This window comes from Pecten maximus, chromosome 17 (genome assembly GCF_902652985.1).
Source record: "Pecten maximus chromosome 17, xPecMax1.1, whole genome shotgun sequence".
Classification (NCBI taxonomy): Eukaryota; Metazoa; Mollusca; class Bivalvia; order Pectinida; family Pectinidae; genus Pecten; species Pecten maximus.
The window spans coordinates 43,668-112,861 of NC_047031.1; the positions used below are offsets into that span (position 1 = coordinate 43,668).

The window sequence follows — 69,194 nt, forward strand, 5'->3', positions numbered from 1 at the left end:
GAGGTTAACTTTTGATGTTTATTTCTCGGTGGTCAAGCTTCAAGTGACTTGACCCACGCTAACCTCGCTGTCCGTCGCTCCCAGGGGTCGAAACGCACATGCTTAGCTTGCCTAACACCTTAAAATACAAGTTTGCAGATATGGCTGGTGAGCCCCGGGGTTGTCAACACCTTAACCCCTATTGTGTCTCACTGTGGCCTAATTGACTGCCTAATGGATGTTTTGTTACCAAACATCTGCTACAGATTTGTTTGTAAACAAATATGTACGTTTGTTTGTTTGTTTGTTTATGTTTAACGTCCTATTAACAGCCAGGGTCATTTAAGGACGTGCCAGGTTTGGAGGTGGAGGAAAGCCGGAGTACCCGGAGAAAAACCACCGGCCTACGGTCAGTACCTGGCAACTGCCCCACGTAGGTTTCGAACTCGCAACCCAGAGGTGGAAGGCTAGCGTTAAAGTGTCGGGACACCTTAACCACTCGGCCACCGCGGCCCCCACAAATATGTACGTAACCGAATTAACGTCTAAAAATAGGTATACATCAATTGAGGTCATTGTTAGGGAATTACGAATCTTATCTTTTTATTTACATTGTACATTTCTGGAATGCTATTCAAGTGTCAAATGTATATTACTACAAAATCAAATTTAAGTAAACTTTATCAGAAATCAGAATATTTCTGTGAAATATAGAAAATGAAAAACATTGATATTTACAAAATAAACTCTCAATTATGTAGTTTTACATAATTGTACCATTTTCAATCTCAGTGCCATTTCTGGCATAACAAATATATGAATAAAAGCTAGTGGTATTAATTCTATTTATAGAGGATCTTCCATGAGTGGCTATATACACTACCGTGACATGGAACTTATTGAACGAGTTTAATAAATTTCATATGATAAAACCACGAGTTTAAGATTATATTCATCACATAACTACAGTTTATAAAATTATAAGCTTTTTTTCAGTTTTCATTTCTATATAAGAAAGACAAAATCTGGCTCAGATTGGATGTTGTCTACAGAGACAATCATGCGACATCTTACATTTATTATGACGTCACATATTCATTATTACGTCATTATACTGTTATTTAAGGGTTAACTGTAATATTTTTTTTACGTTATTGAGCAATAACACAAAAAACTGGGGTGTACTCTGAATAAACCGCGAAGAATTTAATTAACAACGATAAGAAGCATTTTCATTAAGTTTAACATGATTATTTTGCTCCAGATATTTAAAAACACATCGATAAATACAAAATCCCGTGAACAACGATTACTCCGCTACTTCCGGTATAACTGAAAGTAGTTCCTTTTATTTTTGATGTTATGAGATGATAACATAATTTTTTGAGCCAATGAAAATGCTTGTTACAAGCAAAATCAAATTATTACACATTATGTCTGATGATATTTATGACATGGCCGTGCGACATTACAGTTATGTGATAAATTTTGTGTATTGCTGTTTTGTAGTCGTTTTGAAAAAGTCCTACTTTTGATGTTACAAGATACAAGATAAAAGAAGATTTATTTGAAGTCGTATATGTTAAACAAAGATCATTAGCTCTGAAGAGCTATTTCTACGACTAAACATAAGTAAACTACAGAGAAAATGTATAACAAAAAACACGGGTAATATAACAGCATGCAAGTAATATAAAATGACTAGAGGAAACGAAAAACAACAAGCGACAATGAAGGATGTTTGATTTGTGTTAGAGTACTATATATGAGGCACTGGTGTCCAATTACACCCCAATGTGTTCTCGTTTATATCAATATACTGCTGCAAATAAGTATAACTATATAAACATCATATTTATTGTTATTTTATTGTATCAGACTGTATGACCATAGTCAACATTACCGCAGTGTATTTACACTGGGACAGGGTATCTAAGACAGGGGCGTAGCTTCCTATACGCAGGTACGCAAGTGCATACACATGATGTTCAACAACAAAACAAAAAACAAAAAAACACTTAAGATTGTCATTGCTTTTATGGGTTTTTTTTGTTTCCTATACCCCCTCCCTCACTTTCGGCACCACATCTACGTACACAGCAGGGCTAGCTACAGTGTACGTATACCCCACTGTAACGCGTCTGTGGAGGACTGTTAACTAAAACGAGCATCGCCAGTAATCTATAATGTATACCTCATACTGGCTGGGGTACGTGAATTAGATTGAAAACGTAGACAATTGAAGGAGCTATATATATAGAGAATACATGGCCAGTGTCTTAAAATATAAGATGTATTTTGGCGAGGGTAAAGAAAGACAAAAGTGGCGAGCCACTTTTGTCTTTCTGTCCCGAGCCAAAAATACAGTTTATATTTTAAGACACTGACCATGTATTCTATTTATCCTGCAACAGTCATAGAAATACTCATAAAAAATAATCGTTTTGAAGTGAAACGGTGTAAAAAAATGATAGAAATATGTTCGCCTTTTAAACGTAGATTCACTTTGAAGTAGGTCAGTCGAACTGACGCACGTGCTAAGATTCCAATATACGGTGGGTGTATACCGACAATGCGGTGGCAGTTGCAGGATAAATATGTATAGGGTACTTGTACTTACTGTTCAATGTATTTACCCTCAGGTCAAGTTTGTTTCCGCTTGAGTGCCCACATTATCACATGTTTTGCTAATTTGAGCTTTAAACATGTGCCATCGTGTCTACAAAGCTGTTAATGTTGGAGGCTATCGGATTAAATTTGTACCTAGAGAAAACGTTTCCTTGTTTGATCGGGGAATCGAAATCCGGTCACATAACAGAAAGTCTCAAGCTTACTACCACTGTTCCGCCAGAGGAGTAAACAGTTATAGCTTTAGTATCATGTTTACACACGACATACCTTCTACCATTGATTAATCAGACCTTGATATCTCCCGGAACCAGAGGTAAGTACTAAATATTGGTAAGGTTCAAGTTCAAGTTCTTTATTTACCAAAAGCCCTATAGGTATACAATATATATATCATTAAACAATTACATATGTGTACAGGAGAGTGTTTCATACATGTACATGACAATTGTACGATAAAAAATTATCCACACTAATCAATTTTGTCTTTTGCTAGCAAAGTATAGATAATTTCCTAAATTTGACAACTCTCTAACATTATTAACAGATAATAGTTGGATTAATTTAAAAACAGATGGTCTTTTGTAGTAATATTGTTTTATATATTTTACCCTCAGTTCTGTATATAATGGACATATCAAAATAAAATGAAACTCCTCCTCGATGTCGCCCAAATCACAATTGTTACAGCTTCTATTTCTTCGAGTAATATTATTATGCCTACCTATTTCTATATTTAATTTTTGTGAGGATGTTCTAAACTTAGTTAACATACATTTATATTTTGTTTTTATAGGTTTACGTAGATAAAACCGTACACAGTGGCTATCTATCAGATATCGATATAATCTACCTTTCGACGAACCAGATATCTTTGTTAACATGTTTTGTTTTGTAACATATACTCGATACCTAAAGCGGCTAATTCATTCTTAATGTCACATATCCACACGCCATTCTCATTTACCATTTCATCAAGACATGTTTTCAATACCAAATTATCCGATTGTTTCAACTTTAACTAATATTTGAACACTCTTAATTTTCTAATAATAATTAATGGTAATCTACCCAATTCACAGTAAACAAAGTCATTGCAAGTTGATTTAGGCACCTTAAGTATTTTTTTACAGAATTTCAAATGTACACTTTCAACATCCGGTGCTTTATGAAATCCCCATATTTCCGATGCATAACGTAAAATACTATTTACATAGGAATCAAAAATAGAACAATAAGTTTCTACATTCAAACAATGATTTCTAAAAGAAGTTGTCAGAGAAAATAAAGCTTTTCTGCCTTGTTCTGCAAAATGTTTTTGTGTTTTGTAAAACTTCCCATTGTAGTTGAACAGCATACCCAAGTATTTAAAACTGTCAACAATTTCTATATTGTCATTATTATATTTCCATGACTCATTATTTCTTATTTGTCCTCCATTTCTAAACACCATGCTTTTAGGGTGTCTTCTCACTGGCTCATTCCCCGAACACCAACTCTGGTAAAGACGAAGGAAGGTGTTTCCATAGGAAGTTCTTTGAAGTTTAGTTATAGTCTGTTTCAATATGGAATACCAACTCAGGTAAAAAAAATAGGGTCAACTCAGGTATATGAATCAGATATACATGAAGTTATCTAAATTCAAAGAACTAGTAATACTGAAATGACAATGTCAATAAATATATATAAGATAAATAAAATATCAAATTTTCAAAGCACTATATCTAACTTTATATTTTACTATAAATAATGACAATATATAAAATAGATAAAAAGTAAATAAAATTAGATATTGTTTTCTAAATTCCAAGCACTGATTATATATATTACTATTAATAATGACAATATCTGTTGAAGATGAACTTAACGTTGACATGTGTGTTCGCTAGATACAACTTTATAAGAATATTACAATAGTTCTGCAGTAACTGATCTATATAGTGTTGTATAATAACAATTATAAAAAAAATCCAATACAATATCTGCATAGCTATTCTAAGTAAGATCAATACAAAAAAAAATTATTACTACTAGCTAAACCTGGAACAGATACAACTTTTGAAAAAATATTGCAAATCTACAATAATACAATTATCTATGCAAATCAGAAAAACGTACAAAGTTAATCAATATAAAAAAATACAAAGTCTAATCAATATACAATTGATTTACAGTGAAAAAGTATGGATTGAAGATTCCGTAATTATTCCAATTTAAATGCCAATTTAAATGTTGATTATCAGATATATATTTACATTATGAATGAAAAATGATACCAGGCTGAATTTGCTGAAATAATATAAAAGAATGTAAATTAAACAATCGTATTAAAGTATTTTTTAAATATCTACACTACAAATTAAATCAATCTGACACATCCTTTAATAAAATGTTCAAAAGTATTCAACGATACAATTGTTTTACAATTCAAGATTCAGCAAGTACATATATATGTATGTCAAGATGAAGATCAGCAAAATATGATGATTTTCCAAAGTGTGCTTCAGTTTTATACACTATTTCTGAAACAGTTTGGCAAGCATTAACAGCTAATGATTTTCTGATCACCTAACAGGTGAGTTGATTTACCTGTGATGATTTACCCGTGTTCTTACACTGAGGATATTTCTGTAACAGACTATAACTCCCTATCAACACACCTTAACCCCTATGTAAACACCCCACCCTAACCAGAGTTGGTGTTCGGGGAAGACCCCTTCTCACTTAGCCAACATTCTTAATTTTGAGGTATACAGGTAAGGTATTTTGTTGGCCAATTGAGACTAGGTGTGAAGGGTAGAACAATAGGAGATGATTTCAGGTAAGGCTATTGACTGCTTCATAAAACTTCAAACTTTAATGATGATGTCATCGTGATCTATTTCTATTGCGTTATTTCTTATTTAATTCAATTTCAACAGATCAAAAGGTCCAATTACAGAATTGATAACAAATTGATAAAATATGCCATAAGAGTAAATGAAATACATAGTAAGAACAAATACGGTGTATAAAGATCATACACATGTAAAATAGAATTGATGTCCTAAAGAAATATCAACAAGACAATCATGTTATGAACAGCAAAAAACCTAATTCTAAGACCAAATCTCCAAGTCCAACTTAAATCATTCAAGTAAGACGTTAAAAACCTGTCAGAAACATGCCCAAGGTAGTTAGAATCAATTTGGACATTTTCTTACATTAATCCGGAATTTACAGGGATACAACAGAGCTTAAAACTTAAAAGGTAATTTCTCCTGTGAAATAACTAAAAGTTCAAACAAGCAGGCTGCGTGAAGATTTGAATCAACATATAAAATATATGAATTTACGTCTATTATAGTTTAATTTTGATTTAATGCAGACACTTTAAAAACTTTCTTTGTACTACTTCAACCCGTGCATGAGTGTTGTTTGATATGGTGACCATACTTCAGAGCAGTATTCTAACTGAATGCGTACCATACTAATGTACAGAGAGCGGATAACAGACACGTTTGTAAATGGCCTGCAAGTACTTTTTAAAAATCCAAATATTGGCATGGCCTTACCAACCAATTATTAAACATGTAATGAAAAGTTAAGATTTGGAGTGAGCCATACACCGACAATGTAAGTCTTAAAAATGTGTTGCCTTCTTAAGAGATTCACCACGGCAAAAAGCAAAGTTTTGGAAAACGTACAACAGAGGGTAAATAATGTAAATCGATTAGTTTTAGGACTGGCATTATATTGAAATTGTGGATATTATCTCACTAACATCACCTCATCAATGGCATTGGAATAGCACAAACTTCTTCACGGCAACCTTGCTTTACCTCATTAAGAAACGCATCCGCTGCTAGTTTGATATAATTTTAAAAATACTGGTATGCAGGAATAGATATCATTTGATTTCGTTTCTAAATCTGTCATTTTATTTTTAAAAAATGTACACACAGATTTAAGTAACAGTGAAACAGTGATTAAAGACAATTATACTTAATACATCTATTATTAAAATCACAATTTAAACTTGAAAGTAGAGATGAAGCTAGGTTTCATAATATATGTTGATTAAAAGAAATTGAGTATAGTTTAAGTATTTACAGAGACCTAAATTAATTGAGTATATAGGTCTCTGGTATTTACCCGAAACATCTAAGATTTATTATGATAAGTACCCTTCATATTTTCAATTAAATCTTTATTATATAAGTCTTATTCAACTTGTCATTTTCATAGTTCTTTCATGGAAAGTAAGAACAGACTATAGCTGAAATTCACTCAGGTGTAAAATTTGACATTTTGGCCAGGTAATACAGGTAAATTTCAGAATGTTGGCTAGGTGAGAATGAACCGATTTTAGTTTTATCAACATTGACCTCCAGATTCCATTTTCTGGTATATTCATATAAAGAATGCAACATACTTTGTAAATCTTCTGGGCGGTTAGCAAATAAAGCCATGTCGTCGGCATACATTAGCAAGAAAAAAATAAGCATCTGTAATTCAATACTTGGACAATTGTCATTAATAAAGTTAATTTCAAAATCATTTACATACAAAGAAAATAACACAGGTGATAATATTTCCCCCTGTAAGAGTCCGGTATAATTAGGGAAGCACTGACTTAATTGGCCATTGTATTTTACACATGATTTGACATTTTCGTATAAAGAAGATAGAATTTTTAGGAAATTTCCACGTATTCCCTGCTTTATCAATTTACCCAACAATTTGCTTCTATTTATAAAATCAAAAGCTTTTTAGAAATCTACAAAACAACAATAAAGTCTTTCCCTTTTCCGTAACTTATTAATGAGGGTTTGTAAAACAAATATGGCATCAATAGTTGAACTGCCTTTTCTAAAACCAAATTGCGTATCAGTTAGAATACTATTTTCTTTTTCCCATTCCATAATTCTACTATTCAAAACAGATGTAAACAGTTTACCAAAACAACTCACAAGTGATATACCCCGATAATTATTTGTATCGTTGACACAGCCTTTCTTAAATACTGGCACTATACATGCTTGTGACCAGGATTCAGGGAAAAACACAGATCTAAAGATAGCATTGAACAGCTGTTCCAAATATTGCAATAAAATTTCCTTTCCTCGCACAAACACTTCGTTAATTATCAAGTCTTCACCACAGCTTTTATCAAATTTCAATTGATCTATTGCTTTACTTATTTCTTGTGCTGTGATATAGCTATCAAGATCGTCATACACAGGTTCTATATCAACACCAGGTACATCAGCAACATACTCACTAGTATTATCCGTATGATCACTAAAATATTCATAAAAGTCATCTATCGTCAGTGTGGAGTTAGCTCTGTTTGATCGTTAGTAGAGGTAGAGGGAGAGGGCGCTACACTGATGGTGGTTTACGAGTCCCGGGGGTTGCTGTATACCCTGATGGTGGTATACGAGTCCCGGGGGTTGCTATATACCCTGATGGTGGTTTATGAGTCCCGGGGGTTGCCATATACCCTGATGGTGGTTTACGAGTCCCGGGGGTTGCCGTATACCCTGATGGCAGTTTACGAATCCCGGGGGTTGCCGTTACCCTGCTGGTGGTATACAAGCCCCCGGGGTCGCCGTTACCCTGATGGTGGTATACAAGTCTCGGGGTTACTGTTACCCTGATGGTGGTATACAAGTCCCGGGGGTTGTCGTTACCCTGGTGGTGGTATACAAGTTCCGGGGGTTGTCGTTACTTTGATGGTGGTATACGAGTCCCGGGGGTTGTCGTTACCTTGATGGTGGTATACGAGTCCCGGGGGTTGTCGTTACCTTGATGGTGGTATACGAGTCCCGGGGGTTGTCGTTACCTTGATGGTGGTATACAAATCCCGGGGTTTGCCGTTACCCTGATGGTGGTATACAAGTCCCGGGGGTTGCCGTTACCTTGCTGGCGGTATACAAGTTCCGGGGGTTGTCGTTACCTTGATGGTGGTATACGAGTCCCGGGGGTTGTCGTTACCTTGATGGTGGTATACAAGTCCCGGGGGTCGCCGTTACCCTGATGGTGGTATATAAGTCCCGGGGGTTGTCGTTACCCTGGTGGTGGTATACAAGTCCCGGGGGTTGCCGTTACCTTGATGGTGGTATTCAAGTCCCGGGGGTTGCCGTTACCTTGCTAGTGGTATGCAAGTCCCGGGGGTTGTTGTTACCTTGCTAGTGGTATACAAGTCCCGGGGGTTGCCGTTACCTTGATGGTGGTATACTAGTCGCGGGGGTTGCATTTACCCTTTTCGTCGCGTTGAATTAGAATAGATCCTCGAGTTTCTTTTCATCTGATAAAATGATTCTATATCCAAGATATTGCTTAAAGTATGAGGTTCATGCCATTAAGTATATCACCTAGGTACAGACCAATTGCCATAACTTCCCTGAAGATTTGTACACGTTTAGGTCTTAACGTCATGGACGGATCTCAGAAGGACTAAAGTAATTATCCATTTCTCGGTATTTACTTTATAGAACATACATGTAGCTATATAGATATATCCTTTACGTATGTGTGTGGAATCATTTAAATCGAACTTATTTGTATTTCCAGGTTCCAGGAATGAATATCTCAAGAAAGGTGAAGGTTTGTGTCACTTTGACGGGATGTGCAATATTATTGTTATTCCTCAATAAGGGATACTTATCGCGTGAGTCTAGCCATACCTCCTTAACCGCACAGTATCTTGAAGTCAGAAAACAACCAGCTCTGATCACACTGTTTACAACTTGGAAGACATTCCCGGCGAGATATGACGTATACAACAATACATTACGTAACTGGCCGAGACTACTGCCTCACGTTAACATCATAGTGTTCACTGACGATCACATTCCGGATAAGTATAAACAGTTAGGCTGGACGGTGTTGCCACTTAAACATCAAGTCAAAGGTCACCCTATTCTCAAACACATGTTTCTGGAAGCAATTCAGCTACAACCACATTCACAACTATATGGATTTGCCAATGCAGACTTACTCTTCACTGATTCTCTCGTGGAAAGTTTGCGCGCTGTTGTCAGCTCGCCTGTACTATTTAAGAAAACTTTCTTGGTTGTTGGACGCCGCATGAACACTCCGAACATCACGCGCGAGGAAGCAAGCTCGTGGAGGAATATAGCAAAGGCTTCAAAACGGGGAAACCTTATGGAGGACACACGCGGCATTGACTACTTTATAACGCCTCCTAACTACCACTGGAGCCACATACTCGACGTTCAAGTCGGACAGAACTTATACGATAATTGGTTGGTTTGGGACGCTCAGAAAATGGGCTACCCTGTAATCGATGTTACAAACACATTGCTGGCCGTCCATCAAGATGCACCTTATCCTAAACAGCACGGACGAATGAATCAAAATCTTGTATTGATAAAGGTACCAAGCTCTAAACTTTATCGGGGAGTCGTGGCGTGTTGTGACCTTCATACTGTACACATTAATCGGACCATACGTCTTCAACGCAAAAAGTTACCAAAGAATTGCTTCTAGTGATTTATACCTGTAAAATTTACCTGGAACATTACGTCTGGTGACTCATACCTGTAACATTTACCTGTAGCATTTACCTGTAACATTTACCTGTAACCTTATCAATGGCGTTGTATCTTTATAGTGTGACGTCTGACAATAAGATAGTACCATTTTGAATGAGATGTTCAACATCGTTAAGTATTACTTACATGAATGTCAAAAGGAACACTAAAAAGAAGAAACAAAATAAAAATAACGTATTCTACTTTCGTTTCATCGTGATCTGGAACGAATTTCACAGCGGTAACGTTTTGATCACACAAAACAAAAACACTAATGATGTAATGATATAAGCAGTAAGAACGATTATATTTAACAGAACTTCACATACAAAATGTTATATATTTTATGTTTTTAGCTATCTTAAGTTTTAATTCGATTGCTTCAGGTAATTCTAGTGAATAAAAAAGTGATTGCATCACGAAGAAGCCCCATCATAAAAAGTTTGGTTTTGAGTTCTACTTTTTAGATTAAGTGTTAAACATGTTGAGGGACAAGGACAGAAAGACAACAATCAAAGTCAGCGTCACTATGACAGGCACTGATGTCATTTACCTGTGTGTGTAACCAATACCACACTGACGAGTATTCAGTTTGTTAAAGATTCTTTACTGTCCGGTTAGAGACAATAGATAAAATATGTTAGAGGAACATAAGAGTTACTTACCAGGGATCCTCAATCACATGTCCTAAACACTGTCACCATAGAGACAGGATACCCTCACACTTTACAAAGTGTAATAGGTGGAATGTGGAATTTTATTTCCAGGCACACTCTAAAAAAATATGTAAATTTTATCACATAACCATTCATAAACTACAACCTTTACAAGTTGCATGTGAATAGACCCTTAAGTGATACATACACATAGATATATATCAAAACCAGCCATATGGGATGAGATTTTGTAAGTTTTGGTGGTGGGGGAGGTCCCTACCTAGACCAGTTACTAAATCCCATCCAGCAAATAAAGACATTAAAAATAATATTATAGTTAATTAAAAGTAACAAGAGATACATCTCAATGATCGCCAGTGGTTGGGGAGGTCCCTACCAACTGAGACACATGAGAAATGTAACATTACCTTCTAAAATATGTAAAATGTTGATAGAGATAAAATAATAATCTATAAACTGAATGAACTTGTATAGCCAGGACTTCAAACGGATGTCTCCTTGTATGTGCCCACTCGCCGTACCTTTCCGGAGGACGACAGTTATGTCCGGAACGTCGTGGTTCTCCGTCTGTAGACATATTACCCACAGGAGCGGTTATTTCTGGTTCCAGGACCATTTCCGGTTTCGGCACCACATCCGATTGCCACGGTTCTATAGATTTATCTCTAGTGCCAGTTGCACTGGGTGGGGAACTAGATTCAACCAAACCAGATGGTACATGATCCATAATGGACTTCCGGTTTACCTTTCTCCTTGGATGCCTCCTCAGACGTGGAGGGACAGGTAACGTTTCAGAGCTACTGTCAGAGTCTGTGGATTCTGAATCCTCTGACTCCATCTGTGCAGGTTTCACGATTTCACATTGCGGTGACCATCCTCAATGGGAACCTCTATGGGTATATAATTGAAAGGTAGCAACATGTTTCGGTGAAGGGTTCGCGACTTCCCTTTTCCCGAATCCTGTTTTACCACATATACCGGAATATCATTGTTTGGAATATTCACCACCAAACAAGGTTCCTGTTCCCATTCATCAGCCCAGCAGACACTTTTACTGGTGCCTTTCGCCTGATACAGCGACCACATGTCTCTACTTTTACGTTCACTTCCCTTTCTAGATGAGGCAAGTAAAACCGTTGTCTTGCCAACCAAAGGGTTTTCTCCTTTCCCTGATGACCAACGTCATCATGTACACCTGTTAAGGCAAGGGAATGGTACGCCTTTGGTCGCACTAGTTGGTTCACGTCATGACCGTCTAGAAAAGCGGTTCTGTATAAAACATCGTTAAGCAAACGAAACTTCTTCCAAGTTCTCAAGCATTTCTGAACATACGGGGTTTCCTTCTGGAGAGGTTTCCCCCTGGGATGAAAACCGCTTTGAAGCAGGTCACACACTCTCGCTATATCCTTGTCCTCTCTCTGCTTTACCTGCCAATCTATTGACCCCATGTTGCCCTCCACCTGTACACTTTCACTGGCCACATGAGGTGCACTGGCAGTGGCAACGCTGTCCACTAGTGGCTCATCAATAGTTACTGAGTGGCAAATCGCCTTTATGACGTCAATAGCTTGCATGGGACAAGCGAGAGAAACCATCCGCGTCAGCATTGTTCTTCCCAGCTCGGTACTTTATTGTAAAATTGTAATTAGCCAAAGCGGCAACCCACCTATGACCAGTGGCATCCAGTTTAGCTTTTCCTAGCGCATATGTCATAGGGTTGTTATCAGTAACAACTTCGAACGTATTACCATAGAGGTAATCATAAAGTTTGTCTGTTACTGCCCATTTGAGTGCCAAAAACTCAAGCTTATGAGCTGGATAATTGCGTTCACTTGACCTAAGCTCCCTACTAGCATATGGAATTACTCTTTCTTTACCATCTTGAATCTGGTACTGCCCCAAGTCCTGTACCACAGGCATCAGTATGGAGAATAAATGGTTTAGAGTAGTCAGCATAAGCTAATACAGGTGGTTGTGTGAGTTTCGTCTTAATCAAATCAAATGCCTCCTTTTGGGAGTCTGCCCACACCCACTCAGCCTTTTTCCGAGGCTTTTTGGACTGTTTAGGCTTCTCAGATACTGACTTTATCTTAGAAGAAGACTTCTTAAGTCATGACCTTGAAGGAGTTAATTAAGAGGTTGTACTATCTTTGCGTAATCCTGAATAAAACGCCGATAGTAACCACAGAAACCCAGAAATTGACGAACCTCCTTTACATTGGAAGGCTTTGGCCAATCTTTGACTACCGACAATTTCTCTGGGTCAGTTTCTATACCATGTTCAGACACTACATGACCGAGGTATGTCACTGATGGTTTGAAAAATTCGCACTTGGAAGGTTTAAACTTCAAGCCATGTTTGACAAGTCTATCGAAAACTGATTCTAGTCTCCTGAGATGTTCATCAAATGTTCTGGAAAATATCAGTATGTCATCGAGAAAAATGAGGCATTCTCTCAGGTGCATATCCCCATACATTTCTCCATGAGCCTCTGGAAAGTAGCAGGGGCACATGTTAACCCAAAACCCATACGAACTGTCTCGTAAAAGCCAAAGTTACCAACAAAAAAATTGTGTCTTCTCCTTGTCAGCTTCGGCTACTTCCACCTGCCAATACCCAGCCCTAAGATCTAACTTCGAAAAATAACGGAAACCACTTAAAGTATTCACCGTATCATCGAACCTAGGGAACATATAGGCATCTTTACGGGTTTTTGAATTTAGCATGCGGTAATCAATGCAGAACCTGAGAGAACCATCCTTTTTTTCTAACTAAAACTACATTAGAAGAATAAGGACTGTTTGATTCTCGAATAACCCCAGCATCGAACATTTCTTTGATATGTTGGCGGACTTCCTCATACATACCCTGTGGTATTTTACGATAAGGCTGCTTGAATGGCTTATCATCTATGAGGTCGATCTTGTGCTGGACCAAGTCTGTATGTCCCAAATCAAAGGCACTCTTGGAAAAGGTACATTACCACTTTCCCAGAACTTGTCGAACACGCAACAGTTGTTCATCTGTCAATATAATAGTGTCTATGTTAACACCAAGTGATGAACTACTACGATTCTCAGTGACTAGATTCTTTATTTCAGGAGTAAGTCCTCTGGCTATACCGTTGACAATGGCAGCAGCATACGGTTCTATTCTTACAGCCTTTCTACCTACAGCATGGACATCATAAGTACAACTAATTCTGTCATAGGCTACATTCCACTCTGATGGAATAACAACATCATTTGGTGACAAATCCCTGGCGAGTCTGATAATGTTTGTACCCACTATTAGAGGACAGGACCGGTTTTGATCCGTGTCTGGTACTACCAACATAAGTACATCTAAATTGACAGATCCCAAATAGGGTATCTGTACTGTACACTCAATATACCCCAAATAGTTTAACAATGAACCTTTCTCAACAGTAACCTGTAGGTCCAAAGTAGTTATGGGGTAAATCTCAAGTCTTGTATCTAGTGACTCATAAAAAGAATCTGATATGGTGGATATATTTGAGCGACTATCTATTAGGGCATTCACTCTCTTACCTTGAATTAAGACAGTACTAATGTTTGACTCCCCTACAAGTCTTTACAATATATCAGGTTACCTGTGTCATTTCCGACCCCTGACTGGCCATCCACAGAGGCCGCTAGGCTTTTGGGTTTTGAAACCCAGAATTCTTATCTTGGTTTCTGTTAAAACCCTTGCCTTTACCTCTTCCTCACCCTCTGCCATAATGTGGTGAGTGGTTTTTTCCTTAAGCATCCTCAGATCTGCTGGAACTTGAAGAAATATTCAACTCCTTTTCCACAATTCTTATCTCACGCAACAGCAAGCTCTAATCTGTCACATTGTCATACTTGTGTCTTGTCTGGCTTTTGAGTTTATCACTATAGAGTGATATCCAAAATGTATGCCGGAGAAGATCATTTTTGGACGAAGGTTGTAAAGAACCATTTTCGATTGCAGTTTGTAATAAACTTTCCAATCGACATCCAAAGTTGGTAGCAGACTCATCAGGTCTTTGGGAACAATTAAAAAAATTCCTGCATGATCATCCCATGTGTTGATATGTTACCAAACAACATGTCCAGCTTCTCCAAGATATCAGTAGGAGTTGCAGTGGAGCCTAAAGGAATCAACATTCTCCTAGCTGTACCCCTTGACGACCTTCGGTTAGCTTGTACTACAGCACTTTCCGGAATATCTGGGTCGTTAATATAACAAGAGGTTTCAAACCCCCACTTGATGTAAGTAGCCTCACCTTTTTGAGGAGGGTCATCCCCAGAGAATATTGAAATGATCCTAGGGTGATTGGCACTGTTCGCAGTGCGACTTAATGTTCGCTCCAACTCAGACAAATCAAATTCTCCAGGATGCTGACTGCCTTGCTTAGGAGTTTTAGGGGTGCTTACCATTTTAGGTAAAACAAAAGGTTGCTTAGGAACCACATCCCAATTACCTAAAGACTGGAGTGCCCTTATTAGTTCTTTTTAAGTAAAGTTCTCTAATTTGACCTCCTTCCCCTCTTCTGACCCCGGCTGTATACCGCCTGCTGCCATTTCAGCTCCATCAGTATCTTTTCCAGATAATAATTAATTTCTAAGATACTTTATGTATAGTGAAAAGAACAAAAATATATCATTCACTCCTATACAAAAATACTGGAAATATACAGATGTACTATAGTGACATATGTTCTAAGAACAGTTATGAAAAAAAATTCACAATCAATCTTTTCAGCCATACACGTGCAAGTAACACATCAGGATGAATGCCATCCTTGTACAAATTAAAATTGACAGTTGGCTCACGCCCAGACCTTTTATATGACAAAAGGTCTTTCCTAAAATTAAGTGGTAAGGACCCTGTCAAAGAATTCACATGGGAAATATAAGTATTTATATTACTGACTCTTTCCAACAAAATACTGTCTTGGTCCCTAAAACTCTCAGGGCTTTTGTGGCCTTTAAAAGTATTCCATGGAATCTCCAACCACACCAACTCTACTTTACTAGAATATTTGGAAACCAAACTGATGATCTGGTCTACATGATATCTGACATAGTGTTCACACTCCTCATTGGTAGAATGTCGGAGTGATATGAAAGGACCTTGTTTCTGGGTAATATCACATGTACCCAGCCATATATATAATACAACAGGCTTTTCTCGACTATTTATCTCCAACAGCAACTTACTCAAGTCACTGTAACAAGTGTCTAGCCTTCTGCCAGCCTTACAGTTGAATTTAACATTATAACCTAAATCTTTGATAAGATCCAAGTTCCTTTTCAAGGAAAATCCTTTACTGCTTGTAAATATTACAGGAAATTTATGTAGTGAAGCAGGAACTTCTGAAAAGGGTTTTTCTACATATTTTTTTGTAATTTAGACACACTCATACCCTAGAAATACAGTGAACAAGGTAAATATCAGGCCATAGGATCACCAGTTTATGTTGTTAAAAATCTTGCACACTCACTGTCATTCAACATACTCACTAAACTGTGCATTTTCATGATGATGATGATGAAGATAAGTGCAGTGCTATGGTCAAAGAAAAAATGGCTGGTGACAGTGAAGGGTATTCTATGAATGGTCCCTGGTAATTACCTGCAGATGAAAACCAGAAATTAGAAATTAGAACGTAATTAACACTACGGTAGGCATAACACAATCTACGTATACAGTACACAATCTCTTTCGCCTATCAAATTTTAACAAATACATTATATTTTTAAATGAACACAGGTTAAATTTTTAAATGAACACAGGTTAGATTTTCACAAGTAAATTTCATGATAAATGAAAATGTCCCAAATGTCTATATATTATCACTACTGTATGTAGATGAAAAAGTCTCAAGCAACACGGTCTGTCCACTTCAGTTCCGATTCGTCAACGACGTCTGAACTGTCACTCAGGAAAAAAACACGTATATATACGTTACATATAATGTTCAGCATCAAGAATATCCTTCTAATGAGAAGTTCTCAAGCACATCAGTTGAACCGCATACGTACTCTGGACTGGACTGGACATCTCACGTCTCACGTTCAATACACAAGGTAAATACACGAAAGTAAATACACATATAGTACAGCACAAGTGATGACGTAGTACACAATAAAATGTTGCTTCGGCTTGCTTCCTCTTGGTGAAGCAGCCCGATCTATCTGGCTTCCATATTTATAAGCGTAGATGCCGGTTGTATGCCTCCGGTAAACCCCTGGTCTCAACAACCTACATGGGCGCCATTTGTAACCAATACCTCACACAGACGAGTATTCAGTTTGTTAAAGATTCTTTATTGTCCGGTTAGAGACCTAAACCAATATAATAAAACACGATTACACTCTTACTAACATTCCTCTCACACACATTATCTTACAATCGATCATAAATAGATAAAATATGTTAGAGGAAAATAAGAGTGACTTACCAGGGATCCTGCGAGTGTTAATGATTGCCTATCTGTTCACCTGGGCAGGTATCGCAAGAGTGATACCTGTACAGGTAAATGTTGGACAGGTGGCGGGAAAAGAATAATGGGGTGGTTTAGCCAATCGCAGGCTCACATGCTCACGATATATGTATTACTACACCTACCGGTGACCCCATGACCTGAATATATAATATATACCCAGGTTACATGTGTATATAAAAACGTTAAACTAAATGCATTAAAATATATATTTAGGAAATATTTATGGATTTTGCTGTTTCATCAGAGAGCATATCACTTTTCATTCGTTACATCAATAGAATAGTTCATAATCTTGATCACTCATTCATAATCAGATTTCAAAACTTGAGATAAAAATATTTATTACGAAAATATGTTTAATGCACAGTAACATCAAATCAGCGTTTAGGCTTTTACCAGTGTTCCCTGGCGATTTTGATTTGCTTGAGTTTAAGTTCCATGGTGAATTTTACTTCGATAAATGTCTCCCAATGGGCTGCTCCCTTTCTTGTTCAATTTTTGAAAAAAATACAACTTTCCTACATTGTTCAGTTCAACAAAACATTAACACCCTAGATCATTACGTAGATGATTTTATTTTTGCAGGGGGTCATGGCACAAATCATGAAATATTGATGGCTTCATTTTCTGATGTTTTTCATCAAATGGGGGTGCCCATTGCTCCTGATAAGACTGTTGGGCCAGTCACAATATTAGTCTCCCTTAGGCTCGAGATTGACACAATTAATATGGTTATTAGGATTCCTCCCAAGAAAACACAGGAGTTACACAAACTCCTTTCAGATTGTTTACAACTCAAAAAAATGTCGGGAAGATATCTTGAGTCTCTGGTAGGGAGTTTGAGTTTTTTCTGCAGGGCTGTTCAACCAGGTCGAGCATTTAAAAGAAGATTTTATGACGCTTAAGCGGGTCTGAAACAACCACACCATTCTATACGCATTACAGTGGCAATGGGAGAGGACATTCAAATGTGGTTACAATTTTTTGGAGGACTTCCCAGGTCAAGCTTACTTTCCTGAGTTGTCATGGTCTGACAATAGTATTGTGGAGCTCTTTACTGAAAGTGCAGGTTCTCTAGACTTAGGCTGTGGGGCATACTTTGCAGGTCAATGGGTACATTTTTCTTGGCCGCCTTATTGGAAGGGGTCAACACTGATGTCTGAGGTTTCATTCTTGGAATTGGCACCAATTTTGTTAGCTTTGTTGATGTGGGGGCCTAAGTTAAGCAACAATCGTATCAAAGGATAAGGTGCAATAAGGGCCATTTTTGGCCCCATCATAGATTTTCTTTGTTTTTGCAACAAAGGTGCATAGATATATGGGCTTTATAAAAAAAGTAAATTTAATGCGTTTCCGTGTTATGTTGCCTAGCAACCAGCCTGACAACAAAGGCATGCTAATTTTGCTAATTTCAATGATTTCTGCCATAAAAATTACTTGTTACTGGACCGAATTACAATAAATACACTATTTGTTTTTTCCTTTAGTATACTCAGTATTGTACATGGCATTCATAGAGGTATGGATACTTTATAGAAGGCTATTTTGATCTTAGCAACCACATATTTACCATAGCAACCACATCAAAATTACTTCAAAACATCACAAGTTGATTTAAACAACGTAAGAATCAGTAAATAACTTTTTAAATAACCGTTAAAATGCTATTTATCAGGGAAGTTAGACAGACAGTAGGGTTGTAACATCACATACAATACCATAATAGTAACGTGTCAGTCTTTGGTTAAATGGTTTAGTGGTAAAAATTGAAGGATATGATCACTAGCTTCCCACTAACCTAGGGGGTGAACAACCACTAGTTGTTGTACGTTGTGAATTGTACACTGATGGATATTTCTCATCAAAGTGACTGACTGTTTAATGTTCATGACATATTAAGCACTTCTGACAAAATTCCATTGCAGCAGGATGAATAACAAAGTCCAAGAAACAGTTTAAATATTTTATATTAACACTTTATATGACATTATTAACAATAAGTCATTATATGAACCAATTATATCATTTGATACCATATGTATAAACAAAATTATTGAAATATCATGTCATCATCTTAGAATAATATCATCAACACATATCAACATATCATGCCATCAAACTATTATACACATCATCAAAGTATCAAAACAATGAAATAGCATGTTATGAGAATATCAAAGTATTGTTTCATCAACAATAAATATAGAATGCCATCAGGATATCAAAATATCTAATAAAAAAATCATAACATGTCATCAGAATAGCAAATGGTCATGGCATCAAAATAGATCAGAACATTAAAGGATCATGTTATCAACAAAACAGCATGGCATCAGAGTATTAAAGAATCATGTTATCAACAAAACAGCATGGCATCAGAGTATTAAAGGATCATGTTATCAACAAAACAGCATGGCATCAGAGTATTAAAGGATCATGTTATCAACAAAACAGCATGGCATCAGAGTATTAAAGGATCATGTTATTAACAAAACAGCATGGCATCAGAGTATTAAAGGATCATGTTATCAACAAAACAGCATGGCATCAGAGTATTAAAGGATCATGTTATCAAGAAAACAGCATGGCATCAGCATATTAAAGGATAGTGTTATCAAGAAAACAGCATGGCATCAGCATATTAAAGGATAGTGTTATCAAGAAAACAGCATGGCATCAGAATATTAAAGGATCATGTTATCAACAAAACATTATGGCATTAGAGTATTTAAGGATCATGTCAAGAAAATAACAAAATAGCATGTTATCAGAATATAAAAAAAATGTTGTCATAGAATATCATCAAAATATCATGTTAATCAAGATATAATCAAAGTAGCATGATTAAGGTGAACATAATTTTCCAATGGTTAATGAATCCTGATATTACAGGAATTAAGTGATTTCATTTGAGAAAATATAGATATTTACCAAAATGTCCACTAACATGTGACCACATAGCTGATACAAAAAACATCTAATCAACATTACGTCCGATGAGAAATGATAAAATATCAATGTCATAATATCCACCAAAATAAACTGTACACCTTATCACTCCTCCGGGTCACTATTGTCGCTATCAGATCCGTCTACAAGTTCTGGAACCTTAGCAGCGTCTTCCAGAAATGCAGACCAGTCTTTTACGCCCCTAACACTTCCCACATGTCGTGCATATCCCAGATACCAAACAACAGCTGATACGTGTGCGCATGTGCCGACAACTCGAGCTCCAGTCTTGCATTGACAAAACCAGCCTAAAACAACAGCGGGACTGTACTCAATCCAAAGAAGATATTTCTTCGCACTGGTGTGTCGACTTTGAATACGGGCACGTAGCATACCATTAACCTCATCATTAACCATGATAGTGTAGTCGCCGTCCTCGCTTAAGTGCTCTGATGTGTAAGAACGAGCAAGCTTCACTTGGTACACTCCTATAGTCAGGTTTCTGATGTCTTCTTCTGACATGGAGGGAAACTGGTCAACAGCATCGGCAACATCTATAGATTTCCAGGAGTGATTTCGGGTGTCGAGATTCTCCTCCTGGACACGCTGCTGAAGAGCATTCCCCTTGGACGCCAGAACCTAAAACAAAAAACAGATACTTTGATCCATTCATCATTCATGCCACAATTCCAGACTCAAAATAACCTTATAACCATTTTTTGATATAACGATAATGTTAAGTTTTTGCAAAGAGATGTCTCTACAAATGTAAAATTAATCAACTCTAGTGACAAAAATTATGGTAATACACATTCCGACTCATGAGATATAGTGTATCCTAGTTTATCTATTTAAGTTTTTATTACCTTCATCTTAGCTGCTACCAGTTGGTCACCTTCAGTTGTGCCAGTGTTGAGTGGTGTTCGGTAGCGGTTGCACAGGGCTGCAACAAGCCGCACGTAGTCGCCGATGGCTGGTATCTGTGTGTTCGGCATGACATTCTGAAGATATCGCCACTGCTTCAACCGTCCATTTACTGACTCGACTATCCATCGTATTTTTGTAACGAGTCGAGAAGCATTGGCCTGGAACAGAACATAACACAAACACTTTAAATATTTTTTTCTATTTATGACATTCTGAACATATTTAATCAAAGTGACAGATGTTCCCCAACAAGTGTATAAACATGTAAATAATATGGATACAGTTCGCAGTAGCTCTATATGATGCGTTTGTCTGCAAACATCTGGCATTCATATTGACATGATGTATAAAAGTTCAATACTTATTTATGTTTACATTCCATACATTTTTTTTCAAAATGTATGATGACTGCACAATATTTGGTAATGTTGGGAGCATCAACACAACACTAATTATAATTGTTTATGTCACAGAAGAATTGCAATGGAACAACCTCTAGGTAATTGTATTACTTAATTAAATTGTAGGTTTATACTCATAGTAATAACATTGAATATTTTGTAATATTACCTCTTCTGTTGTGTGTTGTTTTTGACCTTTCTGAAGGAATGTTGGCATCTGGTACTTTATTCCGAGTTCACTCAGAAACTCCAGGGAATCCCTAAATCCTCTGTCCACAACTAGGAGGTCATCTGTCTGCAGCCAATCCTTCATGTTCTCCATGTTGGTCTTGATATTGTGTTTCAGTATGGAAGCATCGTTGTTTTTTGAATCGGCGTGATATGGTCCCAGAATAGAAACGATGTACCCAGTTGTCGTTACGATTACCATGGGTTTGACGAGTGGTCTATTTTTATGTATGCTGTAAGATCTTCGTTGAAATTGAAAATTGTTACTCTTTTCAATGTATATGTATGTGCCGTCCACAACTAATATAGCGGGTTTGTTGATCATGGTGCCAAACAATTCTTGCGCTAGTGGTCTTGTATGGTGTTCAATTACGTCATCTCGTGTTACATGCTGGAATCCCACATTTCTTGGTGTGAAATTAACAGAAAGAAATTGTCTTGCACTCATAATCGCCCTGCGCACACTAGATTTTCCTATATTAAATAAAGTGGACAGTAGTCGGTTTGACATACCTGTTCTCAATTTAACGAGCAATAACGCAATACATGTTCTACTTGTTCGGTTTTTTGTACATCTAATGGATGTGCTACTCGATAAAAGTAAGCACAAGTCATTGAAGTCAGCTTTTGTAATGCCTGTGAGATTCTGATAATCAGCATCAGTTAAAGAATGGTTATTATCAAAGTCAATTCGGTATCGTTCATTTCGCACTGCAATAGCTCTTATGTTTGCAATTAGTGACGAAATATCAGTTTTATTGAAATATGTGCTGCCTTCCTGAGAATTCGTCGAGTTGTCGGTCACAGAGCAAAGTGCCTCTTCATTAAAATATTTATCTGAATCAAGGTGTTTACAGCAACATCTAGATCCAGCTAGAAGCAGATGACCCTTTTCTACAAATAGTCTAGTTCTGCAGTCGATGGAAACTGTCATCAATTTTGAACCTCTCTTTTTGCATATACAGCAGGTGGAATGACTGTTACCAGATGACAAAATGGGTAATGGAATATTTTGAGGACTTTTAAATTGGTTATCATTTCTAGGTTTTTTAGGCGGTGGAACATAGTTCGGATCTTTTGGTGTATCTTCACTATCGGTCACATTTTCACACAACTTAGGTTTTACAGTTTTTGCTGACCTTTTGTATTTCACAAAACATGTTTGACATGTTACGTCATTTGCTGCAACTTCTATGGTTAAATGCTGAATAAAGCCTTTGTAGACATCAGTGTTCACAAATCTTCTTTCTTTTGGCCGTGTACGTTTGCCACAAGCAACGCATTGAAAAGACTTGGGCCCGGTCCCTGGCATTCTGCAATACAAATCATAAATAATATTTTAGTATAAGTTAACAAATATTAATTTCTTTTTACATATTTTGTCAATTTAGTGGTTAATATATATATATATAGTATAGCCCATGCTTTTTTAATTGAGAAAATACAACAGGGTTTAATGAAAACTAGTTTGAAATGATTTTAATACATTGTACTAAATAATTTAGTATTGACCTATTTTAAATGCTTAAATACTTTTCTGCATTCCTGGTTAATGTCACATAACCAAAATTTAAGTGAAAACTCAAATCAGGTCATAAAAACATTAATAACACAAATATAACACTGAATTTGGGAAATCATGTTTTTTTTTTGTTGTTTTTTTAAAGACAAAATTCTGATCTAGATTTGGCTTAAAAGAAGTAAAATTATTTGATTTTTTAATATTAAATTATAAAACGAATTTCACAGACATACTTGGAAGATTAAAAAAAAAAGAGAAAGAAAAAAAGGTCATTTTAATTTCCAAAAGGAAAAATATATGACGTCAAGCGGTCTTGAACCCGCGATCTTGTGCATTGCGGCCAATCATTCAACCCCTCGACCACGCTGGCGGAATGTCAAAGTACAAAGTTTAAATGCAATTTATACGTTTGGAAGTAAAAGCCAGCAGCGTAAATTTTTCACGTTCCATTTACAACCACATTTTTCGATTTTCGACTATTTAAACTGTGCGAGTACCTTAACATTACAGTTATTGTAAAAATCATGGTATTTTATACATAATCTTCTAATAAACCTGTCCTACGACGGTCAGTGTAGCCGTTTTTGAAGATGTAAACACTGAAACACTTTGCAGCTGTCGTCTGCCCGCGTCGGGGCAGCAGAAGAAACACATAATTTTCTTTCTTTTCAAATGATTTGTATAGATCTACCATGATCATAACATAAAAACAATTCTTTATTGATAACGAAAAACAGCAAACACTAGGGGATGTACTGTTGGGCCTGTCGTAGTTAAAGCCACGGCGACCGAGCGATCGAAAGCAGCACTGTACATTGTATGTGTATGTTAATGACAGGACTGAAAGAAAAGGCCACTTTATACGGAAGAAACTTGCACTTTGGTCAGATTTTGGGAACAGATCAACGCTTAAATACCTGTTTCTACTGCTAACATCTTCTGTTGAACAAATCCATCAGCCAAACTTCAAGGAGGACGATCAGTTCTCTCTTCTGTCATCGCGAAATAATGTAAACAAACACGTCTTCGATGCCGGTCTATTACAATATAACGAAACAGCCATGGTGGTGACGCTTTCCGGAATTAAGTTTATGTTTTGCGAGATAAAAATATGCCTTGAAAGTCAATATTTTATATTTATTTCGAAAATATAAATTATACATATTATTTTGAACAACAATACGGATAAAATGAATTTTGTTTTGATTTTAACAAGATGATTATTTTCTATTTGAGTTGTCTTCCGGACTTCTGAAAACCGTGCTTTCCGGTCGTTTTTTTAATACAGTATACCTCATGGCAACAGCGTCGGGGGCAATCGTCGTTTTTTTCTTTTTAGGATTTGGCCGCATTGATGTCCCAGCATAAAATTCAACACATGCACGTAACATTTTTATTTTATTCCATTGGCAAAATATGATGCTGGTACATCCATGCGGCCAATCTCAAATTTAAGTTTTTCTGAGTGAAATTTCCAACAAAATGCCTAAATCCCGCATATCGGCGTCAAGTAAACTCATTTTTTGTTAGATTTTGACAATTATTTAAAAAAACGAAAATTGTCCCCTAGAACTACGTTTATTCAACTTCTTATTGAGGCATACACTTAAACTAATTGTCACAGTTTAATTTCTCTAAATTTTGGGGCCAAAAATGGCCCTTATTGCACCTTATCCTTTCGGGTTGATAACGAGGGTTTAGTGACTATTCTGAACAAGCAGTCCTCTAAATCTAAGCATGTTATGCTTTTATTGCGGCCTCTAGTTCTATGTCTGCTGAGACACAATATCAATTTTAAAGCTATTCATATCCCAGAAATAGATAACTCTATAGCGGATGCCATTTCTCGCAAACAGTGGTTACGGTTCCGAAAGTTGGCACCAGGAGCAAATCCAGAGCCAGACAACATACCAGAGAAATTTCTACAGCTGCTTTGCAGGCTGAAGGACGTCAATTGTTAAGTGCATCTTCAGCCCACAACACTAAACTAGCCTACCAGACTGGTTTAAATAGTTTCGAAACATTCGGGGATAGTTACACATTACAACGTAGTTGGCCACCAACTGTAGAGCAAGTTGTTAATTTCATAGCATTTTTGTCGATCAATTCGAAAGCACCAGCAACAGCTAGGTTATATGTTTCAGCTATCGCGTATAACTGTAAGCTGAAGGGGGTTCAGACATTACCCAAAGTTTTTTGGTTACCAAAATTTTGGAGGGTATGAGACGACTAAAGCAACACTCGGACACTCGCCTTCCAATTACACCTTGCATTCTATCAAAATTTATTGCGTCACTCAGTGATTTGTTCCAATACATATGAGTGCAAACTGTTAAAGGCAGCTTACCTATTGGCATTTTTGGGGTTTCTGCGTGTAGGAGATTTAGTGGTATCCCATAGGGATCTGTTATACCGTGTTATCTCCCTGTATGACGTATCTATTCCTGACGATGGCAGTTGTGTCCACCTCAGGGTGAAATATTCCAAGACAGATCAATATGGCAAAGGAACCACATTGTTAATTCCCACGTTAGCTGGTAACATATGTCCAGTTGAAGCGGTGCGTCAATTTCTAAAGTCACGGAATGAAAATAGGGGGCCTCTCCTATGTCACTTTAACGGGGACCCCATGACTCGTTATCAATTCTCAGCTGTATTGCGCAAATCCCTAAATGACTTGGGTGTTAATAGTAAAAAATTCAAATCCCACTCATTTAGGATTGGAGCAGCTACAGCAGCTGCTGACGCTGGTCTCTCAGAGGCTGGTAGGTGGAGTTCTAATGCATTCAAGTCTTACATAAGACTCCTACACTTGGTAAAATTAACCCCTACTAGAATTGACGATCCTAACATTATCTAAATAAATGCATGCCATATAGGTACTGTTACTCGCTATGCATGTACTTTAATGAGCAAAAAGCATTTAAGATAATTATATGGTGGTCTGGTTTGCGGGATCTTTCCTGGTAAAAAGAGCGCAGATGGCAGCAATAAGTCGTCCAGGAGGGACCAATAAGGTATTACCATTTGGTGGCAGGGCTATAGTGGCCTAACGCTGGAACAACTTTGGCCGAAATTATTGCTTTTTGCCAGGATCGGCCCTCCTCCTAAGGCTATTTTGTTACACTGTGGTGGGAATGACTTTGGAAAAATGTCATCTTTTAAGGGGGGGGGGGGGGTCCTTCTTTCCACCATCTTAGAAATTTGGGGGGTTGATTTACAATCTTAATTTTTCCCTTTAGGGGCTCGTTCGGTCTCGGCGTTTCCGCTCCCAAACTTGGTTGACGGGGTCAGAAAGCATTGTCGTTTTACTTCAATGCCTTCTGACCATAGCGGCTACGCGGAAACTAGGGACTTACAATTACCGACAGTAGGGCCACCGTTTGCCGGGGACTACATGGAGGTAAGCAATTTTGGGAGCAATAGGCTCCATACTGTGAATATTGTTGTGTGAACTCATCGACTTGATTGATTGATTATATGAACAATATTGATTGATGGCATGGATCATTATTTCAATTTAATTGATGAATTTTATTGAGGGCTGCCAGTTGTCGCCGCCCGCTTATTAAGTAAACTTAATGACTATGATCTTATGATGAAATTGGAATAAATGTTTAATTTTGATTCTGTTTAAGGCTGCCAGTTTTCGGCGCCCACTATATAACAATATAATATCCGTGACCAAATAGCCAAACCAATAATAAAATATAATATTTTATACATGTGGTTTTGTTATCTCTCTTGCAATACTGTTATTACACATTAGGTCTTACGATACAGTTATGTGATACATTTTGTGAATTGCTGTTTTGTAGTCGTTTTGAAAAAGTCCTACTTTTGATGTTACAAGATACAATATCAAAGAAGTTTTATTTGAAGTCGTATATGTTAAACAAAGATCATTGGCTCTGAAGAGCTATTTCTACGAATAAACATAAGTTAACTACAGGGAAAGTTTATAACAAAAACGCGAGTAATATCACAGCATGCAAGTTATATAAAATGACTAGGGGAAACGAAAAACAACAAGCGACAATGAAGGATGTTTGATTTGTGTTAGAGTACTACATGTATATATGAGGCACTGGTGTCCAATTACACCCAAATGTGTTCTCGTTTATTTAAGCATTGATGTCATGTTTTTTAGTTTCATCGGGGTATGAAACAAATTTTGTTTGCAAACTGTATGAATCCGCTAGCGGATTCTAACAGAAGTTTGCAAACAAAATTTGTTTCATACCCCGATGAAACTAAAAAATAATTGACATCAACGCTTATAATTAATTTTTGAAAATGATTTTCTAATTTAAAACATGTTTTATGTACAATTTTACTGGTTTTAAATGGGGTTATTTTTCTCAAATCAATACGCAACGTCAAATGTCGTATTCTGACGTCACATTTTCGCGCCATTCTCGGAATTTCTTTCATAGAAGAATGAAAAGAATTTTTCGACCAATGACATTTGAGTATTTACCATGAAAACAAAGAAAATTAACTAAATAAATATACTGCTGCAAATAAGTATAACTATATAAACATCATATCTATTGTTATTTTATTGTATCAGACTGTATGACCATAGTCAACATTACCGCAGTGTATTTACACTGGGACAGGGTATCTAAGACAGGGGCGTAGCTTCCTATACGCAGGTACGCAAGTGCATACACATAATGTTCAACAACAAAACAAAAACAACACAAAACTTAATCATTGATTGTCATTGTTTTTATTTTATTTTTGTTTTGTTTCCTATAGCCCCTCCCTCACTTTCGGCACCACATCTACGTACACAGCAGGGCTAGCTACAGTGTACGTATACCCCACTGTAACGCGTCTGTGGAGGACTGTTAACTAAAACGAGCATCGCCAGTAATCTATAATGTATACCTCATACTGGCTGGGGTACGTGAATTAGATTGAAAACGTAGACAATTGAAGGAGCTATATATATGTATAGAGCACTTGTACTTACTGTTAAATGTATTTACCCACAGGTCATGTGTGTTGTAGCTTGAGTGACCGCAATACCTGTGATATTGTGGTCACTCAAGCTAGAACACCATTTTAAACTTGAGCTTGTGTCATCGTGTCTACAAAGCTCACTTCGATATGATATAACGGAATTTTCAATGTTTTATCTGACTACAATTGCTTATTTTACAACATTAACGTAATATTTTTTTAAATCACTCTTTCCGGTCGGGATTTGAGCGCGTGATGGCTCTAAACGTGGAAGGATATCGGACTACCTAGAGAAAACGTTTTTTTTTTGTTTGATCGGGGAATCGAAATCCGGTCACATAACAGAAAGTGGAGTCTTGCTACCACTGTTCCGCCAGAGGAGTAAACAGTTATAGCTTTAGTATCTTGTTTACACACGACATACCTTCGACCATTGATTAACCAGACCTGGGTATCTCCCGGAACCAGAGGTAAGTACTAAATATTGGTAAGGGATCGTTAGTAGAGGTAGAGGGAGAGGGCGTTACCCTGGTGGTGGTATACAAGTCCCGGGAGTTGCCGTTACCCTGGTGGTGGTATACAAGTCTCGGGGGTTGCCGTTACCCTGATGGTGGTATACAAGTCCCGGGGGTTGCCGTTACCCTGGTGGTGGTATACAAGTCCCGGGGGTTGCCGTTACCCTAATGGTGGTATACAAGTCCCTGGGGTTACCGTTACCCTGATGGTGGTATACAAGTCCCGGGGGTTGCCGTTACCCTGGTGGTGGTATACAAATCCCGGGGGTTGCCGTTACCTTGATGGTGATATACAAATCCCGGGGGTTTCCGTTACCTTGATAGTGGTATACTACTCCCGGGGGTTGCCGTAACCTGGATGGTGGTATACAAATCCCGGGGGTTGCCGTTACCTTGATGGTGATATACAAATCCCGGGGGTTTCCGTTACTTTGATAGTTGTATACTACTCCCGGGGGTTGCCCTAACCTGGATGGTGGTATACAAATCCCGGGGGTTGCCGTTACCTTGATGGTGATATACAAATCCCGGGGGTTTCCGTTACCTTGATAGTGGTATACTACTCCCGGGGGTTGCCGTAACCTGGATGGTGGTATACAAATCCCGGGGGTTGCCGTTACCTTGATGGTGATATACTATACTACTCCCGGGGGTTGCCGTAACCTGGATGGTGGTATACAAATCCCGGGGGTTGCCGTTACCTTGATGGTGATATACAAATCCCGGGGGTTTCCGTTACCTTGATAGTTGTATACTACTCCGGGGGGTTGCCGTAACCTGGATGGTGGTATACAAATCCCGGGGGTTGCCGTTACCCTGATGGTGGTATACAAGTCCCGGGGGTTGCATTTATCCTTTTCGTCGCGTTGAATTAGAATAGATCCTCGAGTTTCTTTTCATCTGATAAAATGATTCTATATCCAAGATATTGCTTTAAGTATGGTGTTCATGCCATTAATTATATCACCTAGGTACAGACCAATTGCCATAACTTCCCTGAAGATTTGTACACGTTTAGTCCTTAACATCATGGACGGATCTCAGAAGGACTAAAGTAATTATCCAATTCTCGGTATTTACTTTATAGAACATACATGTAGCTATATAGATATATCCTTTACGTATGTGTGTGGAATCATTTAAACAAACTTATCTGTATTTCCAGGTTCCAGGAATGAATATCTCAAGAAAGGTGAAGGTTGGTGTCACTTTAACGGGATGTGCAATATTATTGTTATTCCTCAATAAGGGATACGTATCGCGTGAGTCTAGCCATACCTCCTTAACCGCACAGTATCTTAAAGTCAGAAAACAACCAGCTCTGATCACACTGTTTACAACTTGGAAGACATTCCCAGAGATATATGACGTATACAACAATACCTTACGTAACTGGCCAAGACTACTGCCTGACGTAACGATCATAGTGTTCACTAATGATCACATTCCGGACAAGTATAAACAGTTAGGCTGGACGGTGTTGCCAGTTAAACATCAAGTCAAAGGTCACCCTATTCTCAAACACATGTTTCTGGAAGCAATTCAGCTACAACCACATTCACAACTATATGGATTTGCCAATGCAGACTTACTCTTCACGGATTCTCTCGTGGAAAGTTTGCGCGCTGTTGTCAGCTCGCCTGTATTATTTAAGAAAACTTTCTTGGTTGTTGGACGCCGCATGAACACCCCGAACATCACGCGCGAGGAAGCAAGCTCGTGGAGGAATATAACCAAGGCTTCAAAACGGGGAAAGCTTATGGAGGCCACGCGCGGCATTGATTACTTTATAACGTCTCCTAACTACCACTGGAGACACATACCCGGCGTTCAAGTCGGACAGAAGTTATATGATAATTGGTTGGTTTGGGACGCTCGGAGAATGGGCTACCATGTGATCGATGTAACAAACACATTGCTGGCCGTCCATCAAGATGCACCTTACCCTAAACAGCACGGACGAATGAATCAAAATCTTGTATTGATAAAGGAACCCAGCCAAAAACTCTATAACCGGGGAGTCGTGGCGTGTTGTAACCTTTATACCGTACACATTAATCGGACCATACGTCTTCAACGCAAAAAGTTACCAAAACATTGTTTCCATTGATTATACCTGTAATATTACGTCTGGTGACTTATACCTGTAACATTACGCCTGGTGACTTATACCTGTACAATTTACCTGTAACATTACGTCTGGTGACTTATACCTGTAACATTACGTCTGGTGACTTATACCTGTAACATTACGTCTGGTGACTTATAACTGTAACATTACGTCTGGTGACTTATACCTGTAACATTTACCTGTAACATTTACCTGTAACATTACGTCTGGTGACTTATACCTGTAACATTTACCTGTAGCATTACGTCTGGTGACTTATACCTGTAACATTTACCTGTAACATTTACCTGTAACATTACGTCTGGTGACTTATAACTGTAACATTACGTCTGGTGACTTATACCTGTAACATTACGTCTGGTGACTTATAACTGTAACATTACGTCTGGTGACTTATACCTGTAACATTACGTCTGGTGACTTATACCTGTAACATTTACCTGTAACATTACGTCTGGTGACTTATACCTGTAACATTTACCTGTAGCATTACGTCTGGTGACTTATACCTGTAACATTTACCTGTAACATTTACCTGTAACATTACGTCTGGTGACTTATACTTGTAACGTTTACCTGTAACATTACGTCTGGTGACTTATACCTGTAACATTACGTCTGGTGACGTATACTGTAACATACGTCTGGTGACTTATACCTGTAACATTTACCTGTAACATTACGTCTGGTGACTTATACCTGTAACATTACGTTGGACTATACTGTAACATTACGTCTGGTGGACTTATCCTGTAACTTCCTGTAACATTACGTCTGGTGATTATACCTGTAACATACGTCTGGGACTTATACCTGTAACATTTTCCTGTAACATTACGTCTGGTGACTTATACCTGTAACATTACGTCTGGTGACTTATACCTGTAACATTTTCCTGTAACATTACGTCTGGTGACTTATACCTGTAACATTACGTCTGGTGACTTATACCTGTAACATTACCTGTACTGTAACATTACGTCTGGTGACTTATACCTGTAACATTAGTTGGTGACTTATACCTGTAACATTACTCTGGTGACTTATACCTGTAACATTTACCTGTAACATTAAGTCTGGTGACTATACCTGTAACATTTACCTGGAACATTACGTCTGGTGACTGATACCTGTAACATACGTCTGGTGACTTATACCTGTAACATTACGTCTGGTGACTTATACCTGTAACATTACGTCTGGGACTTATACCTGTAACATTTACCTGTAACATTACGTCTGGTGACTGCATACCTGTAACATTACGTCTGGTGACTTATAACTGTAACCATTAGTCTGGTGACTTATACCTGTAACACTTTACCTGTAACATTACGTCTGGTGACTGATACCTGTAACATTACGTCTGGTGACTTATAACTGTACACATTACGTCTGGTGACTATACCTGTAAACATTACGTCTGGTGACTTATACCTGTAACATTTACTTGGAACATTACGTCTGGTGACTGATACCTGGAACATTTACCTGTAACATTACGTCTGGTGACTAATACCTGTAACATTACGTCTGGTGACTTATACCTGTAACATTACGTCTGGTGACTTATACCGACTGTAAGCGGTGATTATACCTGTACATTACCTGTAACATAGTCTGGGATGATACCTGTGACTTTACCTGTAACATTACGTCTGGTGACTTATACCTGTAACATTATTTCCTGTAACATTACGTCTGGTGACTTATACCTGTAACATACGTCTGGTGACTTATACCTGTAAACATTACGTCTGGTGACTTATACTGTAACATTACGTCTGGTACTTATACCGTACATTTTACCTGTAACATTACGTCTGGTGACTTATATTCTGTAATTACCTGTAACATTACGTCTGGTGACTTATACTGTAACATTACGTCTGGTGACTTATACTGTAACATTACGTCTGGTGACTTTACCTGTAACATTACGTCTGGTGACTTATACCTGTAACATTACGTCTGGTGACTTATACCTGTAACATTACGTCTGGTGATTAATACCTGTAACATTAACCTGTAACATTACGTCTGGTGACTTATACCTGTAACATTACGTCTGGTGACTTATACCTGTAACATTACGTCTGGTGACTTATACCTGTAACATTTACCTGTAACATTACGTCTGGGGACGTATACCTGTAACATTTACCTGTAACATTTACCTGTAACATTACGTCTGGTGACTTATACCTGTAACATTACGTCTTGTGACGTATACCTGTAACATTACGTCTGGTGACTTATACCTGTAACATTACGTCTGGTGACTTATACCTGTAACATTACGTCTGGTGACTTATACCTGTAACATTTACCTGTAACATTACGTCTGGTGACTGATACCTGGAACATTTACCTGTAACATTACGTCTGGTGACTTATACCTGTAACATTACGTCTGGTGACTTATACCTGTAACATTGCGTCTGGTGACTTATACCTGTAACATTACGTCTGGTGACTTATACCTGTAACATTTACCTGTAACATTACGTCTGGTGACTTATACCTGTAACATTTACCTGTAACATTTACCTGTAACTGTACTATACCTTGGACATTTACCTGTAACTTAGTCTGGGACTTATACCGTAACATTCTTACATGTCTGGTGACTTATACTGGTACTTATACCTGTAACATTACGTCTGGTGACTTATACCTGTAATACCTGTAATTACGTCTGGTATACCTAATTACTGACTTTACCTGTAACATTACGTCTGGTGACTTATACCTGTAACTTACGTCTGGTGACTTATTACCTGTAACATTACGTCTGGTGACTTATACCCGTAACATTTACCTGTAACATTACGTCTGGTGACTTATACCTGTAACATTCGTACTGTGGTGACTTATACCTGTAACATTACGTCTGGTGACTTATACCTGTAACATTACGTCTGGTGACTTATACCTGTTTTAAAAATTACGTCTGGTGACTATACCTGTAACATTTACCTGTAACATTACGTCTGGTGACTTATACCGTAACATTACGTCTGGTGACTTATACCTGTAACATTACGTCTGTGAACTATTACGTCTGGTGACTTATAAAATGTAACATTACGTCTGGTGACTTATACCTGTAAACAATTAAGTCTGGGACTTATACCTGTAACATTTACCTGTAACATTACGTCTGGTGACTTACCTGTAACATTACCTGTAACATTACGTTCTGGTGACTTATACCTGTAACATTATGTAATCTCTGGTGACTTATACCTGTAACATTACGTCTGGTGACTTATACCTGTAACATTACGTCTGGTGACTTTATACCGTAACAAATTACGTCTGTTGACTTATACCTGTAAAATTACGTCTGGTGACTTTACTGTAACATTACGTCTGGTGACATTATACCCGTAACATACGTTGGTGACTATACCTGTAACATTACGTCTGGTGACTTATACCTGTAACATTACGTCTGGTGACTTATACCTGTAACATTTACCTGTAACATTACGTCTGGTGACTTATACCTGTAACATTACGTCTGGTGACTTATACCTGTAACATTACGTCTGGTGACTTATACCTGTAACATTACGTCTGGTGATTTATACCTGTAACATTTACCTGTAACATTACGTCTGGTCACTTAAACCTGTAACATTACGTCTGATGACTTATACCTGTAACATTACGTCTGATGACTTATACCTGTAACATTTACCTGTAACATTACGTCTGGTCACTTAAACCTGTAACATTACGTCTGATGACTTATACCTGTAACATTTACCTGTAACATTACGTCTGGTCACTTAAACCTGTAACATTACGTCTGATGACTTATACCTGTAACATTTACCTGTAACATTACGTCTGGTGACTAATACCTGTAACATTTACCTGTAACATTACGTCTGGTGACTTATACCTGTAACATTTACCTGTAGCATTACGTCTGGTGACTTATACCTGTAACATTTACCTGTAACATTTACCTGTAACATTACGTCTGGTGACTTATACCTGTAACATTACGTCTGGTGACGTATACCTGTAACATTACGTCTGGTGACTTATACCTGTAACATTTACCTGTACATTACGTTGGTGACTTTAACTGTATACATTACGTCTGGTGACTTATACCTGTAACATTACGTCTGGTGACTTATACCTGTAACATTTACCTGTAACATTACGTCTGGTGACTTATACCTGTAACATTTACCTGTAACACTACGGTCTGGTGACTATACCTGTAACATTTAACCTGTAACATTACGGCTGGTGATGATACCTGTAACATTTACCTGTACATTCGTGGACTATACCTGTAACATTACGTCTGGTCGACTTATACCTGTTAACCATTTACGGTCTGGTGTAACCTGTACATTACGTCTGGTAACATTTAACCGTAAACATTACATGAACATACGTTGGTGACTTTCTACCTTGTAACATTACGTCTGGTCACTTATACCTGTCAACATACGTCTGGTGACTTATACCTGTAACATTTACCTGTAACATTACGTCTGGTGACTTATACCTGTAACATTACGTCTGGTCACTTATACCTGTAACATTACGTCTGGTCACTTATACCTGTAACATTTACCTGTAACATTACGTCTGGTGACTTATACCTGTAACATTTACCTGTAACATTTACCTGTAACATTACGTCTGGTGACTTATACCTGTAACATTACGTCTGGTGACGTATACCTGTAACATGACGTCTGGTGACTTATACCTGTAACATTTACCTGTAACATTACGTCTGGTGACTTATACCTGTAACATTTCGTCTGGTGACTTATACCTGTAACATTTACCTGTAACATTACGTCTGGTGACTTATACCTGTAACATTTCGTCTGGTGACTTATACCTGTAACATTTACCTGTAGCATTTACCTGTAACCTTATCTATGACGTTGTGTTTTTATATTGTGAGGTCTGACAAAATGATGGTACCGTTTTGAATGAGATGTTCAACATCGTTAAGTATTACTTAGATGAATGTCAAAAATAACATTAAAAAGAAGAAACAAAATAAAAAAAACAGCTTATTCTCCTTTCGTGTCATCGTGATCTGGAACGAATTTCACAGCGGTAACGTTTTGATCAGACAAAACAAAAACACTCATGATGCAGTAAAAACGATTATATTTAACAGAACTTGACATAAAAATTGTTATATGTTTTACGGTTTTAGCTATCTAAAGTTTTAATTCGATTGCTTCAGGTGATTCTAATGAATAACAAAAACAGGATTGCTTCAAGAAGAAGCACTAGCATTACCATAAAATAAATTCTAAATTGTTGGTACCATTCAATAGATTATATATTGTGGGTACCGTTATTTATATTATATATTGAGGATACCGTTATATATATTATGTATTGTGGGTACCATTATATATATTATATATTGTGGGTACCATTACATATATATTGTGAGTACCATTATATATATATTGTGGGTACCATTATATATATTATATATTGTGGGTACCATTACATATATATTGTGGGTACCATTATATATATTATATATTGTGTGTACCATTATATAGATTCTATATTGTGTGTACCATTATATATATTATATATTGTGGGTACCATTTTATATATTTTATATTGTGGGTACCATTATATACATAATATATTGTGGGTACCATTATATATATTATATATTGTGGGTACCATTATATAGATTATATATTGTGGGTACCATTATATATATTGAGGGTAGCATTATATTTATTATATACTGTGAGTTCCATTATATAGATTCTATATTGTGGGTACCATTATATATATTATATATTGAAGGTACCATTACATATATATTGTGGGTACCATTATATATATTATATATTGTGTGTACCGTTATATATATTATATATTGTGGGTACCATTATATATATTATATATTGTGTGTACCGTTATATATATTATATATTGTGTGTACCATTATATATATTATATATTGTGGGTACCATTACATATATATTGTGGGTACCATTATATATATTATATATTGTGTGTACCGTTATATATATTATATATTGTGAGTACCATTATATATATTATATATTGTGTGTACCGTTATATATATTATATATTGTGGGTACCATTATATATATTATATATTGTGAGTACCATTATATATATTATATATTGTGGGTATCATATATATTATATATTGTGGGTACCATTATATATATTATATATTGTGGGTACCATTATATATATTATATATTGTGGGTACCATTATATATATTATATATTGTGGGTACCATTATATATATTATATATTGTGGGTACCATTATATATATTCTATATTGTGGGTACCATTATATATATTAAATATTGTGGATACCATTATATATATTATATATTGTGGGTATCATTATATATATTCTATATTGTGGGTACCATTATATATATTATATATTGTGGGTACCATTATATAGATTCTATATTGTGTGTACCATTATATATATTATATATTGTGGGTACCATTTTATATATTTTATATTGTGGGTACCATTATATACATAATATATTGTGGGTACCATTATATATATTATATATTGTGGGTACCATTATATAGATTATATATTGTGGGTACCATTATATATATTGAGGGTAGCATTATATTTATTATATACTGTGAGTTCCATTATATAGATTCTATATTGTGGGTACCATTATATATATTATATATTGAAGGTACCATTATATATATTATATATTGTGGGTACCATTATATATATTATATATTGTGGCTGCCATTATATATATTATATATTGTGGGTACCATTATATATACTAGATATTGTGGGTACCATTATATAGATTCTATATTGTGTGTCCCATTATATATATTATATATTGTGGGTGCCATTATATATATTATATATTGTGGGTACCATTATATTTATTATATATTGTGGCTACCATTATATATATTATATATTGTGGGTGCCATTATATATATTATATATTGTGGGTACCATTATATATATTAGATATTGTGGGTACCATTATATATATTATATATTGTGGGTACCATTATATAGATTATATATTGTGGGTACCATTATATATGTTATATATTGTGGGTAACATTATATAGATTATATATTGTGGGTACCATTTTATAGATTATATATTGTGGGTACCATTATATAGATTACATATTGTGGGTACCATTATATAGATTATATATTGTGGGTACCATTTTATAGATTATATATTGTGGGTAACATTATATAGATTATATATTGTGGGTACCATTATATAGATTATATATTGTGGACACCATTATATATATTATATATTGTGGGTACCATTTTATAGATTATATATTGTGGGTAACATTATATAGATTATATATTGTGGGTACCATTATATAGATTATATATTGTGGACACCATTATATATATTATATATTGTGGGTACCATTTTATAGATTATATATTGTGGGTACCATTATATAGATTATATATTGTGGTACCATTATATATATTATATATTGTGGACACCATTATATATATTATATATTGTGGGTACCATTATATAGATGATATATTGTGGGTACCATTATATAGATTATATATTGTGGGTACCATTATATATATTATATATTGTGGGTACCATTATATATATTATATATTGTGGACACCATTATATATATTATATATTGTGGGTACCATTATATATATTATATATTGTGGGTGCCATTATATATATTATATATTGTGGACACCATTATATATATTATATATTGTGGGTACCATTATATATATTATATATTGTGGGTGCCATTATATATATTATATATTGTGTGTACCATTATATATATTATATATTGTGGATACCATTATATATATTATATATTGTGGGAACCATTATATATATTCTAAATTTTGGTACCATTATATATATTATATATTGTGGGAACCATTATATATATTCTAAATTTTGGTACCATTATATATATTATATATTGTGGGTACCATTATATATATTCTATATTGTGGGTACTATTATATATATTCTATATTGTGGGTACCATTATATATATTAGATATTGTGGGTACCATTATATATATTATATATTGTGGGTACCATCATATAGATTATATATTTTGGACACCATTAGATAGGTTATGTATTGCTTTCTTTTTGTCGATTTGCATTCAGCATTTTTGTTGTATACTCATGCTGGATTTCTTTATATGTTTTTTAAAGGAAGAGAGTGCGAGTATAACTTACACAAATGGTATAAGTATCCTCATTAACTTTCTGGTATTCAATTCTGCTATAAGTTACAGCCGATTTCAAATATCTTGCTATTTAAAACTAACTGTGGAATCGCCTTTTTTATATGTAAACCCTACTACCTACATTGGTATGTGCTATTTCTATATATAGAACACGACATAAAGAAAGACAGGTAAGTATTTACAAAACGTATTAGGCCTATTTACCTGTATTTGTTACTGGTAATGATACTGACTACGATAGTTAATTTCTGATAAACATTTCTAACATCATGTTTTGGTGAACTTTTACTTACTCAATTCAATTCAAGTTTATTCCTTAGGCCTTTCAGCCCATAAGATAAAATTACATGTGTATAGATATAAATGCATACAGGTACGTACAATTAGATGAATATATGACAGACGGAGAGTGATCATAATAATAATGGGTTTTTTTTCAGGACAATTCAGACATATTGTATATGGAAAGTTATTTACAAACTTTAATAATATACAATCAACCTTTTAGTTTTTCTGCCCTTTTCCTGAAAGCTTACTGAATAAATGTTCCAACTTTATTCAGTTCTTTTACAATATTAACGCTAGACAATTTCATCAACTTAAAAACACTTGGTTTTGTATAATAATACTTCTTAATGTATTTTGCACGGATTTCTGCATAAAATGGACACTGTAGTAAAAATGAAATTCGTCTTCAATTTCTTCCAAATGGCAACAAGATCATAATCTATTTAATCTTGGTATATCTCGTTTTCTGCCATATTCTATATATTTGATTATGTGAAGAAAGTCTTATTCTTGAAATACCTTTATACAAAGAATCGATAAGCTTAGTAGGATAAAATTGCAGACAAAAGTTATCAACTAAATGTTGATATAATGATCCCCTTGACATATCTTAAATTCTGTTAATGATTTCTTGTTTGTAAACATCTTTAATTCTATTATCAATGATACTATAAGTATAACAATCAACGACAGATTCATGTCATAGATAAGCTAAACCAATTTTAATACTTATTATCCATTCATTATTCATTTTCATTCTTTTTCTACACACGCTTTTAGTATACAATTTGAAGTATTTTTCAATTTTAGCCAATACTTCAATTTTTTTTATTTTCTAGTTACGAATAATGGAAATCTGCCTAACTCTAATTATACAAAATCATTAACTGCCGTTTTATTTACCTCCAGTATTCTTTTTCAGAAATTTGTATACACTTTTTCTACATCCGGAGCTTAATGATTCCCCCATATTTCACTTCCATATCCGAAAATACTATTGATGTATGTATCAAACACTGAACATTGTGTAATAACATTAAAAGCATGACTTTTCAATTTACTATTTATGGCAAAGTAAGCTTTTCTACCTTGATTAGCAACATGCTTTTGAGTTTGTTTTTAATTCTCTATTATAATTGAATAGCATGCCAAGATAACTAAATTCATCAACAACTTCTTTATTGACATTATTATAAGTCCATCATCGCGCTGTCTTCTTCCATTTTTGAAAATCATAATTTTTGTTTTTTTCAGCGTTAAGTTTCAACTTCCATTCATTATTATATTTATACATAGCATCTAACATATCCTGAAGAGATTGAGGGGATTCTGCAATCAAAACAGTATCATCCGCATACATTATCAAAAACAAATTAATCAAACTTATTTCTACTGATTGACAGTTCTGTCTTATAAAGCACATTTCGCAGTCATGGACATACAAACTGTACAAAATGGGGGACAAAATTTCGCCTTGAAATAAACCGATAGTACTTCTTTAATATTCTGATAACAAACCATTAAATCTGATACAAGATTTCACATTATTATACAATCGTTGTATAATTTTTAGCATCTTTTCATCAATTCCCTGTTTAATAGGTTTTGACTACAAACAGCTCCTATTAATCAAATCAAACAATAATCTTTTTTTGTCTTTCAGAGTTTTGTTAACTGATGTTTGTAACACAAAAATGGCATTGATTGTGGAAAATCCAGCTTTATATCCAAATTGTGCATCAGTTATAATGTTATTCTTTTTATCCCATGTCTTTAGCCTCTTATTAAGTATAGATGTAAATAATTTACCCATACAACTTATTAGTGTTAAACCTCTGTAATTATTCGTGTTATCAATATCACCCTTTTTGTATATTGGGACAATTCATCCTTTTGACCAAGACTCAGGAAAAAAGTCAGACTGGAAAATGTTGTTAAATATATTTGTAAGACATGGTAGTAATTCATCTGCACATTCTATAAACAAATAATTCAAAATATTACCTTCACTACAACTTTTGTCCCTTTTCAGGTTTTTATAGCAGCAACTACTTCATACGTATTAATTTGAGAATCTAATTCTTCAAAAATTGTATCATCATTAATAGTTACAACATCATCATTGCCAAACTCATCATTATTTAAATTTTGGAAATGATTATGAAATTCGCCCAATGATATATTAGACTGTGTTTCTTTGCTTTTAGATTTCTAGAAATATTTATAAAACTGCTTTCGGATTGTTTTTCCGAACTACATCTAACATATCACCTCCGTGTCTTTAAATTGCCTTTTCAATCTATTTTCAAGTATTTTATATGATGTCTTCTTTTCTATAAGCATGCGATGATTTTCTTCTGTCTTACAACTATTAAAAATGATAAGGCTTGTTTATATTCAATATACTTTTTCTTACATGCATTTGTAAACAATGGTTTGTCATTTTGCTTTTTAGGTCTACTTTGTTCCTTCATACTATAATTTTTGGGGAAAACTTCAGGTACATCACAAAAAGGTAAAACAAATGTATTAACAACTTGACAGAAATCATCAATACAGTGTACCACAATTGACATCAGTTTGTGAACTAACGAATCTATTACTGATACCCATTATATTATCTAAATTACCGCTAAGACTATTTTCAATATCATCAACATTTTCACTTTTCCATTTTACAGACTTAGATGCAACTCTTGCTGTAGTATTTGTTTTGTCGATTTCTACTTCTTGTTTATATTTGAACCGTAGTTGAAACGACAGTGATGCATGATCAGAGATTGTTACAAATTTCCCCGACATGAACTTGCAAATATCATTCAAGTTATTCATATATGATAACAGATAGTCTATTGTACTTTTTCCATTTTTGCTATAGAATGTGTAACTTCCTTCACCGTCTCCTTCATGTCGACCATTAACAATTCTTAAACAAGTAGTTTTACAAAGTGAAATTAATCTCCTTCAAAAAGAATTAACGAATTTATCCATATTGTTTATATTTACCATATTTGCATCGACATTATAATTAAAACATTCCATTCTATTTACCATATCTTGGTTTAGATGATCATTTACAATAAAGTTATTTGACATGCCAGTTCTCGCATTAAGGTCGCCAACTACATATACTGGACATTCATCACTAAACTAAACAAGAGTTTCCTCTAAACTTTGAAACAAATCAATATCATTAATTCAGTAGAAAACACTATTTTCTGGAGGGAAATAACAAAACATAAAGAAAACTGAGCACTTTTGTTAGGAAAACTTTACCACAATTATGGTATCATTAATATTGAGAACTAATATCATTGTATACACGTTGTTTAAAGAAAACAACAATTCCTCCACATTTTCCGAATTTCCTCGGGAATGCGTATTTGCAGTAACTCGAACATTCAAATGAGTCATTCTCAGTTATCCAACACTCACTAACGCTTATTATATCATGACTTGTGATAGTTTCTATACATTCAACTTCATTGAGTTTACCACAAAGGCCTTGTCCAATATTCCATGAAGCAACGGATAAGTAATCAGAACAGTCACTCCGCGCGTCCCTCTCTTTGTACACCATATGCCTGTGGTGTTCTGCTGATGTCCGTAGATCTAGCTCTTGAAGCTCCTTGCAAATCGCGTGCTCTCAGATCGCGTTCTGTTGCCCTCGTTTTGTTACCGGTCGCTCGCGATTCGCGTATCAGTTCAGATGGAAAGTTGACATCATCTCTGTAAGAAACGCACTGTTGATTTCCATCGTTATTGACGGCATCACTGTACCTATTGCGAGGTTGTATTGACTGACTGTGATCATCGCTTTCCTTGTATAGCCGTCCGTCGATGTAAAGTTTGTCCCTCACTAGCCTGGCGTCATTCCCAACTGTTTATGCTGTTTAAGCACAGGGTGGAGACGTTTTCTTTTGTCCTCAATCACTGATGGGAATTGCTCGTGAATTCCGTAAACGGATCCTTTCAGACGATATGAGCTTCGTTTTACCAGTTGCAGGACATTCTGGTATAAGACCTTTGCTACAATAGGGCGATTTTTCCATGAGTCTGACGGCCAACCTTATGCACGTTACCAAACTCGATCCTGGAATCAATCAAAAGCTCATGGAAGATAAAATCGCGTCGTAAAGATTCAGTACTTTCATTGCGTCCTTCCCCTCCAAGACCAGTGAAGACCAAGTTGTATTTCATTGATCTGCATTGCAGATCCACCACAGTATCCTGTAATAGGGGCCTGTCTTCTTCCGCTTGAATCACTTTCTGACGAAGCTCACCTATAACGCGATCCTGCTGTACTATGGTCTGTTCAGTTACCTTACTGCCAATACCCCCCTTATCGATGTCGTCGAGTCTATTGGCCACGAAGTTCACTGACTTCTCAAACTTTTTCGACTTCGGCTCAACTTCAACTACTCTTGTCTCTAACGCCATTGGTTATATACAGGTGAAATGACATAGCACAGGTGGAAGTAGAAGTTCAAGGTTCAAAATGTAAACAATATCAACAATGGAATGTTGAAATATTCGAATTACCGTTGACCGTCATTAGTATAAGGATGAACTGTGAAGTTTCATTCAAATCGCCCTGATAGGTTACGCCATATTGGTTCGTTATTCAGACGTTTTACCTGTATAAATTCTGTGATATTTTGGACGAACTATTAAATCATTTAAAGATACACGGGCTTAATGATGCATGTCTTACATTTTACGTTGATTTTATCACACTCGTGATTTATAATGTAACTTACGTTGTTATCTATATGAGTCTAGTAAAGCCTTTGTATCGATTTGGGGAGTTAGGTAACCATGACTTGTTCTACTGTAGATGGCTGTCCTGAACAAACGACTACGTCGTAAACACGTTACAATCTCTAACATGATATAGTAGTCTATTTATGTTTTGTTTAATTTCATATCCGACATCAGAGCACTAGGTACAATTCATTGTATATAAAGTACAGCATACTAGTATTGTATATAAAGTACAGCATACTAGTATTGTATATAAAGTACAGCATACTAGTATTGTATGTAAAGTACAGCATACTAGTATTGTATGTAAAGTACAGCATACTAGTATTGTATATAAAGTACAGCATACTAGTATTGTATGTAAAGTACAGCATACTAGTATTGTATGTAAAGTACAGCATACTAGTATTGTATGTAAAGTACAGCATACTAGTATTGTATGTAAAGTACAGCATACTAGTATTGTATGTAAAGTACAGCATACTAGTATTGTATGTAAAGTACAGCATACTAGTATTGTATGTAAAGTACAGCATACTAGTATTGTATGTAAAGTACAGCATACTGGGGGAAAATGTCGGGGTATGGATTATTAGGTACACAAATCAAGGTTCGGGGTACTGGGTACAAAGTATTAGGTAAGGAGCATTGGGTACACAATACTAGGTATGGAGTGTTTGGGTACACAATACTAGGTATGGAGTGTTTGGGTACACAATACTAGGTATGGAGTGTTTGGTACACAATACTAGGTATGGAGTGTTGGGTACACAATACTAGGTATGGAGTGTTGGGTACACAATACTAGGTATGGAGTGTTTGGTACACAATACTATGTATGGAGTGTTGGGTACAAAGTACCAGGTATGGAGTGTTGGGTACACAATTCAAGGTATTGAGGTTGGGTACAAAGTACAAGGTATGGAGTGTTGGGTACACAGTACTAGGTATGGAGTGTTTGGTACACAATACTAGGTATGGAGTGTTGGGTACACAATACTAGGTATGGAGTGTTGGGTACACAATAATAGGTATGGAGTGTTTGGTACACAATACTAGGTATGGAGTGTTGGGTACAAAGCAAAGGTATGGAGTGTTGGGTACAAAATACCAGGTACGGAGTGTTGGGTACACAATACTAGGTATAGAGGTTGGTTACAAAGTACCAGGTACGGATTGTAAGGTACCAAGTACCAGATATGGAGTGTTGGGTACACAATACTATGTATGGAGGTTGGGTACAAAGTACCAGGTATGGAGGTTGGGTACAAAGTACGAGGTATGGAGTGTTGGGTACAAAGTACCAGGTATGGAGTGTTGGGTACACAATACTAGGTATAGAGGTTGGGTGCAAAGTACAATGTATGGAGTGTTGGGTACAAAATACTAGGTATGGAGGTTGGGTACAAAGTACAAGGTATGGAGGTTGGGTACAAAGTACAAGGTATGGAATGTTGGGTACAAAATACTAGGTATGGAGTGTTGGATGCACAATACTAGGTATGGAGTGTTGGATGCACAATACTAGGTATGGAGGTTGGGTACAAAGTACCAGGTATGGAGGTTGGGTACAAAGTACTAGGTATGGAGGTTGGGTACAAAGTACCAGGTATGGAGTGTTTGGTACAAAGTACCAAGTATGAAGTGTTGGGTACAAAGTACCAGGTACGGAGTGTTGGGTACACAATACTAGGTATGGAGGTTGGGTGCAAAGTACTAGGTATGGAGTGTTGGGTACAAAGTACAAGGTATGGAGTGTTGGGTACACAATACTAGGTATGGAGGTTGGGTACAAAGTACCAGGTATGGAGTGTTGGGTACACAATACTAGGTAGAGAGGTTGGGTGCAAAGTACCAGGCATATAGTATTAGGTACAAAGTACCAGGTATGGAGTGTTGGGTACAAATTACCAGGTACGAAGTGTTGGGTACATAATTCTAGGTATAGAGGTTGGGTGCAAAGTACCAGGCATATAGTGTTAGGTACAAAGTACCAGGTATGAAGTGTTGGGTACAAAGTACCAGGTATGGAGTGTTGGGTACACAATTCAAGGTATGGAGGTAGGGTACAAAGTACCAGGTATGGAGTGTTGGGTACACAATTCAAGGTATGGAGTGTTGGGTACAAAGTACCAGGTATGGAGTGTTTTGTACAAAGTACTAGGTATGGAGTGTTGGGTACACAATACCAGGTATGGAGTGTTGGGTACAAAGTACCAGGTATGGAGTGTTGGGTACAAAGTACCAGGTATGGAGTGTTGGGTACAAAATACTAGGTATGGAGGTTAGGTACAAAGTACAAGGTATGGAGGTTGGGTACAAAGTACAAGGTATGGAATGTTGGGTACAAAATACTAGATATGGAGTGTTGGATGCACAATACTAGGTATGGAGTGTTGGGTACAAAATACTAGGTATGGAGGTTGGGTACAAAGTACCAGGTATGGAGGTTGGGTACAAAGTACTAGGTATGGAGGTTGGGTACACAATACTAGGTATGGAGTGTGGGTACAAAGTACAAGGTATGGAGGTAGGGTACACAATTCAAGGTATGGAGGTAGGGTACAAAGTACCAGGTATGGAGTGTTGGGTACAAAGTACCAGGTACGGAGTGTTGGGTACACAATTCAAGGTATGGAGGTTGGGTACAAAGTACCAGGCATATAGTGTTAGGTACAAATTACCAGGTATGGAGTGTTGGGTACAAAGTACCAGGTATGGAGTGTTGGGTACACAATACCAGGTATGGTGTGTTGGGTACACAATACCAGGTATGGTGTGTTAGGTACAAAGTATTAGGTATGGAGTGTTGGGTACAAAGTACCAGGTACGGAGTGTTGGGTACAAAGTACACCTTTGAAACGCCCCAATTTACCAGTAGTCTGCGTTCGTGTCCGTGTAGGTACTCCGTATACATAAAAATCAGAAATGTCTAATACAAGGTAACACACAAGATATACGTAACACAAAATACATCATACAAAATAAAAAACACCCACAAATCACATAATACATAACTCACAATATACACAACACACGTTTAAAACAACTTACAAAACACACAATACACACAATACACACAATACACACAATACACACAAAACATAATACACACGATACACACAATACACACGATACACACAATACACACGATACACACAATACACACAATACACACGATACACACGATACACACGATACACACAATACACACAATACATACAATACACACGATACACAATACACACGATACACACGATACACACGATACACAATACACACAATACACACAATACACACGATACACACAATCCACACGATACACAAAATACACACGATACACACGATACACACAATACACACGATACACACAATACACACAATACACACAATACACACGATACACACAATACACACAATACACACAAAACATAATACACACGATACACACAATACACACGATACACACAATACACACAATACACACGATACACACGATACACACGATACACATGATACACACAATACATACAATACACACGATACACACAATACACACAATACACACAATACACACGATACACACAATACACACGATACACACAATACACACAATACACACAATACACACGATACACACAATACACACGATACACACGATACACACGATACACACGATACACACGATACACAATACACACAATACACACAATACACACGATACACACGATACACACGATACACATGATACACACAATACACACACTACACACAATACACACAATACACACGATACACAATACACACAATACACACGATACACACGATACACATGATACACACAATACACACGATACACACGATACACACGATACACAATACATACAATACACACAATACACACAATACACACTATACACACGATACACACAATACACACGATACACACAATACACACAATACACACAATACACACAATACACAAGATACACACGATACACAACATACGACATACAACACACAATATGCAACACTCACGATACACATGACAAGTTATAAACAACTCACAAAACACACTGTATAACACACATAGTTCAAATCACACACGATATGCAACACCATACACAACACAAAGGTCATCAGGTGAATGGTGTCTGGAATTACCCTCTTTACATGGATATTACATGTCACGCTTTTTAAAATTCCAAGCAAGTAAATCTATACGGGATCTGAATTATAGATGTCGGTGTTCCTGGAGTGTATGTGACAGAACATAGTCTCTGTACCATAATTATTGCCAATTAGACATTGCTGGCGATGGATGTCATTGTATTGGTGTCGTTATGGTCATTTCTTTTGCGAGGTAAGACGTTTCAGTTCATCTCAACTTATATCTGTTTATATGATAGAATAAACAAACCCCCTCCCTTCTCAAAGTCCCTGCAATATGATGATAAGATTCACTTATTTCATATCTAAAACATCAAGCTCATTGTCAAATCCTCATGTACCCTTCTCCCTCTTATTCAACAATTCTTTCTCCACACTGATTTTTTTCTTTCTTTTCTTTTTTCTTTAATTTCTTCTATCCCTTGTTCTTTCTTTTATAAATACAGCACATACAATTTTTTTATATCATCTAAAATATACTGTTGAATTTTAACTGATTATGAAGAATGGAAGGAATGTATGTATGATGTATGGATAAATTAAATTGTAAATGTATTATGTACTGTTGAAAAATCTTCAAAAATAAAAAAATAAAATGGAAAAAAAATGAAAAAAATCCCAATGTTAACATTGTTACCACTGTTACTACTGTGATTTGTTTTCCAAATGTACTTGAACATGTTGATTGAAAAAGAAACAATGCATATTAAGTCTAACAAAGTAATATTTTAACATTTGAAGTAATTCTAACGACTGATGAATTTGATAGTACATTTCGATACGGGAAGACATAAGGACATTTGAGTGCGTTTTATGTATATTGTTCCCTTTTAAACATCAGAGGCAATGCCCCTCTTCACGAATCTGCGAATCAGTTCAGAAACATTGAAATGGGCAGAAGCTAAAGAATACTGTGAGGATTGGAATGGCCATCTGATCGTTCTAGATAGTCAGGACAAGTGGAACTACTTCACAGCTCACGACCAATACCAAGAATATCGATTGTAAGTGTTTTAATGTAAATACATAATTGAAAGACATGCAGGTGTCTAAATATTCAAAATGCTTTTTTGCATACTGTGTAAAATTTTTTAAAAAAAAGTAAAAGAAAAAAATATATAGGTAGAGAACCATTGACATACCTACACTTTTCTGTATTACATGTAATAAAACAGGGGGAATATACAAATACTTTGGTTTTATTCTACTAAATTGTTTTAAACTATATCGGTTATTGGTATTCAATGATGTCGATTCGACAGTAGGTTGATAACTATTTTGCTTAGGCATATTTAATGATATCTTTTGGACATACGTTTATATCTATCTTGGTTATTAGTATTTAATAAATTCAAAAAGACAATACGAACATAACTATCTTGCTTAAAAAATATTTGATTATGGTCTCAAAACTATTTCAATATCCTGATGCGTAGTAAATAGTCTCATTAACTAGAAAGTCTATAAAGGAATACCTGTTTTTAATTCTGATAAAAAAATATCAGTAAGTCTTTATGTGAAAAGCGATAGTTTAATTCACGATTTTGATCACTGTTTTCCAGACACGAGGGGTTTTACTGGATATACATGAGATTCAATGACACTTTCAAGTGCGGCGACGGAAAAGTACAGCCATGGGTCTATAGTGGATGGGGAAGGGGGGACACTTCTTATCAAGAGCCTGATGGTTGTCCTGAACAATCGTGTGTGTTGCTATTAAACAATCAGATGTACACCGCAAGGTGTTATACTCGCAAAAAGGCTCTCTGTGAGACAGGTAATTATCTTAGCTGTGAGCCCTATATGTATTGACAATCTCTTGGAATTATCTTAGCTGTGAGCTCTATATGTATTGACAATCTCTTGGAATTATCTTAGCTGTGAGCCCTATATGTATTGACAATCACTTGGAATTATCTTAGCTGTGAGCCCTATATGTATTGACAATCACTTGAAATTATCTTAGCTGTGGGCCCTATATGTATTGGCAATCTCTTGGAATTATCTTAGCTGTGAGCCCTATATGTATTGACAATCTCTTGGAATTATCTTAGCTGTGAGCCCTATATGTATTGACAATCACTTGGAATTATCTTAGCTGTGAGCCCTATATGTATTGACAATCACTTGAAATTATCTTAGCTGTGAGCCCTATATGTATTGACAATCTCTTGGAATTATCTTAGCTGTGAGCCCTATATGTATTGACAATCTCTTGGAATTATCTTAGCTGTGAGCCCTATATGTATTGACAATCTCTTGGAATTATCTTAGCTGTGAGCCCTATATGTATTGATAATCACTTGGAATTATCTTAGCTGTGAGCCCTATATGTATTGACAATCTCTTGGAATTATCTTAGCTTAGGAGTGGTTGTTATCGACCATAGAAATACCTCGGGAACGTAACGTAACTATTTTTACTTCAAAAAAGAAAATGAAATTACACTGAAAATTTCAAGGGCGACGCGCTGATTGGCTAGGCTCAAAGGTCATGCTGGGATGACCTCCTATGGGGTGTTGTTAGATCTTCTATTGCAGTGCATCGAAGAGGAGCAGAAATTACGAGTCTAATTTTATTTCGATTCAGTGAACCCCATAAAATTGATAATCTCTTTGTGCAACTGGTATTCATTTATGATGTTTAGATTTGAAACGAAGCTGATTTTAATAACAACATTTGAAATTGAGAACAGTTTTATATTAAAAGAAAGAAATGCACGTGATCAAGTATTCATGTCCTCAAATTCACAATTACAAAATGACAGGTTTAAAATATTTATGACTAATTTGTGTTTCAACCTTTTCTCTCTCTGTGACAACTTCAGATCCGACTACGACATCTCGACTGGATGCAGTTGATGGCGACATCACACATTCATCTACACATTTCACCGAATCAGATACTGCAGTTTTCACTGTGTCCTCACCAGAAACTGATGTATTTTCTACTCTCTCCCTTTCGACTCAAACGACAGAAGCGGAAGGCGAGACGATATCTGATCTGCAGGAAACATCTGCGACGTCAGTTTTAACACCTACCACGGCTCTAGTCACTCATGATGTAAACAATAGCACGTGTAATACATGCTGTCTCCTCAAGAACCTCACAAAACTTGACAGACGGGAACTTGATGAGATTCTGCGTGGGTTAAGGATTCAGTTGGAAGTAAACAAAACCATGTTGTCCTCCCAGAGGCGTAAACTCATCAGCGTGTATGACTCCCGGCCCAGTAGTGTGGCCATGGGAGGCGTGGCCTGTATCATCCTGGCCGCGGTTGTCGGAGTGATCGTTGTACCGGACGGTGTCAGTCTTGTTAGGCTAGTGTACAAACAGTTTGAATCACAACACGATACATCAGTCTCGGTAGGCTAGTGTACAAACCGTTCAAATCACAACACGATACATCAGTCTTGTAGATTTGAATCGATTTTTTTTTTTTTTTTTGATTTTTCGTTCATGCTTTGCGCATGTTCCACCGATTTTGTTTATAAATTATGGTTTCTTAATGATGGTTGTTCCATTATAGCGCTTCAAACATGAAGTTCAAAAAGAAGTGTGCCTTAAGCAACTGTTGACTACGAAAATTAAGTGAAGAAGATTTTTGATATTGGAAGCTGGTTTAAGTTAAACGGAAATTCCCTTGTTTGAATAAAGTGTATGTCACCAAAATGAAACTTAATGGGAAATAAAAGATTGTTTACAAACACATTTTTGTTGACGTCGTCAATGTTTTATATACATAGCTTTGGCTCCGCCCACATTCCCTTGTTTGGTATTACATACGGGTCTTCTGTTGAAGATCAAACTTGATTGGTCATTAGTGCCAACATCCTCATCAGGACAACTTTTCACTGTCGCCATGCATCTTTAAAAAGTTCAATTTTGGAAAAAAAAACAACCAAAAAAACAACAGAGTAACTGTTTTTCTGAAAATAAAAAACAACCACATTACGTGGAGAAGACGTCTTGGTACGGTTAAGCCAAACGAAAACAAGATTTTGCGTCGTTTTGTGGCCTAACATGGACTGATTCATCCAGACTCCCGATACGGGAAGAACAACCTTTTAGAGACACGGGGTTTCTAGTGTAAACCTGTCATCGAGTCAGCAACGACCATCGTTTTTTTATAAACGAAAGTTTCAGGCTAGTATGCTTGTGTTACCATAAACTATTTTCATACATCTCCTATATGTAAGAACATTGTAATTTGCACCCTGTCCGAGATAAATATACCTATTCGTGTTATTATATGTGGGACATATTTTGATTCGCCGTCTATGTCAGGTAGTGTTCTCTGCGCTCCTAACTTTTAATTCAGGAGGAACTGCAGGTACCCTGCCCTACATCCATGGCTTAATTTTATGACTTTAAACCCGACGTAGTGTGTTTACAGATCGGAGGGAACGGCTTGAGTCGTCCGGACAACACGACTGATGTGTTCGCAAAAGACATTGAGTCATTGATTCCTGATCTTGTTCATTTACATTCCCTTAAATACGTGATGGGCCTAAATTTACTGCCAAGATTAAAGACCAGATTGAACAAAAGCGAAGTGTTTGTAGAAAACGAGCCTGTCGATGAACCCATTACCATATTATAAGAAGAGGATGTGTGGGGAACAGTTTAAGTTTACTTTGGAAACATGATTAAATGTCCATCCTAGCTACCCACGCGTATGTATACATCAACAATATATCATTCGGTGATACGATACGGAAACCTGGCAATCAGACATCTAAGATAAAGTAAGAACTCCAAACACATTTTGTGAGAGATTGTAACTGCTTTACTCAAAACATATAGGCCTACTATAAAAAATCGAGATTTGTCAGCAATAGTTAAACGTTGCAAAATATCAGCAACGTGTTTATGTTAATTTCTGCCACGTCTCAGATCTCAGTGTTAGCTTTAACCCATCGTCTATCAGGAGGGTAGAAACACATCTTTTAGACTTAACAGTTTGATATGGAGTCTCGATACAAAGTCACGTGACCATACAAAACCAATCAATACAATTTTACTGGCAGAATATCGCGAGTTATCTCCCGTCCCCAAGTAATGCTCTACACTGTACACATTGACTTCCTGACGGAAACGGCTAGCATTCATATTATACATACACATCACACAAACTACGAAACAAACGATACACAACGCACACACAATACACAACACACAAACTACAAAACATACGATACACAACGCACACACAATACACAACACACAAACTACGAAACATACGATACACAACACACAAACTACAAAACATACGATACACAACACACACACAATACACAACACACAAACTACAAAACATACGATACACAACACACACACAATACACAACACAAACAATGCAGAACACAAACAATACACAACACACGCACAATACACAACACACAAACTACAAAACATACGATACACAACACACACACAATACACAACACACAAACTACAAAACATACGATACACAACACACACACAATACACAACACAAACAATGCAGAACACAAACAATACACAACACACGCACAATACACCCAATACACAAGACACACGATACACAAGACACTCAAAACACAACACACACACACACACAACACACACACACACACACACACACACACACACACACACACACACAGCACACACAATACACAACACACACAATACACACACACAATACACAACACACACACAATACACACAACACACACACACCCATACACACCATCCGACACATACATACATACATACATACATACATACATACATACATACATACATTACCTTACCTTATGTGTGTTTTAAAAATCAAATTAAGAAAATAAGTTAATACATAAATAATTACTTCATGTGCTAATACTAAAAAGGGTTACTAGTATCAATATCCAAATCGAATATAATGAAATATATATATCGAGCAATAACAAATTGATAAACATCCTTACTTGTGACTATGCACTGTTAAAATGACGTAAAAGATATCTTATGGATTTCTTGATCAGGATCCACAGATTATTTTGAAATTGAAAAAAAGATATATATACATACATATATTGAATACTTTTACGATAATATATAGCGATATGTGATCATTTTATCTTTATAAAGTGTAATTTCACGGATATGGCTTCTGTTCATTTTATCGTTATTTAGGAAAATCTGTCCAGGTAATCTCAGGTAATGTTATTACTATAAATGAAACTGACTATAATTGGCTAACACCCTGGGTGGTCATGACCACTCCTTGAGATACCATCAACACAATTTACCTATAGATATCTTTGAGTGACACAAATACACATGGAATTAACATCGCGAAACAGGTGTGAGAAAGACTTTCCATCTTATCAGGTTCTATACAATACAATATTTTGTATTTACGTTTCACATGTCAATATAACAAGTACGTACAATACGTAATCAATGAAATTTCGTCATTGTTTTAAGGCGTATTGACACCAGCCAGTTTGACAATTGAGAAACAGATTCAGATTCACATACGTATATTAAGTGTCACATTGAAAAGATTAATGATTTCGAACATATCATTTAATAATAAACATATTATAGTCTGCTTATTTAACGGTATAGCTTGACTCTCGAGGTACGAAACTCATATATATATATTTCATATTTTACGGTATATTTTTACTCCTTAAGTATGTGATTCATCATTTACATGACTATTTTTATTCCTCTCATAACGAAGAAGTACCATAAACATTATATCTAAAGTACACATAACATTCAGACAAGGATAATATAAATGTATACAGTTATTTTAAAGTAAAAAGGCATTGGATAATTTTTGGTAATTTTGAGTGTATTTAATTTAAAACATTAATATATCTATTAATGTAAAAATATTAACAGCAGAAGTACACAAAGAAATATACATAATTTACGGTAAGTTTTGACTTCCGAAATACGTAATTCATCATTTACCTGATATATGTTATATAACCTACGAAAGTTATAAGAAACACGATATATATAGCATTTACCAAAGTAATTAATAATTAATTTCGAGGTAGGCGATGTATATATTTATAACTTCCAAATTTGAACACGTAATACCAAAAGATCAAATAGATAACTGATAATTAAAAGGTTCGATCCTATACGCAATACCTCCGATCCTGCCCGATCCTGCCTGACTCTGCCCGATCCTGTAAATCGTCTAACCCCTGCGTATGTCAGAAAGAAACTGGCCTCAAACAATCCACAAATTGGCCTTGATTTAAAAGAATTCAGGGGGTCGTCAGAGGAGAAAACCGTCAAACGTATTTTGAAATTCATCACAGCTGAAAATATAACTGTTTCTCCCACACCTGCATTCATCAACCTTGTGATACATAGAAGTAACGCTTCAGACAGAACGTCATTTAGCGATGCCTACGTCTCTCTTCAAATTAGCTATGAAATTCAGGAGGCATTTGAAACAGATTATGACAGCGGGTGTCCGGAGAGTAAGCTCGTTTACATGAAGGACATTCTAAATGTATCTGTTCTGGAAAACTTTCAAACATGTGGAGTGGACGCCATCGAGAAATATCCGGACGTTTGCCGACAATCTTTTTTGAGATTGTTGGAATTTCTGCGTGGTAGGTTTTTAGCTTGTCTCTTCGAAGGAGAGGGGGACTTTACATTGTCGTAGACTAAGTAGCAACCAGCCCTCCGCCTCACTTTTTAGCCCACCATCATCAGATGGTGGGCTATTCAAATCGCCCTGCGTCCGTGGTCCGTGGTCCGTCCCTCCGTCCGTCCGTAAACAATTCTTGTTATCGCGAATCCTCAGAAAGTACTAAAGGGATCTTTCTCAAATTTCATATGTAGGTTCCCCTTGGTGCCTAGTTATGCATATTGCATTTTGGGACCGATCGGAAAACAACATGGCCAACAGGCAGGTTCCCCTTGGTGCCTAAATCTTAAATTTTATATATAGGTTTCCCTTGTTTGAAAAGTACTAGAGGTTTCTTCTGAATTTACACAGATTAGTAAGACTTAGAAGAAGAGAAAAGTAGTGAAAAGACCTATGAAGAACATTCAATGATGGGCGCCAAGATCCCTCTGGGATCTCTTGTTTTAGAAGTGCTCCACTACATTCTCTCCCTCTAGTTTGATATTAAAAAAAAAAAAAAAAGAGAGAAGAAGAAATATCTTTAAAAATGATAAACGGCATAATTTTAATGCTGGTGGTTATAATGTAAAACTACTTAATTGTGAAATAAATTAATGAACTACATTTTAATTAATAAATGCGCAGTTTCAGCACGGATAACAAAATTATATCAGTTTGAATCATTTTTGGTGATAATAGGACTGCAATTAAATGTGTCATTTGAACAGATCAGAGACCTATAATAAGTATATAGGTCTCGGAATAGATGCATCCACTTATTCAGCTTGCATTAAATTTAAAAGGGACATCACAGTAAAAACGTTGCAATTTTCACTGAATGAACGCGTTTTGTTCATTTCCAGTTATGTTTCTGTGCTGTTTCAATGTTGACAGTCAATCCCTATGTCCAGCTTGACCACTCGATTTAGTTGGGAATCCCCCTCTAAATTTAGCACGGAAATTATTCTTAAATCATTACGTGACTGTTTTGAAATCGTGGCAACACAAACAGACGATTGTTTACAAGGCGATATCTATATTCCATCTGGGTTAGTTGGATAACGATATTAAACAGTGTTAAATAACACGTTCTGTATATATTACGCAACACATATTTACTGTATTTGACCTATTAAGGGCGCAGGGCGCGGGTAATTGACAGTGGGGGCGCCCTTATTAAGATCAGTTATTCTGAAGTTTTATGAAACAGACTATACCTTATAACCGAATACCCAGGGTTGTGGAAACGGTAAAATATTCAGTCATAAAAATATTCTAGATGAAGATATCTATTGATTATCATATATTAAGCTTAAACATCACTTGAATACTCCTGTCAGGCGATCTTTAGACCAGAGAACGTGTGTTCCACCATTTATGTTCAAATGGAACTCTTTTGTGTTCTATTTATAGAAACAGGTGATTTCCCAGATCATATCAGACATCGTTTTTTTTTTTACCTAATAATTGGAATTGATTTACAAAGTCTTTTACTAGCTTTCTGTTCTGAACAAAAGTTATTTATCAACAAGAATGAAGTCTTTACTTTATCTTCAAATAAAGATCGTAAGTTATTATTTGTATGTGTGTTTACCAAAAACTATCATACTTATGGGATATAGTCTTATTGATCATGCATATTGTTGTCATTTATCCGTATTTTCGAAAATCCATTGGGTCCTATTCGACATGTCCAAGTTTGTAATTAAGCCGCCATTACGTCAGACCAAAACATCGTCAATTTTAAACGCACACAAAAAGCACATCGTTTTATTTAGGCCACTTCAAAAGTTACCACATTAACCAAAAACTATCATACTTATGGGATATAGTCTTATTGATCATGCATATTGTTGCCATTTATCCATATTTTCTAAAATCCATTGGGTCCTATTCGACATGTCCAAGTTTGTAATTAAGCCGCCATTACGTCAGACCAAAACATCGTCAATTTTAAACGCACACAAAAAGCAAATCGTTTTATTTTGGCCACTACAAATATTACCACATTAACCAAAAACTATCAAACTTATGGGATATAGTCTTATTGATCATGCATATTGTTGTCATTTATCCGTATTTTCGAAAATCCATTGGGTCCTATTCGACATGTCCAAGTTTGTAATTAAGCCGCCATTACGTCAGACCAAAACATCGTCAATTTTAAACGCACACAAAAAGCACATCGTTTTATTTAGGCCACTACAAAAGTTACCACATTAACCAAAAACTATCATACTTATGGGATATAGTCTTATTGATCATGCACATTGTTGCCATTTATCCGTATTTTCTAAAATCCATAGGGTCCTATTCGACATGTCCAAGTTTTGTAATTAAGCAGCCATTGCGTCCGACCAAAACATCGTCAATTTTAAACGCACACAAAAAGCACATTGTTTTATCTAGGCCACTACAAAAGTTACCACATTAACCAAAAACTATCATACTTATGGAATGTGGTCTTGATTATCATGCACATTGTTGTCATTTATCCGTATTCTCGAAAACCCCATAGGGACTTTTCGAAAATTGGAGATTCCCGCCGATCTTTCCTGGATGTGCTTGACTTTCATACTCAAAATACAAACAGTTTTGGGTACTCTTTGCACTGATATGTCATATGTAGCCTGTAGGAATACACAAAATGTGGCGAAAACATGTGTTCCAGTTACTTAATTTGTTTTTTTCAGGAGTAAACTGCAAATTTGGGGAATTTGGCTGAAATATGAAATAATTTCAATTGGGAATGGGGCCCATTAACGGCCCCAAAAAGCCCCCAGAAAAAGCCCTGGATGTACTTGTACAGACTGTGTAAATATTACCGAGCTTGTGGAACTATTACTGAGTTTGTGTTAATACTACCGAGTTTGTGTAAATATTACCGAGTTTGTGTGAATATCACCGAGTTTGTTTAATATTACCGAGATTGTCATGACTTACTATCAAACAATCAAGCAGAATACGAGCGGCGTCCGTATTACTGCTGTTTTCATGTTTGAACTGTTGCAATCTATTGTACTGCTTCCCAAAGTTAATTCTAGGATTGTGTTTGACCCATTTTCCTATTATTCTCTTCATTTTCGGAAGCTGTTATCGTTTTCAACCGCAGTCGATTCACATTGGAAGCCATTTTTGTTTCCATGTGTTTTAGTTTGTTGTGCGCATGCGTGTATCGTATGTACTGGATTTGAACTTGTTCGACATGTTCTGATTAATCCGCCATTACGTCCGACCAAAACATGCTCAATTTTAAACGCACACAAAAAGCACATCGTTTGATTTAGGCCACAACAAAAATTACTACATTATCCAAAAACTATCATACTTATGGGATATGGTCTTGTTTATCATGCACGTTGTTGTCATTTATCTGTTTTTTTCGAAAAAACCCATAGGGGATTTTATTTAAGGTAACATGTGTCAAATATGCTAAAATCATTACACAACTTCCTCTCCATTACCAACAGGCCCAGGGACCTGGTATTTGGGTCTATTGAAGGCTCTGATGAAAAACTAACTAAATGTGTTCAAATGGATGAGCTTGACCTTCATTCAAGGTCACAGGTCTCAAATATGTTGAAATCTTTTAACAACTTTTTCTTGATAACCTAAAGGCCCATAGACCCAATGTTAGGTATGTATCATGTTGAGATATATAAAGGCTACAGAGTTTGTTCAAATGGATGACTATGACCTTTATTCAAGGTCACATGGGTCCAATAGGCTAAAATCTTTTAAACAACATCTTCTCAATAACCAAAAGGCCCAGAGACCCAATATTAAGTATGTGGCATGCTTGGATGAAGGGCTACCAAGTTTGTTCAAATGGATGACTTTGACCCCCATTCAAGGTCACATGGGGTCGAATATGCTTAAATCTTCAAACAACTTCTTCTCGATAACTAAGAGGCCTAGGGACACGATATTAGGTCTGTAACATGCTGGGATGACTACCAAGTTTGTTTATTTGGATGAACTTGATCATGGTCACATTTAAGGTCACAGTGGTCAAATATACTAAAATCTATTATATATGGAGAAAAGATCAGCCGTACAATAATTAGAACCAATCGAGATCATCAATGGTTGGCCCCAATTCAGAATTCCTCTTGTGAATCAAGTGTATTTTTTTTCCAGAGAAAAGAAATCATGAAAAGGCAATTAAAAAACTTCTCACTGCAACCACTCTTTCAACAAATGGAAACAAAGAGACACAGATTATGGCTGGATTGGCACATCACCTATTTTCTCAGTTGGTACCAGGGAAGAAGTATGAGGTTGATGAATATGCAAAGCAACTTCCAAAGGAATGTGGCTGTGGTTGTAAGGCCAACATTTGTTCAGGAAACACTTCAGTTGGTAAGATCAATTTGATTTTATTCATTGCACATACATTGTACAAGATACTAGTAAGAGCCCAAAGAGCAAGTGAGCTTATGCCATGGTGCAGCGTCAATCGTCCTTCCGTCCGGCCACCCTGTGTCAACTTTCCCTTTTGAACAACTCCTTCTTAATAACTAAGAGGCCAAAGGAATTGATATTTGGCTTGTAGCATGCTGGCTGGGGTGAAGGGCTACAAAGTTTGTTCAAATATATGACTTTGACCTTCATTCAAGGTCATAAGGATAAAAAAAAAGGCTATAATCTTCAACTGACTTCTTCTCAGTAACCAGGAGGCCCACAGACTTTATATTAGGCCTGTATCATACTGGGGTGAAGGGCTTCCAAGTTTGTTCAAATGAATGACCTTGAACTTTTTTTTAAGGCAACATGGGTCAAATAGGCTACAATCTTCAAACAGCTTCTTCTCGATAACCAAGAGGTCCAGGGACTTGATATTGGGTCTGTAGCATTCAAGGTCACAGGCTTGAAATCAGCTTAAATTATTTTATGATAGCCAAGAGTCTCGGATACCTGATTTAGGCTAATAGTATGCTGGAATGAAGGATTTGAAAATTTATTGATATGAATAAACCTAGCTTATTCTGATATTTGAATAAAGAGATAATCAGCATAGTATTGGAAGATATGACCTCAATCAACTTCAAATTTGCTGTAGAGCCAGGTGAGCGATACAGGTCCATTGGACCTCTTGTCTTTCAAAACGTTTCTCTTCCTTAACCCCATAGTAGATTACTACCAAATTTGGTGTGACACATTATTGAGGGAGGGCAACCATATTTTATGTAAGTGAGGTTGGTCTGAACGGCCACAGTGGTGAGACAGAAAACTTGGTGAATTATTAAAACTCTGCTCCTCCTGAACCCTTTGGTGGATTACATCCAGATTTGCTGTGAAACATCCATATCATTGGTGGAAGGCAATCATATTTTATATAACTGAGGCTATTGTGACCTAGGGGCCAGAGTGGTGCGGCCCAAAAAGGGAAAAGTTGGTGAATTGTTGCTTTAAACCCTATTCCTCCTTAATTCTTGGATGGATTGCATCCAAATTTGGCGTGAAACATAATGCGGGCAGGGCAATCCTATCTTATCTAAATGAGGCTGGTCTGGCACCTAGGGACAGAGGTCAGGGGCCGAAAAGGGGATGTTTGCTGAAATTGTGCTTAGAAACCCAACTCCTCCTTAACATTGTAGGTCTAAATTTGGTGTGAAACATCATTTGGGGAGGGCAATCCTATTTTACATAAATGACACTGATGTGACCTACGGAGCCTGATTGGTGGGTGGTGAGGTCCCAAATGGTGAACTGGAATGTTACTTCCGGTCATGGATGATAAGTAGTGTTTCCATGAGGTGACGGGGATTTCATTATACTAGCTGTTTTACTCCGCAGACATGATCTAGACTTGGCACATATGTTTATAACATAACCACCTAATGAATTACCTCATAATTGGACATACGAGAGTGCTACTAATTGAAATATTCGGACTTGTTATTGTGAACCGAGCGGCCCTGCACGAGATTTACGGAGCGCCATATTAATGTATACGTGTACATGTACGTATACGCTTGTGTAATCACTACGTCGCTCACCTGAACTTTACAACATGGCAACTTCGGAGCTATCAAACAAGGTAAAGAAAAGTATTGACACCCTTAGTGCTATCCATGATCCTAAGCAGGTAGATGAAGTTGTGAAACTATTGTTAAACAATGACTTATATAAAACTTCTCTTCAAACTGCCCTTGGTATCTCGGAATTGAAAATACAACTTAAAAAAATTGAGACCCGCATGGATGACCTTGAGCAATACTCCAGACGTAACTGTTTAAAATTCAGAGGTATACCTGAGACTAAAGGGGAAGACACTGATCAATTAGTGCTTGCTGCATGTAATGAGGCACTAGGCTTGATGGTTGTTTCTGCTGACATCAGTCGTTCACACAGGGTGGGAAAGGCCAATTCTGAGTACCCCCGGGATATTATAGTCCGGTTCATCTCATATCGAGTTAGAGCACTAGTTTATGAGAAACGCTTTGAGCTGTTCAGCAATAAAGATCTCCGTACTACTGATGGAAAAATCCCCTTCTTCCTAAATGAGGCCCTAACCAAAACCCGTATGGATGTATTCACCAAGGCAAGATATCTCAAAAAACAGAATCTTATATCAGGTGCTTGGACCCAGGATGGTCGGATTGTGATACGTAGCAACGACAACCATAAAACTACAGTTACCACACTAGATGACCTTCAGTTATATCCGGACCCCCCTAACAAACCCAACAGGCCCCGTACACTTAGTGAATATCAGAATGGAGATTCGTTCCTAGATGTCAGCAGGCGTGCTCGCGATCGAGGGAAATCATCTTCTAGGCCTAATTCCAGCAAAGGTACGGACAATGCTAACTCAGGATAATGTGATGTGACCTTGAGATATTATACTGATATAATATATATATAAGATATAAGTATATGCTTATATATTATGTGATGCAGTGTACGATGTAATTCGTGATAGTAAATCGTGTTCAACAATGTTATGACTTCAAGGTTGTCTGGTGACCTTGAGGTAAGTATGCTACTTCTGTTGCTCTCAGCATGACTTAATTACTAGTAATGCAGCTTACATATATATGTATCTCTCTAGTGTATACTGTGTGACAATTTAAATTGCCATATCTCCACAAGTTTATAAACATTTTGTTATGCATTATTGTGTACACTTTTTATTGGTATGCTTATGTACACATGTATTGTAATGATCAACATTTATACCAGATACCAAGCGAAATGTCCTATTCTTATTATATCCACTTGTCATATATACATAATCAGTATATCGTATGCTATAGGCATCGGCCTACATATTTACAGTGTATTTAGTTGAAAAAAATACGATCAAGTCTCTACTACAGTATTTACTATATACTTTTATTTATTAAAGTAACACAGTGTTGTTTTGGATGTTCTAAGATTAAAAGTTAGTCTGCTACATACGCAATTTTAGTATAAGGGAGATCACTCCTCTGGTCTTATGGATATCTTGACGCATGTCCCACGATCCCTGAGTATACATGTTGTTACTAACTTAACGAGGAAGTATTTATACTTCTTCCCCTTACTATTTCTCTGTTTATTACTTCTTTTTGTATTTTTGTATTTCTAGCATGCTCATGCATATGAAAGGCAATATTGTATCATGAATAAGTGAGGAGTAATGTATCCACAAATCCGGAACAATAATACCGTTTTTCTTATTTATATTATACAAGTGATCTACATCCCCCAGATGTTTTAATTGAACTGAACCTGCTGTCTATTATTTCAAGATTTTGATTTACGTAGAGTACCTCTCTACTTCCATGTGGTGTTTTCTTGTGTCTGACCACGGACATTAATATTGGTGGTATTCTGAATTCCCTGTTCCTAGCAAGCCTTATTGCGGTAACATTGATGTATATAGTTATGTTTGTCTTATCTGTATTGTGTTTATCGTTACAAAATATATGTCTATCGGATATCCCCCAGCAACAACATCTTTCCCCTACGAACAAGAATGTATGCTACTTTAAAAGTTCGTATTTTAGGACGAGCATTAGTTATAATGCAACTGTAGTTTGGTACCCCATGCTGTTTATAGTTAAATTGTATCAGTTTGATAACGGATAATATATTTACCCTTGTGATGTATACTAAGAGTATATGGTCACTAGTATGGTGTGTACCTCTCGGCAGTTGCAAATTCTCTGGCGTAGCTATTGTTTATAATATTAACAGAACCGATGTCTCGTGCTTTATAATTATAGGTATCTACCCAATGTACTCAAATGATCATTTCTCGCTTTTAATTTTATTGATTCTAATTATTAAGAGTATGGATATTGAAAACAATCCAGGTCCTCTATGCAGTCTTGATATTGGTCATGTAAATATCCGTTCAGTTAGAAATAAACTAGATATAGTCGAAGCTGAATTGAGTGACAAAGACATAGTATGTTTAACTGAAAGTCATCTTAATGACACTATACCTGATAATGAATTGTTAATTGAATATTTTTCTAAACAACATTTCAGAAAGGACCGTTGTCTGCGACCTGGGGGAGGCATTATAATTTATTATAAAGATAACATCAGTATGAGGAGAAGACTGGATCTTGAGGTGCCTGATTTAGAATTATTATGGTCAGAAATAACTGTTGGTAATAATAAAACCTTATTAGGTTGCATATATAGACCTCCTGACAGTAACATTGACTATTGGAACAGACTCGATAACTCCCTACATTATGTAACTGACAATTCTAGACAATCAAATGCAGACATAATTATTACAGGTGACATAAATGTAAATATGAGCAATATCCAACCAAATTCTCGCTTAAGTAGACTTCTTGTAAAATATGGTATGTCTAGTTATGTAAAAGATCCTACTAGAATAACTCCAGATTCTTCTACCTCAATTGATGTTATCTTCTCCAACAATGACAATATTGTGAGAAATGTAAGTGTTACTCCTCCAATATGTAGTGACCATTCTGTGATCAATTTTAGCATTGCCTACTCTATATTTAAACAACATGCATACAGTAAATATGTTCTAGAATATAATAATGCTGATGTCATTAAAATGAACCAAATACTTGATGATATGAACTGGGTAAGTATAAGTGATGAGCAGGATGTTGATGATCTTAACACCATACTTGTTGATACTATTAACAAAGCTGTAGATGACTGTATACCAAGAAAAAAAATAATTATCCGCCCTAATGATAAGCCATGGATGTCGAACGAGATAAGGCTAAAGTTAAGACAGAGGAATAGAATCCATAAAAAAGCACTTCATACCAATAGTCCAAATCACTGGGCCAGCTTCAGAAATATAAGAAATGAAACTATCAGATTGATACGTGATTCTAAATCCTTATACATTGAAAAATTAGAAAACTCTCTGAATGACTCAAATCTCTCATCATCAAAATGGTGGAAAACTGCTAAATCTATTCTTAAAATCAACAACAAATCAATTACCATTCCACCATTAAACTACAATAACACATCTCTGTTTCACCCATTTGATAAAGCTGAATGCCTTGTTGACTATTTTACATCTATTTCTACATCTTCTGATAACATTGATCCTTTGCCGCCTGTTCCTGAGTCTCCAAATATACTTAACAACATTTTATTTCATGAACAGGATGTGAGAGATCAACTTTCAGTTCTTAATGCTAGGAAGCCTGCAGGGCCTGATGAAATGATACCTAAAGTTATAAAACTCCTTACACCATCTATAGTAACTCCGCTCACTATGTTATTTAATAAAACCATGTCAACTGGTTCTGTTCCTCTGTCTTGGAAATTGGCTAATATTAATGCTATATATAAAGGCAAAGGTGATAAAAATGATGTTTCAAACTATCGCCCAATTTCTATCACTTCCTGTTTCAGTAAAATATTAGAAAAAATAATTTTCAAACATTTATATAATCATTTATTAGAGTTTGAATTATTAACAAAATACCAGTCTGGGTTCATTCCAGGTGACTCAACTGTTTATCAGTTATTATCCATGTATGATACAATTATAAACAAACTTGATAAAGGAATGGAAATTAGGTCAATATTTTGTGATGTGAGCAAAGCGTTTGATCGTGTCTGGCATCCTGGTTTGTTATTTAAACTTGAAATGTATGGCATTAAAGGTAAGTTACTTAATTGGTTCAAGAGTTATCTAAGTAATCGTAAACATAGAGTGATGACAGAAGGTTACAGCTCCACGTATAGACAGGTAGGTGCCGGTGTCCCCCAGGGATCAGTCCTCGGTCCTTTTCTGTTTCTAATTTATATAAATGATATTGTTGAATGTATAACAAATGAGAAACGGCTATTTGCTGATGATACTTCAATTTCTAAGGTAATACAAACCAATTCACTTGATGCAGCTAATAGTCTAGCTAGTGATCTCGAAAACATAAATATATGGTCCAAAAAGTGGGATATTAAATTCAATCCTTCTAAGACAGAATCAGTAACCTTTAGCAGGAAAAGGGATATAGTATGTCCAGATATCATATTTCAAAATGAAACAATATCAAATGTGCCAAATCATAAGCATCTTGGAGTATTCTTATCGCAAGATGGTAAATGGCATCACCATATTAACTATATTTATACAAAAGCTTATAAATGTATAAACTTATTGAAATCTGTAAAATATAAAATGAGCCGTAAAACACTTAACACTATATATACAGCCTATATTCGGCCTATATTGGAATATGGTGATATCATTTTTGATAATTGTACTCAGCAAGAGGCTACTCTACTTGAATCTATTCAATTAGAAGCGGCTCGAACCATTACCGGACTGCGTAGAGGAACCTCACATTATAAATTATATAATGAACTTGGTTGGGACACTCTTGCTGCAAGGAGGAAAAAACATAGACTTATTCTTCTTTACAAAATTCTTACAGGCACTGCCCCAAATTATTTAAATGAATTAGTAGAACCACACTATAACAATATGAATGACTTGTACATGTTACGAAATCAAAGAGTCTTCACTACTCCTATGAGTAGAACAAATATATATGCCAAAAGCTTTATTCCAGCAACACTTAATGACTATAATAAACTTGCAGCAAGGGTTGACTTGACAAATATCACATCGCTGTACCAATTTAAACAAATTTTATCGAACACAGTAAGTGATATACCACTTGACAGTGCTCAAAACCCTGCTTATATTAATGCAGGTAATAGAAAATATAATATCTTACTTTGTCAGCTTCGAAACTCGTCTAGCAATATAAACTCTGATCTTTACAGAGATCATCTTATTGATTCACCATCATGTACATGTGGGAATGAATATGAAACTGTTTTTCACTTTTTTCTAAGTTGTAGGAACTACAGTGAACCTCGAGATATCCTTAAAGAAAAATTGTTTGATGTAGATCACAGTCACTTTAGCCTTGACATACTCTTATCAGGCTGTGGTGAGTGTGATCATCAAACTAATTTATCTATCTTTGAAGCTACTACTGAATATATCAGAGATACTAATAGATTCTGAATCCTAAAATTGAAAATACTTGTCTTTCATCCATATATATACATTTATCCGGCAAGCAAGTATATAGTTATAGTTATTTACTACATGCCCCCCCCCCCCCCCCCCCCCCCCCCCCCCCCCCCCATCCGATGGACGTATATTATTTATTCTATTTTATATTATAATTATGATAGTATGAATGTTATGAATTAGTACACTTACTAGATGAAATATAGTATGGACAACCTTATTAATTAGTGGATTAAAATTGGTTGCATATTTACTGCTTATATATTTCTATTGCTCATAATCGTGCCCTATATTAATTATTTTTCTTATAATCATTTCTCAATCGTACTTCTATCAAATTCAAGTAATCACTCTCCAACTATGCAACCTTACGGAATCCACTAAATATATTATCTAACTAATTTTGCCTTTCTTAACTGTCATTATCAAATTAAAACTCAGAATGTTGTGTCCATGACTGGTCCCCAAAGCTTATGGGTGGATGACCAGCAGCTACCTAGCTGTTATGGACTTTACTGGTCGGTATCCCACAGGCGGAGGGAATCCTGTTTTGGTTACAGGATTTTAAATTTTTTTATAAAAATAAACTGGATGAAATATATTAAATAAAATCGACAAATTATACTCGATTCAGAGTTGTCCCTACATAACTGATATCTCACTATATTATATATTATATGAATGATGTTAACATGTATATACTCATTGTTACTAAATGGAGAGAACTTACATAGGCTATGCCTGTTGTTCAATCCTTTTTCTTTCAGAAATATCTTCTTTGAGAAATAAAATTTGTTGAAATTATAAATGGTGAACTTGGACAAAATATTGCTTTAAAATACTACTCTTTAACACCTTGATTGATTATAACCTAATTTTGTTAGAAACATCATAAGGGGATTGCAATCATAAATATTTATATAAATCCCCGTCCCCTGGGGAAAGAAGGGTGGGCGCCCAAAAGGAACACTTAGGTCAATATTGCTTTACATAAACTCCCCCTTAATTGATAACAACCATATTTAGTGTGAAACATAATTGGGGAAGGGCAATCCTAATTGATTTAAATGAGACTGGTCTGACCCGTGGTGACAGAGGGGCATGGCCCAAAAATGTGAACTTGACCTTGCTGCTCCTTTAAGCCAAAATGGATAAAAAGCAAATTTGATCTCAAACAAAACTGGCCGCATATAGACAATTGATGGTAATGATGCTGGATTGAGGGGTGTGTCCCTGCTGTGAGCCTTTGTCTCCATAGGTCTCTCTCTTTTTTTAGCCCATAATGATGGTGGGCTATTCAAATCGCCCTGCGTCCGTTGTCCGTCGTCCGTCCATCCGTCCGTACCTCCGTCCCTCTGTCCGTAAACAATTATTGTTATCGCTATTTCTCAGAAAGTACTGAAGGGATCTTCCTGAAATTTCATATGTAGGTTGCCCTTGGTGACTAGTTATGCATATTGCGTTTTGAGACCAATCCGAAAACAACATGGCTGACTGGCAGCCATCTTGGATTTTGACAATTGAAGTTTGTTATCACTATTTCTCAGAAAGCACTGAAGGGATCATATACATATGTCCCTTCCT

The 69,194-nt window shown here is 36.2% G+C and overlaps 5 protein-coding genes across 6 annotated transcripts; 4 read left to right on the forward strand and 1 right to left on the reverse strand.

Annotated features, from left to right (window-relative positions):
• Nucleotides 1-2,794: 2,794 nt before the first annotated feature.
• Nucleotides 2,795-10,583, forward strand: LOC117315801. 2 transcript variants are annotated; one of them, XR_004529774.1, is made up of 3 exons: nt 2,795-2,923; nt 9,166-10,356; nt 10,448-10,583. XR_004529774.1 is itself a non-coding variant. In XM_033870199.1 (2 exons), the coding sequence occupies exon 2, from the start codon at nt 9,175-9,177 to the stop codon at nt 10,102-10,104; it is 930 nt and encodes a 309-aa protein (XP_033726090.1). In that variant the 5' UTR covers nt 2,795-2,923; nt 9,166-9,174; the 3' UTR covers nt 10,105-10,583. The 2 variants fall into 2 exon arrangements, 1 of the variants encoding a protein (XP_033726090.1); XM_033870199.1 differs by having other exon boundaries at nt 9,166-10,583.
• Nucleotides 10,584-20,271: 9,688 nt separating this feature from the next.
• On the reverse strand, nt 20,272-24,766 carry LOC117315788. Its single transcript, XM_033870151.1, has 4 exons — nt 24,267-24,766; nt 21,769-23,140; nt 21,138-21,356; nt 20,272-20,910 (listed from the first exon to the last, which is right to left on the reverse strand). The coding sequence occupies exons 2-4, from the start codon at nt 23,137-23,139 to the stop codon at nt 20,377-20,379; spliced, it is 2,124 nt and encodes a 707-aa protein (XP_033726042.1). The 5' UTR covers nt 23,140; nt 24,267-24,766; the 3' UTR covers nt 20,272-20,376.
• A 3,627-nt stretch (nt 24,767-28,393) lies between these two features.
• LOC117315582 lies at nt 28,394-31,045 on the forward strand. The gene is made up of 2 exons (XM_033869834.1): nt 28,394-28,790; nt 30,001-31,045. The coding sequence occupies exon 2, from the start codon at nt 30,010-30,012 to the stop codon at nt 30,943-30,945; it is 936 nt and encodes a 311-aa protein (XP_033725725.1). The 5' UTR covers nt 28,394-28,790; nt 30,001-30,009; the 3' UTR covers nt 30,946-31,045.
• Nucleotides 31,046-48,262: 17,217 nt separating this feature from the next.
• LOC117315680 lies at nt 48,263-52,142 on the forward strand. Its single transcript, XM_033869978.1, has 3 exons — nt 48,263-49,484; nt 50,043-50,257; nt 51,308-52,142. Exons 1-3 carry the CDS (start codon nt 49,327-49,329, stop codon nt 51,853-51,855), a joined length of 921 nt encoding a protein of 306 aa, XP_033725869.1. The 5' UTR covers nt 48,263-49,326; the 3' UTR covers nt 51,856-52,142.
• Nucleotides 52,143-53,133: 991 nt separating this feature from the next.
• LOC117315812 lies at nt 53,134-60,612 on the forward strand. Its single transcript, XM_033870211.1, has 3 exons — nt 53,134-53,228; nt 55,600-56,093; nt 60,251-60,612. The coding sequence occupies exons 1-3, from the start codon at nt 53,134-53,136 to the stop codon at nt 60,610-60,612; spliced, it is 951 nt and encodes a 316-aa protein (XP_033726102.1).
• The last annotated feature ends 8,582 nt before the right edge of the window (nt 60,613-69,194 follow it).

Bases quoted from the DNA above. Each gene is read 5' to 3' on its own strand.
- LOC117315812 (XM_033870211.1), top strand. From the start codon at position 53,134: ATGTCCATCCTAGCTACCCACGCGTATGTATACATCAACAATATATCA. The intron at 53,229-55,599 runs GTAAGAACTCCA...GATAATTAAAAG, and splicing joins AATCAGACATCTAAGATAAA to GTTCGATCCTATACGCAATA. The intron at 56,094-60,250 runs GTAGGTTTTTAG...TTTTTTTTCCAG, and splicing joins ATTGTTGGAATTTCTGCGTG to AGAAAAGAAATCATGAAAAG.
- LOC117315582 (XM_033869834.1), top strand. From the start codon at position 30,010: ATGAATATCTCAAGAAAGGTGAAGGTTGGTGTCACTTTAACGGGATGT.
- LOC117315788 (XM_033870151.1), bottom strand. From the start codon at position 23,139: ATGCCAGGGACCGGGCCCAAGTCTTTTCAATGCGTTGCTTGTGGCAAA. The intron at 21,357-21,768 runs GTAATATTACAA...GTTCTGTTCCAG, and splicing joins AACAACACACAACAGAAGAG to GCCAATGCTTCTCGACTCGT. The intron at 20,911-21,137 runs GTAATAAAAACT...TTTTTGTTTTAG, and splicing joins TGGTAGCAGCTAAGATGAAG to GTTCTGGCGTCCAAGGGGAA.
- LOC117315801 (XM_033870199.1), top strand. From the start codon at position 9,175: ATGAATATCTCAAGAAAGGTGAAGGTTTGTGTCACTTTGACGGGATGT.
- LOC117315680 (XM_033869978.1), top strand. From the start codon at position 49,327: ATGCCCCTCTTCACGAATCTGCGAATCAGTTCAGAAACATTGAAATGG. The intron at 49,485-50,042 runs GTAAGTGTTTTA...ACTGTTTTCCAG, and splicing joins CAATACCAAGAATATCGATT to ACACGAGGGGTTTTACTGGA. The intron at 50,258-51,307 runs GTAATTATCTTA...TGACAACTTCAG, and splicing joins AAAGGCTCTCTGTGAGACAG to ATCCGACTACGACATCTCGA.